The sequence below is a fragment of the Triticum urartu genome, chromosome 5A, assembly GCF_056163025.1.
Source record: "Triticum urartu cultivar PI428250 chromosome 5A, HENAU_Tu73, whole genome shotgun sequence".
NCBI lineage: Eukaryota > Viridiplantae > Streptophyta > Magnoliopsida > Poales > Poaceae > Triticum > Triticum urartu.
The window spans coordinates 201,489,096-201,561,184 of NC_141877.1; the positions used below are offsets into that span (position 1 = coordinate 201,489,096).

The window sequence follows — 72,089 nt, forward strand, 5'->3', positions numbered from 1 at the left end:
CTGTGATGCTTATGTGAAAAAGCTTCAACCTAATAAGCTCGAACCCAAATCGGAGAAATGTGTCTTCATAGGATACCCAAAGGAGACTGTTAGGTACACCTTCTATCACAGATCCAAAGGCAAGATATTTGTTGCAAAGAATGGATCCTTTCTAGAGAAGGAGTTTCTCTCGAAAGAAGTGAGTGGGAGGAAAGTAGAACTTGATGAGGTAACTGTACCTTCTCCCTTATTGGAAAGTAGTTCATCACAGAAATCAGTTCCAGTGATTCCTACACCAATTAGTGAGGAAGCTAATGATGATGATCATGAAACTTCTGATCAAGTTACTACCGAACCTCGTAGGTCAACCAGAGTAAGACCACACCAGAGTGGTATGGTAATCCTATTCTGGAGGTCATGTTACTTGACCATGACGAACCTATGAACTATGAGGAAGAGAAGATGAGCCCAGATTCCGCAAAATGGCTTGAGGCCATGAAATATGAGATGGAATCCATGTATGAGAACAAAGTGTGGACTTTGGTTGACTTGCCCGATGATCGGCAAGCCATAGAGAATAAATGGATCTTCAAGAAGAAGACTGACGCTGACGGTAATGTTATTGTCTACAAATCTCGACTTGTTGTGAAAGGTTTTCGACAAGTTCAAGGAGTTGACTACGATGAGACCTTCACACCCATAGCGATGCTTAAGTCCATTCGAATCATGTTAGCAATTGCCGCATTTTATGGTTATGAAATTTGGCAAATGGATGTAAAAACCGCATTCCTTAATGGATATCTTAAAGAAGAGTTGTATATGATGCAACCAGAAGGTTTTGTCGATCCAAAAGGTCCTAACAAAGTGTGCAAGCTCTAGCGATCCATTTATGGACTGGTGCAAGCATCTCGGAGTTGGAATATACGCTTTGATAGTGTGATCAAAGCATATGGTTTTATACAGACTTTTGGAGAAGCCTGTATTTACAAGAAAGTGAGTGGGAGCTCTGTAGCATTTCTGATATTATATGTGGATGACATATTGTTGATCGGAAATGATACTGAATTTCTGAATAGCATAAAAGGATACTTGAATAAGAATTTTTCAATGAAAGACCTCGGTGAAGCTGCTTATATATTGGGCATCAAGATCTATAGATATATATCAAGACGCTTAATTGGAGTTCCACAAAGCACATACCTTGATAAAGTTTTGAAGAAGTTCAAAATGGATCAAGCAAAGAAAGGGTTCTTGCCTGTGTTACAAGGTATGAAGTTGAGTCAGACCCAATGCCCGACCACTTCAAAAGATAGAGAGAAAATGAAAGCCATTCCCTATGCCTCAGCCATAGGTTCTATCATGTATGCAATGCTGTGTATCAGACCTGATGTGTGCCTTGCTATTAGTTTAGCAGGGAGGTACCAAAGTAATCCAGGAGTAGATCACCGGACAGTGGTCAAGAACATCCTGAAATACCTGAAAAGGACTAAGGATATGTTTCTCGTATATGGAGGTGACAAAGAGCTTGTCATAAATGGTTATGTCGATGCAAGCTTTGACACTAATCCGGATGACTCTAAGTCACAAACCGGATATGTATTTTTATTGAATGGTGGAACTGTCAGTTGGTGCAGTTCTAAGCAGAGCGTCGTGGTAGGATCTACGTGTGAAGCAGAATACATAGCTGCTTCGGAAGAAACAAATGAAGGAGTATGGATGAAGGATTTCATATCTGATCTAGGTGTAATACCTAGTGCATCGGGTCCAATGAAAATCTTTTGTGACAATACTGGTGCAATTGTGTTGGCACAGGAATCCAGATTTCACAAGAGAACCAAGCACATCAAAAGACACTTCAATTCCATCCGCGATCAAGTCAAGGAGGAAGACATAGAGATTTGCAAGATACATAGGGACCTGAATGTTGCAGACCCGTTTGAGGGAGTCCTGGATTAGGGGGTCCTCGGACAGCCGGACTATATCCTTCGGCTGGACTATTGGATTATGAAGATACAAGATTGAAGACTTCGTCCCGTGTCCGGGTGGGACTCTCCTTTGCGTGGAAGACAAGCTTGGCAATTCGGATATGTAGATCTCCTCCCTTGTAACCAACTCTGTGTAACCCTAGCCCCCTCCGGTGTCTATATAAACCGGAGGGTTTAGTCCGTAGGACAAGAACAATCATAATCATAGGCTAGCTTCTAGGGTTTAGCCTCTACGATCTCGTGGTAGATCAACTCTTGTAATGCTCATATCATCAAGATCAATCAAGCAGGAAGTAGGGTATTACCTCCATCGAGAGGGCCCGAACCTGGGTAAACATTGTGTCCCCTGCCTCTAGTGGCGAAGCCACCGCCCAGCAACCCTGGGCACTTGCCCGGGCTCGCTGGTCCTCGAGAGCAAAGATCGAACAAATTAATAAAGGGCTAAACGCTACGTGAGCTTGATTTTACCCCAGGCAAAAAACAATTGGGCCTTTCGTTTCTCACAGGTGTACGTAGCGCATGTCCCAACAACAGTCTGTAGCCCAGCTGCCCTGCTCGAAACAAACTTCTGTATCAATCGCTCAAACTCGCTGACTCTTTTTCTCTTCGTTTCTCGTCGGTGGCAAGCGTAGCGGCTGGCACGGCCGGCGGCGAGTGGACATCAGGTGCCCAGGCAGTTTACTCTCATCCCTGAACACCTCCTTCTCGTTCGGCTTCTGCTTGCTTCGGTCAAAAACGAAGAATCCTCCATAAATTAGGGTTAGCCAGCTATTCATCTCTCATCTGTGAATAATTCGTCTGGGCTAGGGAATGAATTGTTTTTGCAGAATTAATTGGAAGGCAGCTCACATCATTGACTATTTGTTCATCTTGAAGAAGAAGGGAGGAGAAAACAGATTAATCTGTGTTGATCACTCGCCAGGGCATGGCCTCAAGAAGTTTGGATCGTCATATGATTTTTCTCCTGGATAAGTATTTATTTTTAGGTCAATTAATTTGTAGTAGAACTAGCATAATCATTTCGCAGGTCATGGTATTCATGTAACATTTTTTTTTATGTTTTGGTTCTTTCGTACTGATAGAATGCATATTCCTTTATGTGTAGTTTGTGGTCTTTCTGCTGGTAAACAGAAAGAAACATTTCACTATTTTCAGTTTGGTTAACCACAAACTAAATATTTGATAATACATACTTGGTGCAAGTAGTTCCTTACTATGAACTTGTTACTTGTTGTACCTCATTTTCCTTTTTACTTGTGAAACAACTAACTTCAAATTATATATTGGTTGTGTCAATGTCATCTCTTGAGAGAGCTTTTTCAGCAATGAAGATTATCAAGAATAAACTGCGTATTCAGATCAATAATGAATGGTTCATTGACTTGATGATATTTTACACTGAGTGGGCAATGAAGTCTCGGAAAGGGCTTTTGCCTTGCAATTTTCTTTAGCACACTGTTGGTATGTTCCATCTAACCATCCCTATTCTTGCAAGCTTTCTATTTTGAGTATATTCACATCTCACAACTAATTTTTTTAACTACAAATCCATTTTTAATCTTGTAGTGCCTTCTAGGACTTTGGCAACATGGCGAGTTTGGCTCTATACAAGGCTGGATATATGTCTTTCTTTTGGCAAAAATCAACAAGCGGGAGATGCTTCATCTCCCATGGTAGCAGAAATTGTACAATGATATCTGGTATGGATAGCTTTACATTTGTTGGCAACATGCCAAGTTTGTCTCTAAGCAAGGCTGGTTATAAATCTTTTCTTGTCAAGTCTCAACTTTATTTGGTCTATGAAATGGATATTGATTTATTAGTTTATTTTAAAATTACATTTTTTGTTACTATTGCATTCATGTTTTCACTTCATTATTAATGTGGTTTTGTGGTTCAGAAGTTTGGTGCTATCTTATATGATGTGTATCCGAATACTCCAATTTTGATATTTCTAGATTATACACTTAGGCTCAACTTGCCCAGGCTCCAGAAAAGTTCTGGCTCCGCCACTGCCTGCCTCCTGTTACCATCCGCCTTAGACGCACATTTCGGGACCCCCTACCCGAGATCCGCCGGTTTTGACACCGACATTGGTGCTTTCATTGAAAGTTCCAATGTGCCGCCACGATAAGGCTTGATGGCTCATCTTGTTGTTAAGGACAACATTACCTCGGGGGGAGCCCTGGCTGTAGGCCAAACTCTCTGACTAGGCGGCTTCGTCATGACCGCCCGTTCGGCCGTCGCGCCGACGATGACTTCTCGGGTCATCAAAAACAGCCTCCACGTCGGCTCGGGATTCGCCGAGCAGATGGATCCAATAGAGCTCTCTTCCCTGAACGAGCTCTTGGATCGCATCACCACCCTGGGAGTCGCAACGGACTATGATCGGATCGGGCTTAAACCCAACCAAAGGGAGATTAACTCTCCGCCGGTCACCCATCAGATAGCGGTGGTGGAGGAGCAATGTAGCAATTCTTCCTCTATTTTAAGGACAAACTATGTCCGGATTCCTGAGCTCTCCGAGCCGGATACCCGTCCACGGGAGGACATGGCCCAAGCTTCAAACCTAGAATCAGACAGTGGGCCAGAACTATTGGGCAACATCTAGGAGTCCGAACTGCCAAGCTCGGAAACTCCTCCGCCCCTGGGTCTCGGATCGGGTCAGGGTTTGGACCTAAATCTACCCACCCACCCAGACTCAAGTGATCTTTCCCACATTAGACAAGAGCCCCAAGAGACAGTACATCACTATTGGGCCAGATTCCTCCTTGTAATGAGCAAGGTCAAGGACTGTCACGAGGAAGACACAATTTCATTCTTTTGCAAAAATTGCATGGACAAGGGAATCCTCAACGCCATAAGTCGTCGTGACATAGCACACTTCGCTGACTTAGCGGCCATAGTACAGAAGTACTGTTCCATGGAAAGCGCCTGGAAAACCCAAATAAAATTCTGGGACCCTCCGGCTCTCACTAAACCCTCCGTCTGAACTAAAAGGGTGTACTCTCGTAAGTCACCCGATCCAATTACAAAGAAACAAAAGCCCACTACAGGGCGTAAAACTATATTGGAGGGATGGCTCAATGGGCCATGCAAAATTCATAGTACAGCGGATACCATGCCAACACACAGCCTTAGAGCATGTTGGATACTCCGGTAGGTGGCCAAGAGCAGCGAGGATATCCTCATCAACAATATAACAGAGCACCATCCCGTGGAAAATAACAATACAGTATTGACAGTCTTCGAGACCTTCACCTCAAATAATAGGCGCAAGAGAACACTCCGCGGCCTTGCCGAAGTCTGCCACGTTGCAGCAATAAATCCATGGAACGACACGGCCATAACCTTCAATGCCAGTGACGAACCTCAATTCCGAACAGCCCGAGCACCAGCCTCTTTGGTCGTTAGTCCAATTGTGGACGGCTTCCAGCTTACTAAAGTGCTCATGGACGGTGGCAGCGGATTAAACCTCATCTACGAGGAAACTCTCAGCAAAATGGAAATAGATAAGAGCCGTATTGAGCAAAGCAGCATGACCTTCAGAGGAATCATCCCTAGTCGGGAGGCGCGATGTGCAGGAAAAATCACACTAGATGTGGTATTCGGCACGCCGGAGAATTATAGGTCCGAAGAAATCACATTCCAAGTGGCCCCGTTCAGTAGCGGATACCATGCCCTTTTAGGGCGGGAGGCATTCACGATCTTCCAAGCTATACCCCATTACGGGTACATGAAGCTCAAAATGCTCGGGCCCAATGGAATCATCACTCTGGCTAGTGATCCAGACATAGCACTCCGCGCCGAAAATAAAACCGCCGCACTAGCCCTCGAGGCGTTATCCGAAGCCCTTGCGGCCGAAGAACTAACTGCGCTGCGCTCCACAGTGGACAGGGACAATGTGATACTCGACAAAAGACCCAAGTCCACCTCTTTTAAACCAGCGGACGAAATAGTAAATTCCAGGTCCACCCAACGGACCCTACAAAAACAGCATCCATCGGGGCACAGCTGAACCCCACAATAGACGCCGCACTGCAGGAGTTCTTGCGTGAGAATTGGGACATATTCGCCTGTCATCCTTCAGACATGCCAGGAATCCCACGCAGGCTGGCCGAGCATAGCCTTAACATTCTAAAGGGGTTCAAGCCGGTCAAGCGGACTCTTCAGTGTTTCTCTGAGCCTAAGCGACAATCCATGGGAGAAGAGCTAGCCAAGTTACTCGAGGTCGGATTCATTAGAGAAATAAAACATCCGTACTGACTACCAAACCTGGTGATGGTACCAAAGAAGGAAAAATCATGGCGCCTATGTGTCGATTTCAAGGACCATAACAAGGCTTGCCTCAAGGATCCCTTCCCCCTCCCACGCATCGATCAAATTATCGACGCTACCGCAGGACACGACTCATTGTGCTTCCTCGACGCATACTCCAGATACCATCAAATTAAGATGGCGGAGCCCGATCAAGCCGCAACGGCATTCATCACTCCATACGGCCCCTTCTGTTTTAACACCATGCCTTTCGGGCTCAAAAACGCCGGTGCAACCTATCAACGCATGATTCAGACATGCCTGGAAACACAAATCGGCAAAACAGTGGAGGCATACGTAGACGATGTGGTCATCAAAACAAGACACGTCAAATCCTTAATAGACGACTTGAGGCTCACGTTCGACAACCTCCGAACATATGACATCAAGATCAATCCAGAAAAATGTGTTTTCGGCGTGCCCGCCGGAAAGCTCTTGGGCTTCATCGTCTCCAATAGAGGAATTGAAGCAAATCCAGCTAAAATCCGAGCTTTGTCACAGTTGGCTGTCCCAACAGACCTCAAGCAAATCCAGAAGTTAACTAGATGCGTGGCTGCCTTAAGCCGCTTTATCTCCCGATTAGGAGAAAAGGCACTACCTCTTTATCACCTTCTTCGATGCACCGAACACTTCGAGTGGACAGATGCGGCCACGGCCGGATTGGAAGAAATAAAAGCCGCATTGGCCACCAACCCAATCTTGGCCGCGCCAAATGTCGGTGAACCAATGCTGTTATATATAGCGGCAACACACCAAGTTGTAAGCGCAATGCTCGTCGTCCAACGAGAGACGGACGGACATAAGTTCCTGCTTCAAAAGCCGGTATACTACGTATCCACCGCCCTCACTCCATGCAAATCACGGTACCCACATTATCAAAAGATAGCATACGCGGTCTTCATGGCATCCCGGAAACTATGACACTACTTTCAAGGGTGTTCAATTACGGTGGCCTCCGAAGTACCACTCAACGACATAATAAATAACCGTGATGCCATGGGCCGGATTGCTAAATGGGATATCGAGCTCCTCCAATTCGACATAACATATAAACCACGGCGAGCCATTAAGTTGCAAGTACTGGCTGATTTTGTCGCCGAATGGACGGAAGTTGAACTCCCTAAAGAGTACGGCGCGTACTCCAATTGGATCATGCACTTTGACGGCTCTAAGATGTTGGCTGGTCTGGGGGCGGGCATCGTCCTAACATCCCCCACCGGAGATTCAGTTCAATACGTACTCCAAATATTATACACAGACTCCAACAATGCAGCAGAATATGAGGCCCTGTTGCATGGTCTCCGGATGGCAGTCTCCATGGGCATTCAACGCCTAGAGGTGCGAGGGGGTTCAAACCTCGCAATATCTCAAATAATGGGGACTTTAACGCCAAGGACCCAAAAATGGTGGCTTACCGCAACGCCGTCCTCAAAATGTCAGCTCGGTTCGAGGGCCTCGAATTCCACCATGTGGTCCGAGAAAACAATCAAGCGGCGGATATCCTCGTCCGCATCGGCGCTAAGCGCGACCCTGTCCCACCTAATATCTTCTTGGAAAGGCTGTTTAAGCCATCCGTGGTGTGGGAAGGGAAGACCGGCAAAAACAGTCCGGATCCGGCCACAACACCGGATCCCGAACACTCTGACGTAATCGGAGGCTCTGCCACCGAAATAACATCTTCGGCCCACGTGATTATGGCTGTCATCGCCCCATGGATAGAACCCTTCTTGGCTTACCTAACTAGGCAAGAACTCCCTGATGACCCAAACGAGGCACGTTGCATTGTGCGATGGTCTAAAGCCTACAAGTTCCACGAGGGAGAGCTCTATAAGAAAAGCGCTACCGGAGTACTTCAAAGGTGCATCTCCGAAGAGGAAGGACGACAACTTTTGGCAGAAATTCATGCTGGACTTGGCGGCCACCACGCCGCAGCTTGGGCCCTTGTAAGCAAGGGCTTCCATACAGGTTTTTACTGGCCGACGGCCCGAGCAGACGCACAGGACCTCGTTCAACATTGCGTCGGTTGCCAGCTTTTTGCAAACCAAAGCCATATGTCACCTACCGCTCTCCAAACAATCCCCATTACTTGGCCCTTTTCGGTCTGGGAGCTTGACATGGTGGGACCCCTTAAAGGGGGAAGCCATAAGAAAAAATACCTATTGGTCATGGTGGATAAATTCACCAAATGGATAGAAGCCAAACCAGTTAAAACGGCCGAGTCCGGACCAGTTATAGACTACATATCCGGGGTTGTACACCATTATGGTGTCCCCCACAGCATCATCACCGATAACGGCTCGAACTTTACAGCCGATGATGTAAAAACTTGGTGCAGCAACATGGGCATTAAGCTCGATTATGCCTCTATCTATCACCCGCAAACTAACGGTCAAGTCGAGCAAGCAAATGGTCTTATCATGAGCGGCATTAAACCCAGATTAGTGCGATCCTTGAAGGAATCAGATACGCACTGGGTGGAGGAGCTTGACTCCGTACTATGGGGGCTGCGGACCACGCCGAATCGCACTACCGGATACACATCATTCTTTATGGTGTACGACGCAGAGGCGGTACTGCCCTGCGACATCATTCATGACTCACCTCGAGTGCGCATGTACAAAGAGAAAGAAGCCGAGCTTGATCGGCAGGACAGTTTGGACGCCCTGGAGGAGGAGCGTGACGTGGCAAAAGCCCGCTCCGCATTCTATCAGCAACAAGCTCGGCGGTACCAAAGCAAAGAAGTACGGGCCAAAACTTATAACGTTGGCGAACTTGTTCTACGCCTACTGGAGAAGAAAAAGGACAAGCTCAAGCCCAAATGGGAAGGTCCCTTCGTTATTGACAAAGTTCTGACCGGTGGAGCGTACCATCTGCGGGACGCATCGGACAATCGACTCGAGCCAAACCCGTGGAACGCAGCCAGACTCAGAAGGTTCTACGCCAGTGACGGACTCTGTGTTCGTCTCCTTACCTCCGTCAATTTTTTATACTAGTTGACCCATTGCGCCAAATGGCGCAAAGACCCGCTGAAGACATGCTATCGATGAAAATAGTTTCATGCTGCAAGGACCTTCTACTAAATCATGCTTTTTTTTAAACATGTTTATTACGTTGTGAAATAATAGTCTGGGAAAAGGAAAATTGCATAATATGAATATGTTCAGTTTGAAAATATGCCCACTATGATGAGAGAGTAAAGTTGGCATGGATGTATTTTTTGGCAATGGGTTTGGAAAAAGAAAATATTTGTGTGACATGAATAGGTTACCATAGGCTTGAGCAATCACATAGGACACGAATTGTAACTATTTTTATAAAAAAGAATAGATTTGGCCTTCAAAATATATACTTGAGCATGCATAATTTATTATGTTATTCAAGAACATGGAGGCATAAGTTTTAAAAAAAATACAAACAAAGAATGAAATGTAAATAGTTGCTTAATGTAATTATGCAACAAATTAGAACATCGATGGGTCAAATAACTGAGCTTGCAATTAGAAAGTCCAAATAGCTTACGCTAAAAAGAAGGTAAACATAGGCAACACCGTAAAAAAGAAGGTAAACATAGGTGACACAATAAAGCCTGGTTTGATGAACTCTATCGCACACTTTGTGATGTTTGATGAATAAAGCTACCCCTCAAAAAAAAGTGACACAATAAAATGTACTCAACACATGATGAACATTTCTTAGAAATAGTGGTCTATTACATCATATAATTTGGTTTTGTACAAAAAAAGTTTCCTCTTTTGTGTATATATCCTAAACACCACCCCTTGCGATGAACTCTGTCTTTGTCCACAAATTTGGTTATTCCCCATCCAGCATGTCAGTTGCAGTCTCCTGAAGCATAGGAACAACACAAGTTAAAAAAATCTGGTCAAACATACACTAAGAATATACTCATGGGCATTATCAACAGATTAAACCAAAGTTATAGTGCAGCAGGCTCTCTGTAAAGTCAAGTTACCATTCGGTTTTTACGAACCAATGGAGAAAAGCCGAAACACTGACCCAAGAATTAACCTGAGAAGGTTGTTCTTCAAGCTGACTCCTAGCAGAAGATGATGCATCTAAGTGAAGCTGCCTGGAGATTTCTTATATGTCCCTCGCTCTCTACCGCAACAGATAGTTGGAATGGCATATAAGATAAGTGTGAGGTACTGACAGAAGCTCACTCTCAAAAGGCACATTCAGTATGTGTATGTAATGATATAGATGCGTTATTAATTAAGTAACCTGAATAAGTAGTTGCATATTTCTTCTAGGGACAACTGTTTACATATTTCTTCTATATCCATTGCTCTCTGATGTTATATCATATATCTGTGCTGTAAGTAACAAAAGAGTAGTCTTTCCTTTTTTCAACATAACAGTCTACTTATCTGATGCACTGGGGCTAATAGGAACATAAGAAAACACCAATGACTAATCATTTGGAAGGCAGCATGGCTGAGTCCTACACATGGCTAGTCAAGCCCTCTTGCCAAGCTGGAAAGTTTCTTACAAATGCGGAAATATCCATAAGATTGCATCTCTCCTGTTCTACTCAAATAATATTTTGTATATATCAGAGGTTTCAAAAGCTAGGTACCCGTTAACTCCTATTGAGTCTGTTTGTGTATATATCATTGGTCTGTTTTATTCTAGAGCCTTACTAATCAAATAAAGATAAAAATTTTAAAGTAAATTCTATGCCTAGAAACCAAATAAGAACTACACTGAAAATATTTATGAATTACTACAACTATTCAGACCATTTTAGACTACTTTAGTATGAGACTGTAATCAAGAATAATGAATGTAGGTGATCTGATATCTTGTTCGAACAATAAAATAAATAAGGACATACAGGTAATGGATTTGACCAACAAAACCAAATAGTTCTAGATCTGTACGAACTTCTAGAGAATTGATCAAATCTTAAAAGTTAGAAAGGCTAAGGAGATAGAGTAATGATATGTTACGGGAATAAGCATGCATGTCCGCTGACCATACATAGTAGTTGATTAGCGATGATGCACTCAATGCGAACCGGTGTTTCCATGCCTATCAGGATAAAGGTATTCTTTTCTGCAAGGATAAACATGGAAGTGGAGTGATCAAGCAGACCGAAAAGAGTTTTCATGACTTAAAAATAATAAACAGAATATGGAAATAAGTGCTTTGAAACATAGAATTTTGGAGCTGCACACAAGATGCAGCTGAAGAGGACACCCCTAAATGAAAACATCAAGCTAAAAAATTAAGCTAGCAAACCAGTCTGACCTATTAGATATCCCACATGGACAGTAGCACCTACATATTGAAGCAACAAAATTGACAAAAAAAATCCCCATATATGAATATCACAATCTGTGGGCATTAACTAAACACAAATTAAACCTAAAAGAAGAAGTCAAATGATAAATCTTCTACAACATTAACACATGGGTGATAACATCAAGAAAACAATTGATTGTGTTCACACGAGAGAAATATCACCTTGTTCTTCTTCACCAAATTCTTCTGCTGGATTATTCCTCCTCTTATTTCTCAGATCGCCAGACATCGAATCAGAGAATGGAGCGCCTAACAGAGCAGAGCAGGGAAAATCTTTAGGTCTAGTAAAACATTAGCCAAGCGAGTACACAAATTCTTGTCCATTACCTTGAGGAATATGAGATCCAAAAATAATACACTGCGATAAGGTGACCATTATGACAATGTCCATGGACCTGCAAGCACATTGAGTACAATCACAGAAAAAAATCAAAAATACATTACAGAACAACAGGACATCATCACAATAATACCTTTAATCTAAGAGAATAAATGAATAATAATGAAGAAATAATGGAAGGAGAACAGAACTATAAAGCTTTTATTAATCGATGAGTAGCCTGGTTCACTTCCCAAATATAAATATGCAGAAATTGAGGGAGATGGACACCGATCAATTTGACATGCTGCGCTTTCTGCCAAACCAAGAGACACAACCAGCCAATGTATTTTTAGCTCCACTACACCAATCTGATTGTAAGCTGATCAAGCAGAAAGAATAGACAATATAAACCATGCCCCTATTATCCTAACCCAGGGCAGCCGACAAGCGGGACCAGGAGCAGCACCGGCCCACCTGTCATTGCGAGACCACAAACTCGGGCCAAAATAATGTGCCTTGCTAACCAAACATGCTGAAGATCAAGATAGCTAATGAGTTAAGGATCATTTTTCAACGGCATGCCCATCTGAAGCAGATCACAAAATTCTATCACTGCCCTTGAACTCCTTACACCTAAGCTCAAGAACACACAAATGCTTCTATGAAAGCTTCAGACGACCAGTAAGTCAGTCGGTATTACTCAAAAGAAATAGTAGAATAATCAAACAAAAAAACAGTTAGGCTGGAATAACTTCAGATCCAGAAGCATATCTGATGTAAGGACCAGATATGCAATCTCAATGGTGAGAACCCGTGCAAGATTAAGAAATTATCAAAGTCCCTGTCAATAAATCCTAGATAAAATGCCAATATCCTTTCAGTTAATTCAGACAGCACGTATAGGATCATGTAGCAGTACATGTGTGTGATTAGAAACCAAGTTCATTATGGAAAGGGACATTTTGTACAAATTTTATGAACGAAAGCTCTTATTTTCATATTTCTGTATCCTTTTTTAAACTATGAATCTAATATTTTGGAAAAAATAAGTCTCTTATCATTATGTGTGTAAATAAAAATTACATTGCAACCACTTGGGATGAGTCAAGTGGATCTGAAACAATGGTTGTCCTGCTCTGGCCCCTAGTGTAACTCCCTCCTACAGTCCTGCTCCAGCTCCTTCTTTAGCTCGTCAGCTCCTCACGTTAGCCTTCACGCAGCTGGAGGAAGGAGGCAGGCGCATAGGATCTGCAACAACGTCCAGAAAACAAAATTTACATATTTTTCAGAAGATGGACGTACCAGAACTATCTCAACAATGAGCTAACATCTAAAACACCAGAAACTGAAGAACGCGGCAGCAGCACAAATCTTCTTCACAATAAGAAAAGTAATCTTAAATTAGACAAGGATACTGGTATGCAAATTTGAGGTAGAAAAATGTTCATTTTCCCAGGTACTAACTCTCAACTGGTTTGCAAATAAACTGACCAAAAAGATCTGTAGATTAAACATGTTATCTGACTGACAAGCACGAAATGACATTCTGTTCTAGGCTCAAATCAGCAAGTAAGTAGTAACCACCTTAATTAGAAGGGTCCCCTCAGCCCGAGGCCATACAAGTAAGGTGGCCCCTGACAAAGAGGGTCTCATGCTCTATGGGTCAGTCTGGTATCCTTCATTTGCGCAAAACTACTCTGAGCCATGGGTCTCTTTTGAAATCTACCACAGCATATAATTGCATGTGCTTGTCCCTGTTCAGTTTCTGCACAACATTACAACAATTTGTGAGGTGATTTATAATTTCTCCACAACATGCATTTTGTCCAGTCATGGAAAGTCTACAAAGAAAAATCACGATAGCCGAGAGAAGTCATGGTATTCTTGCTGCAAAAACTACGGCTAGATCAGTTTTAAAGTTCAAATTTTAGCTTGTAGAAACAACTTAAGTGGCAAGTTATTAGATATTCTGCACCAGAACAGAGTCTTGACTAAATAATAACTTACATAAGCACTGGACCTATGCAGACCAACTAAACTGAATATTCTACATCAGAACAAAATATTGACTAATTAATAACTGACATAAGCACCGGACCAGTAAACAATCGCCCTCTGGGACAAATGTAGACCAAACTAAAGTGAATATTCTCTACCAGAACAGAATCTGGGACAAATGCAGACCAAAGTCACCAAACTAAACTAAACTGAATATTCTATGCCAGAACAGAATCTTGACGACATACGTATGAAATGGCCAAAAACTGATTACAAGTAACGTTTGTATCCTAGCATTACTACAAAGGTAAATGGAGGTGCTGATCATGTGCATGCAAACACACAGGGAGTGTTTCATTTACATTCACCTTTGATTCTCCATATATTTTATGTGCTCTCCAATAAAAGAAAATATTTGGATGGTGAATTCACAAGCCAAGGACAACTGAAGTTGGTTATGTGACATACCGGGTATGAGTGTGATGTATACATGGATTTGAAATTCCTATATTTTCGAGCTCATCCATGATAAGATCCATAGCCTTCCATATATGTTTTGTAAGGATCACCAGACTCAACGTATGACAGAGGAACTCCATGAGCGCTAAAACATAGCATGATCTGCAAGTTTCGTGTTCTCTCAGATATAATATTTCATTCAGAGCGCGTCAACTGAAAATGATAAATTCTATATAAAGTCTAGAAAGAATAAAACAAAAAAGTAGGAGTAATCGAAGTTATATCTGTATCAGTAGTAAGCCATTTTTGCTTGACTGCTAATAGTCGAAGTTATATCTGTATCAGTAGTAAGCCATTTTTGCTTGACTGCTATCATACTAATTGAGGATGCATTCTCCAGGGAGCAAAAAAAGCAAACTAATTTTCTGAATACATTACAAACACACCGAGATAAGAAAATCTAAATGAGGCATCATGCCGTTAGGAGCCAAGCAATGGAAACCTAATGGTGAAAATACTACATAAACAGGTAGAATCGAATGGAAATCGAGGGAGCTTCAGGTGAGCGGGTCGCCCAGCCACAGAGTATGCATCAAAATTCAGTATAAAAAAGGACTACTCATGAGTAGAAAGATCATTGTCGCAATTTGGAATGACATGTTCTAGTAGGAATCCTAGATATACAAAGAGAGTATTAGTTCAGCAGAATCAATATCATTATGCAACAAACTATCAACCATTGCACTATATCTCAAGAATTTATAGTGTAGCCACCAAACAAAGTGGTAATCAAGGCAACATCAATCTAACAACAATGGCTGACTGATGATGTTTTAGTCCTTTCGGTTTACTAATTCAGAGGAACTGTAACAAAAATCGCTCTTTGGTCAATAGCATCAACTGATTCTTTGAACTCTAAATTCCACTCTTAGCTAAAATTATTCTTCCTCTCTTCTATGTCAGATCTGCACACGTCAAGTTTAAAAATCCATATAATAGCAAAGTAAAATGTGTGTGAGGAAGAAACTAAGAGAGGGGGAGAAAGAGTGGAGCACCTAGTTCGCCGCCGGCTTGCATCGCTCGAGCCGCCTGCAACAGGCACCTCCAGATCCACGAGGCAGCCATGGGAGGAGGGATGAGCTCCTGGTTCCTCTCGCCCTCCCACTTCCCACACCGCCTGTTCACCTCGAGCTCCTTGCCCAGTGGGGGGGGTGGAGGCAGAGGTGGCGCCTCTCATGGTGCAGAGGAGGCGACGACGCGGTGGCGCAACAAGTCGACCTGCCGGCCGCCGGCAGGTGCGCGAGGCCTCACCCTGCCCCTTCCCCATGCTAGGATCGCTCACCTTCTCCTTCCCCGCTGTTGCTTGCCTTCCTCGTCGGCCTCCTCCTTCCCTTGTCGTCCGCATCCTACACCTCCCCTACATCCCCACCCGCACCGCGAAGACGACCTACGTCCGATCTGGATCGACGGTGACATGGAAGAGGACAGGAGGTGGCGAGCAGAGGAGAAGGCTGGCGATGGGATCGACGGCGACATGATAGAGGAGAGGAGGAGGCGAGTGGAGAGACGAGGTCGGCCGGCGGTTGCTGGCGAGGAGAGGATGGTGGGGATCGAGGGAGGGGTGCGGCGGCTCGTGGGGATCGAGGGGAAAGAGAAAGAGGGCTAGGGTTCGTTTGGCGGCTGGGGTGGGAGTGGGGCGAGACGCGGGTGATTGGGTGCGGGCGCGCCGAGCTGATTGGCCAAAACCACCTGCACCTGCAAACGGGCAACCCAGCCAACCAACGTGCGGCGCGAGCCCGTTAGTCATTGGACAACGAAAACGATAAAAATTGATTTTACCTGCTATGAAGATTCAACGACTCAGGCACGCCAGAAAGGCAGATCGGACAGCCGACGAAGCTCCAATCGAGAGAGCCTTGTGGAGGTGAGTTAGCTAGCTTCATTATAGTTTTAAATATCTGCTATCTGTCTTTTCTTTCTTTCTTTCTTCCTTTTTTCTTCTCGGCCTTAAAAGGTTAAAATGTGTCTTGACTACACAATCTTGACACGCTAGGCGAGCTCATTATACGTGGGGGCTTCTTATACAGAAGCTTAATATAACTATGTTCCGGGCTTTATTACCCCCGCACATGTGTTACTTTTTCACATGTACCTTTTCTTCGCCATTATATGCATCGATATGACGTAAGTTTTGGCCAAGCTGGGTTGTCTGGCTCTTTGTGTTTATGCTCTACGTTCCCGTTGATTCGGCTAGGGCATAAGGGAGCACCTCTGTGATTGTTACTGCCGGTCAGCCGGATGTGTACCTCGAACTTGGTGAAGCCGAAAGCTAGCGTTCTTAAGGGAATATTCGGTCGGTGAACAAAAGATGACTTTTATTTATTGTAATACATGCCCCCAGATGTTTATATCCTGCGTGTCTTCTCGTAGTTCGGACATGCATATTAATGCATGCATACCCAGGGAAAGGAACCCTTAACGGAACTATTCTCCCTGAAAAATGTTTCTTACTATCCATATAATATAACATAGCTAGTTGGGTACTTGTCTGTGACGCCCGGATATTTAAACTACAGTAATCATGTGCTAACGATGACACGTCACCATTGTTACTGTTGCTAATCTCGCTTAGATTCTAATCGGTCCAAATCCAAATTTAAATTAAAGTCAAACAATAAAAGTTTTCGAATGTCAAAACTAAAATGTGCAAGCTATGGAAAATAATCATAAGTATTATTGATGGTGAAACCAAACTTTTATAAAAGGTTTAAGTGCATTAAAATGTTTAAAACAGTGTCTTAAACAATTATGTAAATGCCTTTTTATAATTTCTATAAGAACAATTAATTTATTTAAGTACCAAGCTTTTTGTGATAGAGGTATAAATAGTAAATACTAATTTAGAATCCAGGTTCTCATTTTACTTAAACTAAATTAAGGTGTAGATAGGTAAAAAAAGCCTCTTTCCCCTAGGCCAAATGGCCCAGCTGGCCTCACTGGCCAAACCAGGCTAGCCCACCAGTGCCACCTCCCTCCCTCTTCTATTCACGGGGGGAGACGTGGGCACCGACGATGGCCACCACGGCAGAGGGCGTCGTCGTGGCGCCCATCCGCCACCCCCCGGCGCCTACTTAACCGACGCCCTCCTCTCCACGCGAACCCTAGCTCACCCCATTCCCCTTCCTCCTTCTCCTCGTGCCCTCGTTTGCACGATCCCGCACCTCACCGCGCGGTCGTCGTTGTCCTCGTGGTCGGTTGCATCCCTACGTTGCGCCACCACGTCCTGGAGCTTCGCCGCCATCGCCTTCGTCTCCCTCACCACTAGATCGAGCCCGGGGCCCTGCATCGCGTCGTCACCGTCGTCTTTTTCGTCTTCGGTCGCCGGCGAGCTCCGTCGAATCCGGCCACCTCAAGCCCTCCCCGAGCTTGCGTTAGCACCACTACGGGGCCCTGTGAGCCCCCTCCCCCTTCCCCTCTTCCTCCCCGTCAGACGTCGTAGTCGTCATAAACTACCGCCGCCGTCTGCCGTTGCACGTCGTCGTCGGTCCTGCTCGCTACCGCGCGCTCTCCTGCGCGAGGCTGCGCTCGTCGCTGCTCGGCCCTACCCCGCTTCCCCTACGCCTCCTCTGCCTCGCGCCCTCGCCCGCTCCTACCCCGTGCCTCGCTGCTGTGCGTCGCGCCGCCCCACTGCTCCTTGCCGCCGCTCCAGCTGCCGCCGTGAGGTTCACCTCCACCTCGCGCGCGCCTCGCTTCCCCTCTGACCGCAGCCACCCGGCCCTCGCGCCGCTCGCCGTGCCCATCCGCCCCACCGTCCGCCTCGCTGCTTCCTCCCCTCACGCCCATGGTCGCGATGCTCGCCGCCGCTACCGCTGTGCCGTCGCCCCGCCCTTGCACCTCCCGCCGCCCCCACTGCTGCTGCACGCTGCTCTGCCCCGCCCCTGACCGTCGCACGCGCTGCCTGCCACCGCGGCCGCGTCCCTCCTCTGCCTTCCCGGCCTCCGCCGCGCCGTGCCCTGCCGGTCCACCATCGCAGTCCGCCGCCCGCCTTTCCCCCTCACCCGCGGCCCTTCTCCTCGCCGGCGGCCACCCGCTCGGGGCCGCCACCGGCCGTGGCCATGGCCTCGCCGGCCCGGCTGGGCGAGCGCCTGCCCGGGGCCTACTCCCGACCACAGGGGCTTCGCCCGTTAACCCGCCCCGCTGGGCTGGCCTTGTGCCACTGCCAGCGGGCCCCATGCCCCTGTTTTATTTAAAAAAAGGGAAATTAAAAAAACAATAAAAAAACATATTAATAGTAATTAAAATAATTAATTAAACTAATGGTACTCATTAACCTAATCATTTAGTTAAACTAATTAAGCATGATTAATTAACCTGCAAATTAGTCTAACTATCGTGGATTAGCTAGTAGTCATTGACGAATGGGCCCCATCTGTCAGTTTGACCGGTCAACGGTCACAGTTGACCGCTGATGTCATGCTGACACTTTGCTGACGTCATAATTCCATTTCAGTTAATATGAATAAATCCAGAGAATGGTTTAATCTTTAAAAATCCATAGAAAATAAACCGCAGCCCGGATGAAAATGTTTTCTACAAGAAAGTTGCCCAGAACGACGAGACGAATTCAGATACGCAACCTGTTCGTCCGCCACACATCCCTAGCATAGCAAACACGCAACTTTCCCCCTTCAGTTGATCTGTCCAAAAACTCAAAACACCGGGAATACTTTCCCGGATGTTTCTCCCCTTCGCTAGTATCGCCTAGTACTGCGTTAGGTCACCCCTAACACCGTGTATTGCCATGGTCGCCTTGTGATGCTTTGATTGCTCTGTTATTTATTGTGTTCCCCCTCCGTTACTTCTTTCCGGTAGACTCCGAGACCGCTGCTGGTATCCATGTGACCGACTACATCGACGACGAACCCTTCTCTTGCCAGAGCAACCAGACAAGCCCCCCCCCCTTGATCACCAGATATCGCCTACTCTTCTCTATACTACTTGCATTAGAGTAGTGTAGCATGTTACTGCTTTCCGTTAATCCTATTCTAATGCATAGCATGTCCTTGCTACTACTGTTGTTACCTTTACCTGCAATCCTAATGCTTAGTATAGGATGCTAGTTTATCATCAGTGGCCCTACATTCTTGTCCGTCTGCCATGCTATACTATCGGGCCGTGATCACTCGGGAGGTGATCACGGGTATATACTTATACATATATGCATGCTACAGGTGGTGACTAAAGCCGGGTCAGCTCGTTGAGTACCCGCAAGTGATTCTGATGTGGGGGCTGAAGGGCAGGTGGCTCCATCCAGGTAGTGGTGCGCCTGAGTTCCCGATGGCCCCCGACTGTTACTTTGAGGCGGAGCGACAGGGCAGGTTGAGACCACCCAGGAGAGAGGTGGGCCTGGCCCTGGTCGGCGTTCGCGGTTACTTTAAGATGACACGCTTAATGAGATCTTGGTATTTGATCTGAGTCTGGCTACTCGCCTATACGCACTAACCATCTACGCGGGGACAGTTATGGGCACTCGACATCGTGGTATCAGCCGAAGCCTTCGTGATGTCAGCGACTGAGCGGCGCGCGCCGGGTTGGACCGCGTAACGCAACTTCCTTCGTAATGGAGGTTGCTAGGTCTGCTCACCGGCCGCGTACGCAACGTGCAGGTGTGCAATGGGCGATGGGCCCAGACCCCTGCGCCATAGGATTTAGACCGGCGTGATGACCTCTCTGTTGTGTCTAGGTAGGGCTGCGACATGTTGATCTTCCGAGGCCGGGCATGACCCAGAAAAGTGTGTCCGGACAAAGGGGATCGAGCGTGTTGGGAAATGCGGTGCACCCCTGCAGGGAAGTTGATCTATTCGAATAGCCGTGTCCCTCGGTAAAAGGACGACCCGGAGTTGTACCTTGCCCTTATGACAACTAGAACCAGATACTTAATAAAACACACCCTTCCAAGTGCCAGATACAACCGGTGATCGCTCTCTCACAGGGCGACGAGGGGAGGATCGTCGGTTAGGATTATGCTATGCGATGTTACTTGGTGAACTTACCATCTACTCTCTTCTCCTGCTGCAAGATGGAGGTTACCACAAGTGTAGTCTTCGAAAAGACTAGCTATCCCCCTCTTATTCCGGCATTCTGCAGTTCAGTCCACATATGATACCCTTATTCCATTTGATACCAATGCATACATATGTAGTGTAGCTCCTTGCTTGCGAGTACTTTGGATGAGTACTCACGGTTGCTTTGCTCCCTCTTTTCCCCCTTTCTATACTCGATTGCTGCGACCAGACGATGGAGCCCAGGAGCCAGACGCCACTATTGATGACTACTACTACTACTACTCGGGAGGTGCCTACTACTACGTGCAGCCTGCTGACGATGACCAGGAGTAGTTTAGGAGGATCCCAGGCAGGAGGCATGCGCCTCTTTCGATCTGTATCACAGTTTATGCTAGCCTTCTTAAGGCAAACTTGTTTAACTTATGTCTGTACTCAGATATTGTTGCTTCTGCTGACTCGTCTATGATCGAGCTCTTGTATTCGAGCCCTCGAGGCCCCTGGCTTGTAATATGATGCTTGTATGACTTATTTTTATTTGTAGAGTTGTGTTGTGATATCTTCCCGTGAGTCCCTGATCTTGATCGTACACGTTTGCGTGTATGATTAGTGTACGATTGAATCGGGGGCGTCACAAGTTGGTATCAGAGCCGACTGCCTGTAGGAATCCCCCTTGCACACTCCTTGGCCGAAGTCGAGTCTAGACATTACAAAAACTTTTACTAACATGGTTGTGTGCCTTACGAGCCCACGTCCCCATCTGGGTGGTATTAGGATCTTTTACTCCTCGTCTATACTCTGGGACTCTGATCTCTCTTCTATTCGGGTTAAATGATTTTTACTAACTCTGACTCTAGGTTCTCGTAACTACTTCCTCCCGGAGAGCCCCTCACTCCAGATGATTGCTTAGTGCCCCAGAAGATTCCGAAGATACTCTTCGATGTTCTCTTGAGGCCTTGTGCCCATCACTTTTGCAATTCACTTCCATTGATTAACTTCTATGGATAACCACGTACACGTGCCATTCATACAATCATTCCCCAGTGATCTTGTTATTACCCGTTACCCCAAAACTCTCTCTATTGTACCGAGAATACTATGTGGCTACTACCTTAAAGTTCTTTGCCACATGATACCCCTACAGATAATTCCTCGCACTTATCGAGTATCCGCTCATTCCCAGTTGTTCATATGTTTCACAAAAGTCTTCGAAAATACCATTCGATCTTCTCGAAATCCTAAGCAGCCTATTGCTCTTGAAATTCTTGTTTGCTTGCATTATGGTTAATCCCATGAGCCTCTAATCTTATTGGCATCCCTTGCCACTATCATTTTCAGCCCATTGATTCAATGAGTGCGAATGCTCGCAATCCTCAACCAGATCCTAGAATTCATCCTTCTGGCTCAGACGCCATTTTAAACATGAGTTGGTTCTCGACCAATCAAATTGCCGACGATTGTACCTCTAAGATTATTCAACTTATCCATCCCTATTCAGAGCATTGCTTCTGATCCCTCGTCTTGGAATCATAATTCCTGTGCAATTGAGCTTTGAGTTAGTCAGTTGTTTCTATCATCTGATCCCCTTGCATTCTTTCTTCTTCTGGTAGAGTACCGATACTCACATCAGCTCCGTTGTAGATCGTCAGATCCATTGTTGGATTTCATCCGACATCGTTCTTAATATTCAATAACCTTGTGAGCCTTTCCACAGGTATATAATGCCTTTGGTAAACTGTATCCTCTGCCTTGTCAACCATGCTCTACTTTCGAGCTTGTGTTATTTACTCCTGAAGTTTGTGATATATGTTCCTAAGATACCCAATGGTTTGAACTAATGCCTTCCCTAATCTGTGCAAACCCGGAAGATTTCACGGGTCATACTTATCTGGTATTGCACCAGGTAAAACTTTCAACAACTAATGTCATTTTCAAAGTACGAGAGGTGAATGAAAGGTTATGCATTGAACAAGTGGGAGTCAACCTTGAACCCTGTGTTCATGCCCATGGAAACGATGTATACCTTATCATGGAAGCTTCTCTTAAAATAATTATCCCCTTGTTATAAGTTCATCTTGTATCTGTGGACATGGTTCCGACCATGTTTCTCCTTGATTCCATTTCTCGTGCAAGTTTGAGCACTTGTCTTCTGCAGAGCATTACCCTGTTCCAACCTTTACTATGATCTGTCGTCGAGTATTACCCCCTGGTATCTCGAGATTATCATGGAACTGCATACTTCTTATGAGTTCTTCATCAAGTGCTACATTCTCACTAATTCCAATTTTTCACGGGCTCTGAGTTATTAAACACTCAAAGACACCGATAACTGACTGAAGTCTGCACCGCGATTAAACAAATCGTGGTAACCTTCATGACTTACGAGTTTGAACTCGATCACGTCATTCCTAGCCTGCTTGGCTATATCCTTGTCATGCCGATTTTAACTATGCTACCTGGTCCTTCTTCCTAGAGCAAAATTTCGAGGTGAGCTAATCTTACGTCGATCTTCCTCGTCATAACAATTGTCCTTGAATGACAAGCTTGATTTCAAGTTTGTGTCGTACCTATGGTTTCAATAACTTCTCGCTTCATCATTCCGTTAACTTGATGTCATCGCCGATCGGTTACATCTTCTTGAAACCTCTCGACAAATGTGGCGTGATCATCATCAACATTTTGACCCCTTCCAAGATATCAATTGAATTCATGATGAGAAGTACCCTCCTTGCCCTCGATGATTTGTGTTATCATCGACCACTTTATTGCCTTCCGTTCAACACAAACTTGTTCGTGTTTCTAGCAACCCTATTGCTTTCAAGTTAATGGTCGATATTTCATTCTTAGACTATTGCTTGTTGAATCACCTTTCTAACATTGATCATGCTACCTAAGACCATATTTTGGATCCACTTTTCAACCAATGCTTAATTGTGCATGTTTTCCTCGAGCATACATCCTTATATCATTTTATCCGACAAATGTTATCTCCTTGTTCACATAAGTGTGGAAATCCATCTTTTGAAAATCTCAATGAATTGTCGCTGAGTTCATCAGCCACCTCTTCATCCTCTCCTTGGTTTTAATGATGAACTCTTGTTTCAGAACTCGCTTCCATAGTACATTTCCCGAGAATCTTACAATGTCGTCTCATCAATTGTGTTGTACCTTTTCTTCTCAGGCATCCCGAGTCTGAGGCATCCTGGCACCAATCAGATCTGAATCTCGGTCAGATATGATGGTCGGAACATATTTCCAAGAATTATTACATTGGTCCTTATATATCGGTAAGGTGATGTCATGCCTATCACACCTGGCCGGAGGACTTGTTGTTATAGATTCCTTTTCAGCAAAGTTATCCCTTCTTCCATGAGGGAATTGTAAGACCTATTCTTCAAGTTATTCCTGATGGATCCTTTGTGTCTCCAGAGTCTGATCTTCACCTGTTGACCATGTCAATGCTATCTCGAAGCATGTCTATGGTATTCCGATTTTCAACAAGAACATTGAAGCTAATGCTAAATGTTTCCTGCTCAAATATCCAAACACCGTTGTATGGGTAATATCATGAGCTCCCCCCTTACTTAAGTGGTTTTCTACCTTCTATCCGGTCTTGGATATCATACTCTGCTTGTTCCTGGGACGGATATACCCCTGAAATATGTGTTTAAACACATTTTCCTTTCTATTGTTCTGTTTAATCTGATAATCACATTTTCCTTTCCATTGTTTTGTTTAACCTTCTTGAGGTTTATACGATCTAAGCAGTAATATGTCATTGCTTTTATAAGCACCTCAGTGTACAACTCTGTCAGTAAGACACTGTTACTATTGTTGTTGACATTCCGGTAACCACCGATGGACAAGAACTTTGCCTAGTGGCCCTCCTCGTTCAACGAGCAGGAAAATGGTTCTCTTTGTCCCTCGCCCTTGGTACCGATGTTGTTGCCGACATAACTAACAGGCTACCCTCTGACATGCCTTGCTATCATGACCGTGCCAGATGTCACCGCTCCTCCTACTTTTAACCCACATGGTGGGCCCATAACCCAAAGTTCCACAGGATCGAAACCTGACTCTCCTGTACACCCTGTTATCAAAGTTATTCCTCGCGCTTGACTTCATATGTAATTCACGGGCCACCTTCCTAGTGATCTATTCTAGTATCAGACGCAATACTAATTCTAGATGCTCTGAACCCCTTTTACCTTCTGATTAGGCCATCGAACGACTGCCTGCCCGCTCGAAACTTCTCATGATACCTCCTCATTTTTCTCTCGATAATGTCTTAAGTTTCAATACGAGAGTTACTTTCCGCCACCTTCCCTGATGTTGTCTACTAGATAAGCAAGCATTGTAGCGGTCCGTTCTTCTGTAATACCCCCTTATCCCTTTGTAAGTACGATAGAGTTCCCGAAGGAAGACAACTTCATCATGATGCATTGGAATAAAGAATTGAAGACATCAACGAAAGGGATTAACTTCTTCGAGAAGATCCATTAGAATTTCGTAACTAGAACTTCCCCCTTACTCCATCTCTTAAATCTTGGGACGAGATTTCTAGTAGTAGAGGAGATTTGTGACGCCCGGATATTTAAGCTACAGTAATCATGTGCTAACGATGACACGTCACCATTGTTACTGTTGCTAATCTCGCTTAGATTCTAATCGGTCCAAATCCAAATTTAAATTAAATTCAAATAATAAAAGTTTTCGAATGTCAAAACTAAAATGTGCAAGCTATGGAAAATAATTCATAAGTATTATTGGTGGTGAAACCAAACTTTTATAAAAGGTTTAAGTGCATTAAAATGTTTAAAACAGTGTCTTAAACAATTATGTAAATGCCTTTTTATAATTTCTATAATAACAATTAATTTATTTAAGTACCAAGCTTTTTGTGGTAGAGGTATAAATAGTAAATACTAATTTAGAAACCAGGTTCTCATTTTACTTAAACTAAGTTAAGGTGTAGATAAATAAATAAAAAGAAAAACAAATCACTAACAAAAAAAGGTAAAAAAACAAAGCCCCTTTCCCCCTGGGCCCAATGGCCCAGCTGGCCTCACTGGCCAAACCAGGCCAGCCCACCAGTGCCACCTCCCTCCCTCTTTTGTTCACGGGGGGAGACATGGGCACCGGCGATGGCCACCATGGCAGAGGGCGTCGCCGTGGCGCCCATCCGCCACCCCCGGGCGCCTACTTAATCGACGCCCTCCTCTCCACGCGAACCCTAGCTCGCCCCATTCCCCTTCCTCCTTCTTCTCGCGCCCTCGTTTGCACGATCCCGCACCTCACCGCGCGGTTGTCGCCTTGTCGTCGTCGTCCTCGTGGTCGGTTGCATCCCTACGCTGCGCCACCACGTCCTGGAGCTTCGTCACCGTCGCCTTTGTCTCCCTCACCACTGGATCGAGCCCGGGGCCCTGCACCGCGTCGTCACCGTCGTCTTTTTCGTCTTCGGTCGCCGGCGAGCTCCGTCGAATCCGGCCACCTCAAGCCCTCCCCGAGCTTGCGTTAGCACCACTACAGGGCCCTGTGAGCCCCCTCCCCCTTCCCCTCTTCCTCCCCGTCAGACGTCGTAGTCGTCATAAACTACCGCCGTCGTCTGCCGTTGCACGCCGTCGTCGGTCCTGCTCGCTACCACGCGCTCGCCTGCGCGAGGTTGCGCTCGTCGCTGCTCGGCCCTACCCCGCTTCCCCTGCGCCTCCTCTGCCTCGCGCCCTCGCCCGCTCCTACCCCGTGCCTCGCTGTTGTGCGCCGCGCCGCCCCACTGCTCCTTGCCGCCGCTCCAGCCGCCGCAGCGAGGTTCGCCTCCACCCCCCGCGTGCCTCGCTTCCCCTCTGACCGCCGCCGTTGCTGCTTGCCAGCCCCGTCCCTGCGCGCTTGCCCCACTCCGCTGCTTGCTTCCCTGCCGCAGCCACCCGGCCCTCGCGCTGCTCGCCACGCCCATCCGCCCCACCGTCCGCCTCGTTGCTTCCTCCCCTCACGCCCATGCCCGCGATGCTCGCCGCCGCTACCGCTGTGCCGTCACCCCGCCCTTGCACCTCCCGCCGCCCTCCACTGCTGCTACACGCCGCTCTGCCCCACCCCTGACCGTCGCACGCGCTGCCCGCCACCGCGGCCGCGGCCCTCCTCTGCCTTCCCGGCCTCCGCCGCGCCGTGCCCTGCCGGTCCACCATCGTAGTCCGCTGCCTGATAACCCACAAGTATAGGGGATCGCAATAGCTTTCGAGGGTAGAGTATTCAACCCAAATTTATTGATTCGACACAAGGGGAGCCAAAGAATATTCTCAAGTATTAGCAGTTGAGTTGTCAATTCAACCACACCTGGAAACTTAGTATCTACAGCAAAGTGTTTAGTAGCACAGTAATATGATAGTAGTGGTAACGGCAACAAAAGTAAAGACAACAAAAGTAATGTTTTTGGTATTTTGTAGTGATTGTAACAGTAGCAGCGGGAAAATAAATAAGCGAGAACCAGTATATGGAAAACTCATAGGCACCGGATCAGTGATGGATAATTATGCCGGATGCGGTTCATCATGTAACAGTCATAACATAGGGTGACACAGAACTAGCTCCAATTCGTCAATGTAATGTAGGCATGTATTCCATATATAGTCATACGTGCTTATGGAAAAGAACTTGCATGACATCTTTTGTCCTACCCTACCGTGGCAGCGGGGTCCTATTGGAAACTTAGGGATATTAAGGCCTCCTTTTAATAAAGAACCGGAACAAAGCATTAGCACATAGTGAATACATGAACTCCTCAAACCACGGTCATCACCGGGAGTGGTCCCGATTATTGTCACTTCAGGGTTGCCGGATCATAACACATAGTAGGTGACTATAGACTTGCAGGATAGGATCTAGAACTCTCATATATTGATAAAAACATAATAGGTTCAGATCTGAAATCATGGCACTCGGGCCCTAGTGACAAGCATTAAGCATAGCAAGATCATAGCAACATCAATCTCAGAACATAGTGGATACTAGGGATCAAACCCTAACAAAACTAACTCGATTACATGATAAATCTCATCCAACCCATCACCGTCCAGCAAGCCTACGATGGAATTACTCACGCACGGCGGTGAGCATCATGAAATTGGTGATGGAGGATGGTGGATGATGACGACGGCGACGAATCCCCCTCTCCGGAGACCCGAACGGACTCCAGATCAGCCCTCCCGAGAGGTTTTAGGGCTTGGCGGCGGCTCCGTATCGTAAAACGCGATGATTTCTTCTCTCTGATTTTTTTCTCATCAAAACTCAATATATGGAGGTGGAGTTGGAGTCGGAGACGCAACAGGGGCCCACGAGGTAGGGGGCGCGCCCTAGGGGGGGCGCCCCCACCCTTGTGAGAAGGGTGTGGGCCCCCTGGTCTTCTTATTTGGCGAGGATTTTTTATTGTTTTTTCTAAGACCTCCCGTGGAGTTTCAGGTCATTTCGAGAATATTTGTTTTCTGCACATAAAACAACATCATGGCAATTCTGCTGAAAACAGCGTCAGTCCGGGTTAGTTCCATTCAAATCATACAAGTTAGAGTCCAAAACAAGGGCAAAAGTATTTGGAAAAGTAGATACGACGGAGACGTATCAACTCCCCCAAGCTTAAACCCTTGCTTGTCCTCAAGCAATTCAGTTGACAAACTGAAAGAAAGAAAGAAAAACTTTTACAAACTCTGTTTGCTCTTGTTGTTGTAACTATGTCAAGCCAGCATTCAAGTTTTCAGCATAGATCATAACTAACCACATTTGCAATAATTCTCAGGTCTCATAATCACTCATATCAATAGCATAATCAACTAGCAAGTCATAATAATAAATCTCGGATGACAACACTTTCTCAAAACAATCATAATATGATATAACAAGATGGTATCTCGCTAGCCCTTTCTGAGACCACAAAACATAAATGCAGAGCACCTTTAAAGATCAAGGACTGACTAGACATTGTAATTCATGGTAAAAGAGATCCAATCATAGTCACACCCAACATAAATTAATAGTGATGAATGCAAATGACAGTTATGCTCTCGAACTAGTGCTTTTTAATAAGAGGGTGATGAATCAACATAAAAGTAAATGGATAGGCCCTTCGCAGAGGGAAGCATGGATTTGTAGAGGTGCCAGAGCTCGGTTTTGCAATAGAGATAAATTATATTTTGAGCGGTATACTTTCATTGTCAACGTAACAACTAAGAGGTGGCGATATCTTCCATGCTAAACACATTATAGGCGGTTCCCAAATAGAATGGTAAAGTTTATACCCCCCCTCCACCAACAAACATCAATCCATGGCTTGCTCGAAACAACGAGTGCCTCCAACATACATCAGGTCCCAGGGGGAGTTTTGTTTGCAATTAATTTTGATTTAGTTTGCATAAAGCATGGGACTGGGCATCCCGGTGACCAGCCATTTTCTCGTGAGTGAGGAGCGGAGTCCACTCCTCTTGAGAATAACCCGCCTAACACGGAAGATAAGGACAGCCTTTGTTGATACATGAGCTATTCGAGCATACAAAACAGAATGTTTATTTGAAGGTTTAGAGTTTGACACATACAAATTTACTTAGAACGGCAGGTAGATACCGCATATAGGAAGGTATGGTGGACTCATCTGGAATAACTTTGGGGTTTAAGGGATTGGATGCACAAGCAGTATTCCCGCTCAGTACAGGTGAAGGCTAGCAAAAGACTGGGAAGCGACCAACTAGAGAGCGACATCAGCCATGTACATGCATTAAAATTAATAAATATTGGATGCAAGCATGAGTAGGATATAATCCACCATGAACATAAATATCGTGAAGGCTATGTTGATTTGTTTCAACTACATGCGTGAACATGTGCCAAGTCAAGTCACTTAAATCATTCAAAGGAGGATACCACCCCATCATACCACATCATAACCATCTCAATAGCATGTTGGCACACAAGGTAAATCATTATAACTCATAGCTAATCAAGCATGGCACAAGCAACTATGATCTCTAATTTTCATTGCAAACATGTTTATTCATAATAAGCTGAATCAAGAACGAGGGACTCATCATATTTACAAAAACAAAAGAAGTCGAGTTCATACCAGCTTTTCTCATCTCAGTCAGTCCATCATATATCATCATAATCGCCTTTCACTTGCACGACCGAACGGTGTGGATAACAATAAGAGTGTGCGTGCATTGGACTAAGTTGGAATCTGCAGGCATTCAATAAACAGGAGATGACAAGGCAATATGGGCTCTTTGGTTAATTCAACAATAATGCATATAAGAGGCACTTCAACAATTTAATTATGGTCTTCTCCTACTGACCCCCAAAGAAAAGAAAAGAAATAAAACTATTTACACGGGAAAGCTCCCAACAAGCAAAAGAAGAACGGGAAATATTTTTGGGTTTTCTTTTTAATTATTACTACTACATCAGGAATATAAAATATTACTATTTTTTTCTTAAGGTTTAACAAGCACACAAGAATAAAGCAGGAAAAATAAAATAAACTAGCATGGATATTACAGTGAAAAAGTATGAGCACCGACATCTAGCAATGAGTGTGTGTGAGCATAAATGTAATGTCGGTGAGAAATACGTACTCCCCCAAGCTTAGACTTTTGTCCTAAGTTGGTCTATGGCCATGGCTGGCCTGGCGGATATCCATAATAATAATTGTTGGCGTCGTACTGTGATGAAGAAGGATAGTTGGGATCATACTAATGTGCAGCGGTTATCGCCTGCTGAGCTGCAGCGTGGAGTCGAGTTGCCTCCGCTCTCATCTCGTACTCTTCTGTCTCCTCTCTGGTAATAACATATCTTCTTTTTGTCTGTGAATCAAAGAAGGCAGGAGCAGGGAGAGTAATACGAAAAACACGTCGTTTATCAAAAATTAAACGATATAAGAGAGGCGATTCAGGCCTCTCGACAAACTGGTGCGGAGCCATAGAGTTATAATCTAAATATGCATGAGGAAACTCTGTATCACCCTCACGAATGTCTATCTCAAGAAAATGAGCTAAGCGGGTTGCATAAATTCCTCCAAAGAAATCTCCATTATGTCTATTATGATGCAACCTACGAGCTACAATGGCTCCCATATGATAAGATTGGTCTCCTAACACAGCACTCCTAAGAATGCTAAGATCAGGGACACACATGTGACATGCTTCATCCTTAGCATTTATGCATCTACCGATGAAGAGAGCAAAATAATGTATAGCAGGAAAGTGAATGCTCCCTATGGTAGCCTGCGTTATATCTCTAGATTCCCCCACAGTTATACTAGTAAGAAAGTTTCTAAATTCAGATTTTGGGGGATCTCTAACACTACCCCATGATGGAAGTTTGCAAGCAGAAGTGAAATCCTCTAAGTCCATGGTATAAGATTTGTCATAAAGATCAAACATGACCGAAGGAGAATTACGCGAAGATGAATACTCAAACCTCCTCACAAATGAACTTGTGAGATCATGATACTGGGGGCATTTGTTAGCCTCAAAATCTTCAAGACCGGCATTGCGCAAATATGCTTTGAATTCTTCTTTAATTCCCGCACGGTCCATAAAATTTTCCGACGGCCATTCGCAAGGCCGTACTGGAACGTCTCTTGGTGGATCCTCGTCAGCATCGCGCATAGCAATCCTGGGTCCTTGCTTCTTAGAGGAACCACCTTGGAACATCTTCCTAAGCATATTGTTTATCTCTGAAAAATTCTGAAATTTTTAGTAACTTCAAAATAAAAGTAACCAAACTCAATAAAACTGATAGCAACTACTCCTACGAGTGCCTAGAGCCTATATCAAGCATTAGAACTACTTGGAACCATATAAATTTGACATGCAAGCTCAAGAACATGATCACCTATGCAGCACAAATTTGCAATGAATAAAGCACTAGAACAAAAACTAATTGGACCAATGGAGGAGTCACATACCAAGGAACAATCTCCCCAGGCAGTTTTGCGAGAGGTGCTTTGAGCAAGGAGATCGAAAATCACAGCAAAAGTGGCTGGAACTCGTGCCTGAGTTGGTTTTTCGGGTTTGTGTGAGATAGAGGAAGAAGATGGGTCCTGGGATAAGTGGAGGAGGGCCACCGTGGGCCCACGAGGCAGGGGGCGCGCCCTATAGGGGGGGCGCCCACCACCCTCGTGGCCAGGTGGCAGCTCCTCCCGCGGTAATTTTGCACATTAAATCCTCAAATATTCCCGAAAAAATCATATTAAATTGGCATGTCATTCTGAGGTCTTTTATTTTCGGGTTATTTTTATATTGCATGGGTAATCAGATAACAGACAGAAAAATACTATTTTTACTTTATTTAATATAAATAATAGAAAATATAGAGAGGGTACAGAAGTTTGTGCTTCTAGTTTCATCCATCTCATGCTCATCAAAAAGAATCCACTAACAAGGTTGATCAAGTCTTGTTAACAAACTCATTCCGATTAACATGAAACTGGAGAAAATTCGAATAACACTAAGTTACCTCAACGGGGATATGCACATCCCCTATAATAAGTATATCATATTTCTTCTTGACAGTAGGAAGAGGAAATTCACAACCTCCAAATATAATCGATGGAGTTTTTCCAATGGAATTGATACTATGAACTTGAGGTTGTTTCCTCGGAAAGTGTACCGTATGCTCATTACCATTAACATGAAAAGTGGCATTGCCTTTGTTGCAATCAATAACAGCCCTTGCAGTATTAAGAAAAGGTTTTCCAAGAATAATATACATACTATCATCCTCGGGAATATCAAGTATAACAAAGTCCGTTAAAATAGTAACGTTTGCAATCACAACAGGCACATCCTCACAAATACCGACAGGTATAGCAGTTGATTTATCAGCCATTTGCAAAGATATTTCAGTAGGTGTTAGCTTATTCAAGTCAAGTCTACGATATAAAGAGAGAGGCATAACACTAACACCGGCTCCAAGATCACATAAAGCAGTTTTAATATAATTTCTTTTAATGGAGCAAGGTATAGTAGGTACTCCGGGATCTCCAAGTTTCTTTGGTATTCCACCCTTAAAAGTATAATTAGCAAGCATGGTGGAAATCTCAGCTTCCGGTATCTTTCTTTTATGAGTAATGATATCCTTCATATGTTTAGCATAAGGATTTGTTTTGAGCACATCAGTTAATCGCATACGCAAAAAGATAGGCCTAATCATTTCAGCAAAGCGCTCAAAATCCTCATTATCCTTTTTCTTGGATGGTTTTGGAGGAAAATGCATGGGTTTATAAACCCAAGGTTCTCTTTCTTTACCATGTTTCCTAGCAACAAAGTCTTTCTTATCATAACGTTGATTCTTTGATTGTGGGTTATCAAGATCAACAGCAGGTTCGATTTCTACATCATTATCATTACTAGGTTGAGCGTCATCACGAACATCATTATCAATATTTTTATTAGGTTCATGTTCATTACCAGATTGTGTTTCAGCATCAGACATAGAAATATCATTTGGATTATCAGGTGGTTCATCAATAGGTTCACTAGAAGTTTGCACAGTTCTATCATTTTTCTTTTTCTTCTTTTTAGAAGAACTAGGAACATCAATATTATTTCTCTGAGAATCTTGCTCAATTCTCTTAGGCTGGCCTTCAGGATACAAAGGTTCCTGAGTCATTCTACCAGTTCTAGTAGCCACTCTAACAGCATAATCATTTTTCTTACTATTAATTTCATCAAGCACTTCTTTTTGAGCTTTAAGTACTTGTTCCACTTGAGTGGTAACCATAGAAGCATGTTTGCTAATAAGTTTAAGTTCTCCTTTAATATCAGCCATATAATCACCCAAGCGTCTAATCATATAAGCATTTTCTGTTAATTGTCTACCAAAATAAGCATTAAAGTCGTCTTGCTTATACATAAAGTTATCAAACTCATCCAAACACTGACTAGCAATTTTAGTAGGAGGAACTTCAGCTTTATCATATCTATAGAGAGAATTTACCTTTACTACCTATGTCAGGATATCGGGGTCAGGAGGTTCTTCAACGAATAAATAATTGAGATCATAAGTTTCTTCAACATGCGGTATATTAAGACCATGTATTTCTTCAATAGGAGGTAAATTCTTAACGTCTTCAGCTTTAATACCTTTCTCTTTCATAGATTTCTTTGCCTCTTGCATATATTCGGGACTGAGAAATAGAACACCTCTCTTCTTCGGAGTTGGTTTAGGAATAGGCTCTGGCTCAGGAGGTGCCCAATTATTTTCATTTGTCAACATATTATTCAATAAGATTTCAGCTTCATCCGGTGTTCTTTCCCTGAAAAGAGAACCAGCACAACTATCCAGGTAATCTCTGGAAGCATCGGTTAGTCCATTATAAAAGATATCAAGTATTTCAGGTTTCTTAAGAGGATGATCAGGCAAAGCATTAAGTAACTTGAGAAGCCTCCCCCAAGCTTGTGGGAGACTCTCGTCTTTAATTTGCACAAAGTTGTATATTTCCCTCAAAGCAGTTTGTTTCTTATGAGCAAGGAAATATTTAGCAGAGAAGTAATAAATCATATCCTGGGGACTACACACACAACCAGGATCAAGAGAATTAAACCATATCTTAGCATCACCCTTTAATGAGAATGGAAATATTTTGAGTAAATAGAGGTAACGTGATCTCTCATTATTAGTGAACAGGACAGCTATATCATTTAACTTAGTGAGATGTGCCACAACAGCTTCAGATTCATAGCCATAAAATGGATCAGATTAAACCAAAGTAATTATATCAGGATCAACAGAGAATTCATAATATTTATCAGGAACACATATAGGTGAATTAGAAAAAGCAGGGTCGGGTCTCATTTTATCTCTAAGTGATTCTTTGTTCCATTTAATTAATAACCTCTTAAGCTCATATCTATCCTTGCAAGCGAAAATAGCGGCAGAAGATTCCTTATCAAAAAGATAACCTTTAGGAATAACATGCATGTTTTCATCATCACTATCATCATCGTATTCAGATTCAATAATTTTTTTCTCTAGCCATAGCAATTTGTTCATCAAGAAATTCACTAAGAGGCACAGTAGTATCAGACATAGAAGTAGTTTCATCATAAGTATCATGCATAGCAGAAGTGGCATCATCAATAACATGCGACATATCGGAACGAATAGCAGAAGCAGGTGTAGGTGTCGCTAGCTTACTCATAACAGAAGGTGAATCAAGTGCAGAGCTAGATGGCAGTTCCTTACCTCCCCTCGTAGTTAAGGGATAGATCTTGGTTTTTGGATCTCTCAAGTTCTTCATAGTGATAAGCAGATATAAATCCCAAGTGACTCAAAGAATAGAGCTATGCTCCCCGGCAACGGCGCCAGAAATTAGTCTTGATAACCCACAAGTATAGGGGATCGCAACATCTTTCGAGGGTAGAGTATTCAACCCAAATTTATTGATTCGACACAAGGGGAGCCAAAGAATATTCTCAAGTATTAGCAGCTGAGTTGTCAATTCAACCACACCTGGAAACTTAGTATCTGCAGCAAAGTGTTTAGTAGCACAGTAATATGATAGTAGTGGTAACGACAACAAAAGTAAAGACAACAAAAGTAATGTTTTTGGTATTTTGTAGTGATTGTAACAGTAGCAGCGGGAAAATAAATAAGCGAGAACCAGTATATGGAAAACTCGTAGGCACCGGATCAGTGATGGATAATTATGCCGGATGCGGTTCATCATGTAACAGTCATAACATAGGGTGACACAGAACTAGCTCCAATTCTTCAATGTAATGTAGGCATGTATTCCGTATATAGTCATACGTGCTTATGGAAAAGAACTTGCATGACATCTTTTGTCCTACCCTCCCGTGGCAGCGGGGTCCTATTGGAAACTTAGGGATATTAAGGCCTCCTTTTAATAAAGAACCAGAACAAAGCATTAGCACATAGTGAATACGTGAACTCCTCAAACCACGGTCATCACCGGGAGTGGTCCCGATTATTGTCACTTCGGGGTTGTCGGATCATAACACATAGTAGGTGACTATAGACTTGCAAGATAGGATCTAGAACTCTCATATATTGATAAAAACATAATAGGTTCAGATCTGAAATCATGGCACTCGGGCCCTAGTGACAAGCATTAAGCATAGCAAGGTCATAGCAACATCAATCTCAGAACATAGTGGATACTAGGGATCAAACCCTAACAAAACTAACTCGATTACATGATAAATCTCATCCAACCCATCACCGTCCAGCAAGCCTACAATGGAATTACTCACGCACGGCGGTGAGCATCATGAAATTGGTGATGGAGGATGGTTGATGATGACGACGGCGAGGAATCCCCCTCTCCGGAGACCCGAACGGACTCCAGATCAGCCCTCCCGAGAGGTTTTAGGGCTTGGCGGCGGCTCCGTATGGTAAAACACGATGATTTCTTCTCTCTGATTTTTTTCTCATCGAAACTCAATATATGGAGGTGGAGTTGGAGTCGGAGACGCAACAGGGTGCCCACGAGGTAGGGTGGCGCGCCCCCCACCCTTGTGGGCCCCCAGGTCTTCATATTTGGCGAGGATTTTTTATTGTTTTTTCTAAGACCTCCCGTGGAGTTTCAGGTCATTCCAAGAATATATTTGTTTTCTGCACATAAAACAACATCATGGCAATTCTGCTGAAAACAGCGTCAGTCCGGGTTAGTTCCATTCAAATCATACAAGTTAGAGTCCAAAACAAGGGCAAAAGTGTTTGGAAAAGTAGATACAATGGAGACGTATCACCGCCCGCCTTTCCCCCTCACCCGCGGCCCTTCTCCTCGCCGGCGGCCACCCGCCCGGGGCCGCCACCGGCCGTGGCCATGGCCTCGCCGGCCCGGCTGGGCGAGCGCCCGCCCGGGGCCTGCTCCCGACCACAGGGGCTTCGCCCGTTATCCCGCCCCGCTGGGCTGGCCTTGTGCCACTGCCAGCGGGCCCCACGCCCCTGTTTTATTTAAAAAGGGGGAAGATTAAAAAAACAATAAAAAACATATTAATAGTAATTAAAATAATTAAAGAATTAATTAATTAAACTAATGGTACTCAATTAACCTAATCATTTAGTTAAACTAATTAAGCATGATTAATTAACATGCTAATTAGTCTAACTACCGTGAATTAGCTAGTAGTCATTGACGAATGGGCCCCATCTGTCAGTTTGACCGGTCAATGGTCAAAGTTGACCGCTGATGTCATGCTGACACTTTGCTGACGTCATAATTCCATTTCAGTTAATATAAATAAATCCAGAGAATGGTTTAATCTTTAAAAATCCATAGAAAATAAACCGCAACCCGGATGAAAATGTTTTCTACATGAAAGTTGCTCAGAACGACGAGACGAATCCGGATACGCAGCCCGTTCGTCCGCCACACATCCCTAGCATAGCAAACACACAACTTTACCCCTCCGGTTGATCTGTCTGAAAACTCAAAACACCGGGAATACTTTCCCAGATGTTCCCCCCTTCGCCAGTATCGCCTAGTACTGCGTTGGGTCACCCCTAACACCGCGTATTGCCATGTTATGCCATGTGATGCTTTGATTGCTCTGTTATTTATTGTGCTCCCCCTCCGTTACTTCTTTCCGGTAGACTCCGAGACCGCTGCCGGTATCCATGTGATCGACTACATCGACGACGAACCCTTCTCTTGCCATAGCAACCAGGCAAGCCCCCCCCCCTTGATCACCAGATATCGCCTACTCTTCTCTATACTACTTGCATTAGAGTAGTGTAGCATGTTACTGCTTTCCCTTAATCCTATTCTGATGCATAGCCTGTCCTTGCTACTACTGTTGTTACCTTTACCTGCAATCCTAACGCTTAGTATAGGATGCTAGTTTATCATCAGTGGCCCTACATTCTTGTCCGTCTGCCATGCTATACTATCGGTCCGTGATCACTCGGGAGGTGATCATGGGTATATACTTATACATATATGCATGCTACAGGTGGTGACTAAAGCCGGGTCAGCTCGTTGAGTACCCGCAAGTGATTCTGATGTGGGGGCTGAAGGGGCAGGTGGCTCCATCCAGGTAGTGGTGCGCCTGAGTTCCCGATGGCCCCCGACTGTTACTTTGAGGCGGAGCGACAGGGCAGGTTGAGACCACCCAGGAGAGAGGTGGGCCTGGCCCTGGTCGGCGTTCGCGGTTACTTTAAGATGACACGCTTAACGAGATCTTGGTATTTGATCTGAGTCTGGCTACTTGCCTATATGCACTAACCATCTACGCGGGGACAGTTATGGGCACTCGACGTCGTGGTATCAGCAGAAGCCTTCGTGATGTCATCGACTGAGCGGCGAGCGCTGGGTTGGACCGCATAACGCAACTTCCTTTGTAATGGAGGTTGCTAGGTCTGCTCACCGGCCGCGTACGCAACGTGCAGGTGTGCAATGGGCGATGGGCCCAGACCCCTGCGCCATAGGATTTAGACCGGCATGTTGACCTCTCTGTTGTGTCTAGGTAGGGCTGCGATGTGTTGATCTTCCGAGGCCGGGCATGACCGAGAAAAGTGTGTCCGGACAAAGGGGATCGAGCGTGTTCGGAAATGTGGTGCACCCCTGCGGGGAATTTGATCTATTCGAATAGCCGTGTCCCTCGGTAAAAGGATGACCCGGAGTTGTACCTTGACCTTATGACAACTAGAACCAGATACTTAATAAAACACACCCTTCCAAGTGCCAGATACAACCGGTGATCGCTCTCTCACAGGGCGACGAGGGGAGGATCATCGGTTAGGATTATGCTATGCGATGTTACTTGGTGAACTTACCATCTACTCTCTTCTCCTGCTGCAAGATGGAGGTTACCAGAAGCGTAGTCTTCGAAAGGACTAGCTATCCCCCTCTTATTCCGGCATTCTGCAGTCCAGTCCACATATGATACCCTTATTCCATTTGATACCAATGCATACATATGTAGTGTAGCTCCTTGCTTGTGGGTACTTTGGATGAGTACTCATGGTTGCTTTGCTCCCTCTTTTCCCCCTTTCTATACTCGATTGCTGCGACCAGACGATGGAGCCCAGGAGCCAGACGCCACTGTCGATGACGACTACTACTACTCGGGAGGTGCCTACTACTACGTCCAGCCTGCTGACGACGACCAGGAGTAGTTTAGGAGGATCCCAGGCAGGAGGCCTGCACCTCTTTCGATCTGTATCACAGTTTGTGCTAGCCTTCTTAAGGCAAACTTGTTTAACTTATGTTTGTATTCAGATATTGTTGCTTCTGATGACTCGTCTATGATCGAGCTCTTGTATTCGAGCCCTCGAGGCCCCTGGCTTGTAATATGATGCTTGTATGACTTATTTTTATTTGTAGAGTTGTGTTGTGATATCTTTCCGTGAGTCCCTGATCTTGATCGTACACGTTTGCATGTATGATTAGTGTACGATTGAATCGGGGGCGTCACATTGTCTATTCAAGCACTTATGACCCCTACGCCTGGTTTCCACACGTACCCCGGTTTTTACATAACTGAGCAGGTATTCGGATACACTCCAGACTGTCGGGTCCGGAGGTTGAAACGAAATGGTCCGCCATGACAAATGATCTACAATCCGGCTAGGGACAATATATGTCACTTGAAGTACAAAGTCACTTAGACTGACTAAATTCTTCTTCTATACCATCCAACAGGCTGTCTAGCCTACAATCCTGTTGGGAATACTTTGCGGCTAATTTCACCTGGTCGTACACCAAACTAACGGGAATCTCCTTCCCATCAGACCCCACAGGTCCGACCTCGGCCATGTGGTTCGGGTCAGCCTTGGTATATCGCGTCTTCACCATGGCCCAGGCTTCCCTTGCACCTTGTCGGTAGGCTGATATATTCCATAATCGGAAGCGCCGCCGCGCTCCCTTGAGCATCTCTACAAGCTCCCCCATGCCTCCTGGCAGGGAGGCGGATGGCCACAAGGCTTGGGTAATGCCCTACATCACCTGCCGAACATGTTCGTGCAGTTGTGAGAGCTCTGGGAGAAGATCACCCGCAGACCCGGGCATCTCCTCTGCGGGACGACCCGTCAGCATACCTACAAATATAACTCTGTTAGCCGGTTTCTTCGCCGAACTCTATAAAAGTTTGTTCAAGCACTTACTAAAAATGCCGCATCGAAGCCTCTTATTCTCCTTTATGGAGTCAGCAAGCTGGGCCCGAACATCTTTCAGTTCAACGCCCAGCCGGGTATTGGCATCTTGGAGATCGTTTTTCTCCCGCCTAACCTGCGTAAGCACGCGCTCGCCGGCCTTTAACTGTCATTGAGCATATTGCTCATCCCCTCGCACGACCTCCGGATTCACTCCGGGATCATCTGCAGAATCTATTGTTAGATTTGCATGCATGTCGAATACTAACTGGTACATGTCATTCTTTTAGATAGAAACAAGTGTTACCAGATGGGGCCTTCTCGGACTCCTTCATTGCGGCAACTGTGGCCCGTAGCTGGGCTTTGCACTCCTCCAGCTCTTGAGACAACTGGGTATTCTTCTCCAAAAGAACCTACGCAAACAATGATCCTTAAATCAGTTGTGCCAACTGTTTTAAGTCTCAGGGGCTACTGATATACATAATTATAAGATTTTCTTACCTGTATATCCTTCACATATTGGTCTGTGGCTCAGGCAAGACCATTTTGAGCAGCTCGGATGTACGCGTCTCCTAAGTTGAAAGCATCGAACGCCTCTTGAGAGAAACAAGTGTCGCGGAGTATGGCCCGGCGCCTGTGATTCATGGCACTATCCACTTTGGAATTCGTAGCGGACAGCCTATCCGCATCCTCTGTAGGAGGAACATCCAGTGTTGGCCCCACGTTAGCATCTGCCACTAAGTCCGGCTCTGGAGCCTAGCTGGTGGAGGCTTGGCCAGCAGGCTCTCCGGATATGGCCCGGCGAGCGTTTTTCCTGCCAGGAACCATGGATGTTATTATATTTTAAAAGACGACAACCACGGAGCGGGGTTCTTTTTCATACCTGTGCGACGGCGTCTCAGTCCTAACCGCCTTCCTTTTAAGCCTACCCGGCTTCGGTGCCCCTTGTTGGCGAGTCACTGCGGGTTCGACATGGCGTCCCGAGGGCCTTCCCTGTAAGACACCATATGTGTGCGGTAGGTGAAGTGCGAAAAATAGGGATCCTTCTCGGAAGTTGGGACTCCGGTTTTACTTACATGCGATACAGGGAGCAGTCCAGGATAATCGGCTATGATGGCCACCAAGGCACCGTCACAGCTTAACTGATAGAACGTCCTGTCGATGAGCTCCACAAATGTGTCCGGATCTTCTTCGAGTTCGGGGTCGAGGGCCTGGTCAGGGTCCTCTGGTTGTGGAGACGGGCTTTGGACCTCCCTCACAGCTTTTCGAAGTTCCTGCTATGAAATAGCAAGGTAAATACTTATGACGAAGAATGCGGGAAGGTCTGGAGTAGAAAGTAGCAGCTCACCCAATTTGGGGGGTTGTACATGGAGAATCCATCCCGTGGCTTAATGCAGATGAACTCCTCTTCCTCTCCTTTATATAAATCGGACAGTATTTTCGCTAGAGCAGCGATGGAGTCCGGTCCCTTACGACCGCAGCGGGTGGCATCGTCTTCTCCATTAAAGTGCCACATGGGTTTTCCCCGATATTGAAGTGGCTGCACCCCCCGCATTATACATATTGACATAACCTCGATTATTGTCAATCCTAATTTGGCCAGCGTTTTTATCCGGCCCATCAGGTAAAGGACCTCTCTGTTATCTTCCTCCTGGGGGCTTCGAGGGCGCCAGCTGCGGTGTTTCTTCAAAGGGGCGTTATCGAACTCAGGAAGGCCCATCCGAATAGGGTCCGGAAGGGGGACGTCCTCCATATAAAACCACTCCGAAGGCCAGTCTTCGGATGTCTTCTTCGGAGTACCGGACAGGTATCCGGTCCCGGCGATGCGCCATATCTCGGCTCCGCCCACTTGATATATTGACCCCTCCTGTGTACGGGGTACGAGGCAGAATAGCCTCTTCTATAGCTCGAAATGAGCTTCGCAGCCCAAAAACAGCTCACAAAGGGCAACATAGCCAGCGATGTGTAATATGGAGGCGGGAGTAAAGTTATGCAGCTGGAGGCCATAGAACTCCAGGAGCCCGCGAAGGAACGGATGGATTGGAAATCCGAGCCCCCTCAATAAGTAAGGGACAAGGCATACCCGCTCCCCCATGGATGGGTTGGGAAAGCTCTCCGCTTGCTCCCCGCCGTTGTAAGTGGCAAGTCCGGCTTGAACGGGGACCATATACGCTGGAGGGAGAAACCCCTGGGTCTGTAACTCTACTAATTGACTGTGGGGGACGGAACACTTCTTCCAATCGCTTGGCTTAGGGCTATGGGAGCGAGAGGAGGAGCTGCGATGGCCGGCCATGATGGATGGACTTTTTCCGGGCGCGCTCCAATGGATACTCGCTGTGGGAGGATGGTCTGATCTGGATCTGAGGATCGCCGTCTCTTTAAATAGAAGATTTACTCACATGGTTAGGGTGGCAGGTGTAAAAATGCTCCGACTTCTCGCATTCGCTCAACACGTGGAGGATAGCCATTATTAGGCGCAGAAGCCAAGGAGTGCAACATTCATGGGAAGCCGAACACTACTCGACGGGTATTCGGAATTTGGAGAAGAACCCGCCTTGCAATGTCGAAGACAATCTGCGCGCCGGACTCATCGTCATTGAAGCCTGGTTCAGGGGCTACTGAGGTAGTCCTGGATTAGGGGGTCCTCGGACAGCCGGACTATATCCTTTGGTCGGACTGTTGGATTATGAAGATACAAGATTGAAGACTTCGTCCCGTGTCTGTGTGGGACTCTCCTTTGCGTGGAAGGCAAGCTTGGCAATTCGGATATGTAGATCTCCTCCCTTGTAACCGACTCTGTGTAACCCTATCCCCCTCCGGTGTCTATATAAACCGGAGAGTTTAGTCCGTAGGACAAGAACAATCATAATCATAGTCTAGCTTCTAGGGTTTAGCCTCTACGATCTCATGGTAGATCAACTCTTGTAATACTCATATCATCAAGATCAATCAAGAAGGAAGTAGGGTATTACCTCCATCGAGAGGGCCCGAACCTGGGTAAACATTGTGTCCCCTTCCTCCTGTTACCATCCGCCTTAGAGGCACAGTTTGGGACCTCCTACCCGAGATCCGCCGGTTTTGACACTCACACCATTGACTAAGCCTCTCTCACGAGCAAAACATGATCAACACCAAGACTCCATGGGTGTTAGAATCATTACTGTGTAATCTAGATTATTGACTCTAGTGCAAGTGGGAGACTAAAGGAAATATGCCCTAGAGGCAATAATAAAGTTGTTATTTTATTTCCTTATATCATTATAAATGTTTATTATTCATGCTAGAATAGTATTAACCGGAAACTTAGTACATGTGTGAATACATAGACAAACAGAGTGTCCCTAGTATGCCTCTACTTGACTAGCTCGTTAATCAAAGATTGTTAAGTTTCCTAGACATGGACATGTGTTGTCATTTGATGAACAGGGTCACATCATTAGAGAATGATGTGATGGACTAGACCCATCCATTAGCTTAGCACTATGATCGTTTAGTTTATTGCTATTGCTTTCTTCATGACTTATACATGTTCCTATGACTATGAGATTATGCAACTCATGAATACCGGAGGAACACTTAGTGTGCTATCAAATGTCACAACGTAACTAGGTGATTATAAATATGCTCTACAGGTGTCTCCGATGGTGTTTGTTGAGTTGGCATAGATCGAGATTAGGATTTGTCACTCCGATCGTCGGAGAGGTATCTCTGGGCCCTCTCGGTAATGCACATCACTATAAGCCTTGCAAGCAATGTGTCTAATGAGTTAGTTGCGGGATGATGCATTATGGAACGAGTAAAGAGACTTGCCGATGACGAGATTGAACTAGGTATGATGATACCTGCAATCGAATCTTGGGCAAGTAACATACCGATGACAAAGGGAACAACGTATGTTGTTGTGCGGTTTGATCGATAAAGATCTTTTAGAATATGTAGGAACCAATATGAGCATCCAGGTTCCGCTATTGGTTATTGACCGGAGATGTGTCTCGGTCATGTCTACATAGTTCTTGAACCCGTAGGGTCCGCACGCTTAACGTTCGATGACGATATGTATTATGAGTTATGTGATTTGATGTACCGAAGGTTGTTCGGAGTCCCGAATAAGATCACGGACATGACGAGGAGTCTCGAAATGGTCGAGACATAAAGATTCATATATTGGAAGGCTACATTCGGACACCGGAATGGCTCGGGTCGTTTCAGGTAAGTTTCGAAGTATCGGGGGTTACTGGACCCCCCCCCCCGGGAAGTTATTGGGCCTCATGGTCCTAATGGTGGAAGAGAGGAGGCAGGCCAAGGTGTGGCGCCCCCCTCCCCAGTTTTACACCTCGGTCATATTGTCGTAGTGCTTAGGCGAAGCCCTGCGTCGGTAACTTCATCATTACCGTTGACATGCCGTCATGCTGACGGAACTCACCCTCGGCCTCAGCTGGATCAAGACTACGAGGTACGTCACCGAGCTGAACGTCTGCAGCTCGCGGAGGTGCCGTGCGTTCGGTACTTGATCGGTTGGATCGCGAAGAAGTTCGACTACATCAACCGCGTTACTAAACGCTTCCGCTTTCAGTCTACGAGGGTACGTAGACACACTCTCCCCTCTCGTTGCTATGCATCTCCTAGATAGATCTTGCATGATCATAGGAATTTTTTTTTGAAATACTGCGTTGCCCAACACTTCTATGATTGCTAACACTCACCGCGTACACATGAGCAAAACATTTCAACCAGACACATAGAAAGATATGGGCTTATAATTTTGCCTCCCAGCATATTCACCTCAAGGGTAATGTCAACAATAATAACTCATGCTACACATATTCAACTGGACATATGTGCCTAGATCTTTCCTCACCACATGATGCTTGCCAAAAGAGAAAAAAAAGGAATAGAGAGAAAAACTTTGACTCTTTGCATAAAAGTAAATACATAAAATTAAAAGTTAGGTCCTTCGCAGAGGGAAGCAGAGGTTGCCATGCGCTTATTTGTTTGTATGCTCAATCCCTTAGTGCAAAAGAATGTCATGTTATATTGACCCTTATGATAGCAACCTTTATTATGCAGTCTGTCGCTTTTATTCTTTGCCATCACAAGTTCATACAACGCTTAATTTTCTCTTACACTAAATGATCTAACACTTTTAGAAGCAAATTTACTTGAAGGATCTTGCTCAATCCTTAGGTAGGTATGGTGGACTCTTGAAGATAAGATTTGGGTTTAAGGGTTTTTTGGATGCACAAGTAGTATCTCTACTTGGTGCGGAATTTTTGGCTAGCAAAGATGGGGGGCAAGCACCACATGTTGAAGGATCTATGACAATATAACTTCTATGTGAATATGAACAAACATAAACCATTACGTTGTCTTCCTTGTCCAACATCAACAATTTTGGCATATAATATTTTGATGGGGGCTCACAATCACAAAAGATTTCCATGATAGTGTATTTGCATGTGAAAGTTCTCTTCCTTACACTAATTATTCATGAATTGCTTATATGACCAATATTGTGAATGTCAAGCCTCAAAAGATTTCACTTTCTAAACCCAATGTGAAGCTACCACTAGGCATGATATGATTTCAACTTCATGACATTCAATTTATTCAACAATTTACTCATAGGATATAAGTGAAGCACAAGAGTAAATCACAAGCTACTCCAAAAAGATATAAATGAAGATTATGAGCATAATATTTATTTCTCTCAAATTAATTTAAGTGAAGCAAGAGAGAATTTCTTCAAAAATACTAAAGCACGCCGTTCTCAAAAAGATATAAGTGAAGCACTAGAGCAATTCCATAGAAAAGAGCTTCGTTGACGGGATGTGAATGCCGCTTACCTAACCTCCCTGGTAACTATTTGAGGACTCTAATTTGTTTAAAGACTTTCAGATCTAAGTATTTTATTAAAACAACAAGCAAAATGAAAATAAAATGTCATTCCATGAATAGCACACATCATGTGAAGAAGCAAAGACTTAGGCTCAACCGATACTAACCGATAATTGTTGAAGAGGAAAGATGGGATGCCTATCAGGGCATACCCAAGATTAGATGCTTGAGACTTCTTGAAATATTATCTTGGGGTGCCTTGGACATCCCCAAGCTTTAGCTTTTGTGTCTCCTTAATTCTTCTCATATCACGGTTTTCCTAAATCTCAAAAGCTTCATCCACACAAAACTCAACAAGAACTCGTGAGATAAGTTAGTATAAACCAATGCGAAAACCTTATCATTATCTATTGTAGCAAATCACTAAAATTATTATTCAAATTTCATACTAAATGCCTCTTCATATTTAATACTCCTATCCTCAAATAGAATCATTAAACAAGCAAACATATGCAAACATAACAACAATCTACCAAAATAGTACAGTCTGTAAAGAATGCAAGAGTATAAATACTTTCCTAACTCCAAAAGTTATGAAAATTTACCACACTATAGAAAATTTATCAGAGCTCATTTTGCAAAAAGTTTCAACATTTTATCACATTCTGACTTTTCTAGGGAATTTTCGCAACAACGGTAAACTTTCTGTTTTCAAACAGCAACATGTATACTTGCAAAATAAGCATGGAAAAGGCTATCATTGCCACTTTTATTGAAATAAGATATGCAAAACATTATTCTAAATAACATCAAGCAAATCCTAACAAAATAAAATGATGCTCCAAGTAAAGCTCATGTCATGTGACGAATGAAAACATAGCTTCAAGTGAGGTTACCGATAATGTTGGAGACGAAAGAGGGGATGCCTTCGGGGCATCCCCAAGCTTAGTTGCTTGGATCTTCCTTAAGTATTACATTGGGGTGACTTGGGCATCTCCAAGCTTAGGGTCTTGTCACTCCTTATTCTCCTTATATCGACATCTCACCCAAAACTTAAAAACTTCAATCACACAAAACTTAACGGAACTTCATGAGTTAGGTTAGTATGATAAAGAGCAAATCATTTCACTTTTGATATTGTCAAAGACAAGATCCATAATTGTTCTTGCACAATGCCTACTGTAGCATATCATTTCCACAATTTATATTGAGCAATATAAGCCATAGAAACTAGAAAACAAGCAAACTATGCATTGAAAACAGAATATGTCAAAAAACAGAATAGTCTGTAGTAATCTGTACTCCAACCATACTTATGCTACTCCAAAAATTCTGAAAAATTCGAAAAACCTGGATAATTTGTCTATTAATCTTCTGCAAAATGAATCAGCATTTTATCACGCTTTTGTTAAAAATGAGAATTAGTTTCGTGAGCGCAAAAGTTTCTATTTTTCAGCAAGATCAAATCAACTATCACCCAACATGATCCCAAAGGCTTTACTTGGCACTTTATTGAAACAAAAGCAATAAAACATGATTACTATAGTAGCTTAATCATGTGAACACAACAAAAACAGTAGGTAAAAGTGTTGGGTTGTCTCCCAACAAGCGCTTTTCTTTAATGCCTTTTAAGCTAGGCATGATGATTTTGATGATGCTCGCATAAAAGATAAGAATTGAAACACAAGTAGAGCATCATGAAGCATATGACTAGCACATTGTTCGCACACGAACACGTCACCGTGTACCCTCATCACCGGGGGTGATGCACCGCAGCTCACGTTGAAGGAGACCCGTCCGGAAGCGCGGGTCACAAGCAATCCGGCTGGCAGTTTTTAGTACCCGAAACCACACGCGCCCGGGAGGGACCCCGTCTGGACGCGCAACGACTATGGGTGTCCTAGGTCGGTTCGCCCGCCCGTATAGCCTTGAGGATTGCTGCCCTTCAATACGAAGAACGAACGAAGAACGAGAGAGAAAGAACCAGGGAGAGATGTAAAACTAGGGTAAAAAGTAGATGGGTTTTGCGATTGTGTGTTGTTGTTTAATCAGACGTCACCCCTTAGGTACATAAGAGGCGGCTGGACTTCCTGTGCAAGGAAAAGGCTTGGATTGACGTCCAAAACCCTAGTCAAATTCGGATTGGTTTTATCCGAACTTTCCAAAACTGTTCGGTTTAAACTAACTGGACCTTGCGGGTAATTTTTGAGGTGGTAAATGACCTCAAATGGAAACGAGCCCAAAAACAATCTTGACTGTTTTGACGAGATGAACAACTTTTATGTTGAGCGTTTTTTGATTAGAGATCATCTTGAGGGTCAAATCGCTCGCGCAAAACAGGCTATTATTCGCGCTACCCATCAGACATGGTGTCTGGTGGGACGCGCCACTTTTGGCTCGTGATAGGGCTGTATTCAGATGGCTACAACTTTTACATACGAACTCAGATTGGAACGATTTTTATATCAAAATCGACCGTTTCGACGAGACGAAGAACTTTGAAGTTGTAACCTTTTCCATCCGATGTCATCTTGATAGGGTTTTGTGCCATGCAAAAATCTGGTGTCAACACATGCTCCCCTGTTTTTCGGCAAAGCTTGCGCGCTGAAAAATAACTTGCAATACGTTGTTCTAAGGACGATGTCAACACTCCATCGGCCATTTATATGCGCTTAGGACGATAATTTCTATATCGGCCATGTTTATGCTTAGGGCAATAATTTTATACCGGCCATTGATTTTAACTTCTTGTTCACATCATACCTTGTAACTGATTACCACCAATCGGCTTTAAAAGAGATGGGAATGAACTTGTTCGTTGTAGTACTAAGGAAATCAAACTCCGAGAGGTCACGCCCTGTTAAGCAAGTAACATCGAGATGATTCCAATCCACCGATGCATCGGCCAAAGCAACACAAGCCGAATTATCCGCGTGAATGACTTCTACTTCATCATCGACCCATTGTATTAAGAATTGATGCATGGTAGATGGCACACATTGGTTAGCATGAACCCAATCGCGGCCTAATATAACATTAAAGTTACCTTGCACCTCGGCGATGAAGAATGTGGTGGCCAAAGTTTTACTTCCCATGGTGAGTTCCATGCACATCAGACCTTTGGCCTCTGTCTTTTCTTTACCCTCAAATTCATTAAGTACCATATTGGTCTTCATCAATGCATCATCATATAACCACAACTTCTTGAAGACCGAGTAGGGCATAAGATTTACCACGGTTCCACCATCAACAAGCATCCTAGCAACCGGCGATCCGTTAATATGACCTTTGAGGTACAACGACTTCAAGTGTTTCACCGGTTCTTTTGGCTTCTCGAAGATAGCATTCTTAGGACCAAAATCTAGCTAGGTTACCTGTAAGTGCATCTAGTGCCACCCCTAGTTGGTTTTGGAGTATTGACGACAAACCTAGTTGAGGGACTAATGTGTTTGTGAGAATTGCAGGATAACACAGGTAGAAGTCCCTCATTGATTCGGTTTTCCTACCAGAGATGACCCCTAAAAATGTATGAAGACATTGAAGTCAAAGGTGGTATATGAAGATATTCACATTGAAGACTATGACAAGAGAAGACATCGCATGAAGCCTATGGAGCTCGAAGACTTAGATCTTTCGTAGTTCTTTTTATTCCTCTTTGTTGAGTCATAGGAACCACCGTACTGTTAAGTGGGGTCCAAGAGAACCAGTCAGAATGACTGAAGTGATGCTTAAACAAAACCTATGTCTTCGAGTGAAGACTTTGAGAGCGAATCTTGTCTAGAGTCGGACAAGTCAGCTTTGCTTGTAGCCCAAGTAAAGTTGCCATGTGAGTTTGAAATCTGACCGTTGGAACACGTGTCAGTTCCTTAGTGACCCAGGGTCATTTCGGACAAATCAGGTCGGGTTGCCAAGTGGCTATAAATAGCCCACCCTCTACAACCATAAACGGTTGGCTGCTCAGATTCAGAGTACGGCTTTTGTCGTTTGAGAGCAACCCACCTCGAAGCCTTTGAGAGAGAATTCCTTGCGAGGATAAAGCCCTAACCACCCAGAGCCAATGAGAATTGGGCATCACTTAAGTCTTCTTGTCTGTGTGATCTGAAGACTTATTACACTTGAGGACTGTGAATCCTCCAGCCGGTTAGGCGTCGCGTTCTGAGCATCCAAGAGACATTGTGGATTGCCGGTGAACGAAGTCTGTGAAGGTTTGGGAGTCTACCTTGAAGACTTACCAGAGTGATTGGGCGAGGTCTGTGTGACCTTAGCTCAAGGGGAATACGGTGAGGACTAGGTGTCCTGAGCTGCGTGTTCAGGACTGGGTGTCCGGGACTGTGTGTCCTCAGGTTTAAATACCTAGCCGCCCTAACCAGACGTACAGTTGTCACAGCAACTGGAACTGGTCCAACAAATCATTGTCTTCAACGTGTCACTGGTTTCATCCTTTCCTTCCCTTTACTTACCGTTGGTCCTTGTGAAGTCATTGTATGATTGCACTATCCTTTATCTTCACTGAGTGACTGTGTTTTATGTTTGGCTTCATAATATCTTCCTACCTGATCCTTACTACATTGCTGCTATTAGTCATTGTGCTTTCACTCCATTGAATACTTGACTATGGCTTGCCTAGTGTAGTCTACCTTCCGCTGCAGGGTAATAGGTTTATTTCTATCGTTTGTCTTCATAACTACCACGTTTTGAAGACTTTCATAAAAATCGCCTATTCACCCCCCCTCTAGTCGATATAACGCACTTTCAATTGGTATCAGAGCAAGGTGCTCCCTTGTTCTGTGTGATTCGGTTTAACCACCTGGAGTTTTAGCTATGTCGACTGCATGGATAATTAAAGTCTCCGCTGCGTGCCCCGTCTTCGATGGAACTGAATATCCCTACTGGAAGAATAAGATGCGCATGCATCTTGAAGCCATTGACGTCGACCTATGGTATGTCGTCAAGAACGGCATTCCCAAGGCTGGAGAAGGTGTCACTGCTGCTGATGTCAAGAAGTTCGTTCAACTGGACTCTACTGCCAAGAATATCATCTGTGGTCATCTGACCAAAGGACAGTATGGCCATGTGAGTGCTTTGGAAACATCTAAGCTGGTCTGGGACTGGCTCTCCAAGGTCAATGAAGGCATCTCAACCCAGAGAGATCAGAGAATCAGTGTCCTTCGCAACCTCTTCAACCGCTTCAAGCGAAATGACAATGAGAATGTCCAGCTCACATTTGACCGACTCACTGACATCACAAATGAGCTTCAAGCCCTCGGCGCTACTGAGATCACCAAGCATGAAGTTGTCAAGACACTACTGAGATCACTTGATAGTTCGTTTGACACCCTAGCCCTGATGATTCAAGAACGTCCTGATTTCAAGACAATCGATCCGTCTGACATACTTGAGAGGCTCAACACACATGAGTTTCAGCTTTCTGAGAAAAGAGATATCTACGGTCCAAACTATGGGCGAACTCGTGCTTTGAAGGCAAAAGCTATCTCCTCATCTAAAGAAGAATCTGACAGCCGTTCGGATGATCCTGAAGACATTGGAAGGGAACTTGCTATGCTTGTGAAGAAGTTCCAAAAATTCACCAAGAAGAAAGGTTTCAGAAAGTCTTCCCGATCAAGCTCAAGGAATGATGAAGCTTCTGCTCACGACTACAAGAAGAAAACATGTCACAAGTGCAAGAAACCTGGCCACTTCATCTCTGAGTGTCCGCAGTGGGACAATGAGAACAAAAAGAAGAAAAAGAGCAAGGAATATGACTCTGACGACAAGAAGAAGAAGAAATACTCAAAGTCTTCTTCCAAGTCTTCCTCAAAGTCTTCATCACACAAGAAGAGCTCATCTGGCAAGGCACGTGCGTTTGTTGGCAAGGAAATGGATTCAGAGGAGGAATCCGCTTCTGAGGAGGTGGAGGTGGAGTCTGAGGAGGAGTCCGATTCAGGCGTCGCAAGTCTGGCTACAGCATACGTTGCCAAGTCCATCTTCAACACTGAAGACAATGACGTCATCACCGACACCGATGCAAATGACAAGGACTACTCTGCTTCTACCTACTGCTTCATGGCACGCGGTGCCAAGGTAAACACACGCACTACTCACTATCAAACATGTAGTGACGATGACTCTGATTGTGGTTCAAAACCCAGCTACAAAACACTTGCTAAAATTGCAACTGAACAACAGAAAGCTATGGAATATATTCAAAAACTGTTAGACAGAAGCGATGATCTGTTAGGTGCTGAAATGACTCGATGTGAGTCCTTAATTGAAGACATAAAAAATCTTCACGTTAAGTATGAGGAACTTGAAAGTCGTCATGAAACGCTCTCAACAACTCATGAAAAGCTTTCCTATGATTATCTTCAAAGGAAGCAAGATCTTGAGAAATTGAGAGCGGCTCATGAAGATCTTCAAAAGGAAAACGAGTCACTTCGCGCCGAACAGATCAGCTCCGCTCAGGAAGGATTTGAACCACCATGTCTTAAATGCATTGAGCGTGGTAATGCTACTACTGTTGTTGAATGTTCTACTGCTGCTACTGTTGCAATATCTTCAACTGTTGATGTGGGAACTAACCCCTCTGCTAAGGATTCCACTGATATTGCTGATGAGAATGCTAGGTTGAAGACATTGCTTGAAACAGGGATGTACAAAAGTCTTAAAGGGCATCAGACACTATGTGATGTCCTCAGAAAGCAGATCTTGAACCGAAACCCGAGGAAAGAGGGTGTTGGGTTCGTAAGGAAAATGAATGCTGATGGCTCCTACTGGAAACCTGAGCAGTACCCCAAAACCACATGGGTTGCTGCAAAGGAATTTTCAGCAGATCCATCCACTCTATCTGGGTTCACTTGTGCAAACCCCATTGTCATTGATGAATCCTTTGATGCAAACCATAAATTGTTTAAGAATCAGAATGGTGGAGTATTTTCCAGGTACATTGGTACTAACTGCAGTAATGGACCGCCTATGAAGAAGATTTGGGTTCCGAAAAAGTGTCTGGAGAATCTTCCTGTGAATGTCATCATGACACCTCACGTAAAGAAGACAAACCTCAGACCAAAGGCTTCATACAGTCCAAAGGCTTCATACAGACAAAGGACTCACCTGAGTCACACTAACGCAAATGTTTTGCAGGGAAACCATACTCAGGCCTATGAATATGAGAGCGGTTCATCAAACCGCCATGTTCATAAGACCAAGAACTATTCTGCTTATTCTTATGAGTACTATTGTCCGCCTGCAAGACTGTTTGCTAGGGCTCCAAAGCCAAAGTTCTCAGATGTTGCACTTAGACTTATTGCTTCTAAGCCACCCTTGAAGATGTGGGTGGCTAAGAAAGCTTAACTCTCTTTTGCAGGGAAAGGTCTCCAGCAGAAAACCAAAATCGTCTGACGCTATTGCTGGGGACCTTAAACATCTTGTAGGGCGCAAGATCAAATGCCCGAATGGTCTTACTATGTACTTCATTCCTGAATCGCTTGCTACTCTCCCTATCAGTCCTAATCTGGATCTAAGCTTTCATAACCCACTGGTTCGTCAAATGTTTTTGCTTCACAATTCTCTTCGTGAAGCCTATCCCCCTAACTGCACTGTAGGGTACGACACCAGCGTCTATAGAATGGATTATTGATAGTGGGTGTACAAATCACATGACTGGCAAAAGAAGCCTTCTTATGGACTCAACCTTACGTCCATCCGACAAGAGCCACATCACATTTGCTGACACTGGTAAAAGTAAGGTATTGGGTCTAGGTAGAGTTGCAATCTCAAGGGATCAACACATGGATAAAGTCATGCTTGTTGAATCCCTTGGCTTCAACTTAATGTCTGTCTCAATGCTTTGCGATTTAAACATGATTGTAATATTTGGAAAATATCGTTGCCTTGTTCTAATGGAATCTGACAAGTCTCTAGTATTTGAAGGGTACCGTATGTCTTCTAGCAAAAGCTTCAAAATGCTGGCTCTGGCATCGGAGGCTTGGGCATGCTGGCATGAGGAACCTCCACGCCCTTGCAAAGAAGAAGCATGTCATAGGCATCGAGGGCGTCAAGTTCAAGAAAGATCACTTATGCGGTGCCTGTGAAGCAGGAAACATGACGAGGGCCAAACATCCCTCGAAGACAATCATGACTACTACTCGACCCTCCGAACTGCTTCACATGGATCTTTTCGGTCCCATTCATTACTCAACTCTTACTACTACTGCTTGTCTCTATGGCTTTGTCATTGTTGATGATTATTCTAGATATACTTGGGTGCACATAATCCTTTACAAGACTGAAGTGCAGGATGTCTTCAGACGCTTCGCCAATCGAGCAATGAACAACTATGGTGCCAAGATAAAGCACATCAGAAGTGACAATGGCACTGAATTCAAGAACACTGGCCTTGATACATATCTTGATACCTTGGGCATCACACATGAATTCTCAGCCCCGTACACGCCACAGCAGAATGGCGTCGTCGAACGCAAGAACAGAACACTCATTGAGATGGCCAGAACGATGCTAGATGAATACAAGACTCCAAGAAAATTCTGGCCTGAAGCCATTGATACTGCATGGCATACAATCAATCGTGTTTATCTTCACAAGCTTCTGAACAAGACATCTTATGAGCTCCTTACTGGCAAGAAGCCAAATGTCAGTTACTTCAGAGTATTTGGCGCCAGGTGCTGGATCAAGGACCCACATCACACCTTAAAGTTTGCACCAAAAGCACATGAGGGTTTTATGCTTGGATATGGAAAGGATTCGCACTCCTACAGAGTATTCAATCTCTTTCATTATAAAGTGGTTGAAACAGTGGATGTGCGGTTCGATGAGACCAACGGTTCACAAAGAGAGCACCTGCCAAATGTGCTAGATGAAGTTCCATCCAGTGAATCAATCAAGCTAATGGGAACTGGAGAAATTATTCCTTCTGAAGCTCATCCTGAAGAAGAACTTATCATCTCAGCACCTGATCAACCTGAAGACAATGCTCAGCCTGAAGACATTCCCTCTAACAACGACAATGATCAGCAAGAGCAAAATCTTCGCCCTGTACATCCTCGTGTTGCCAATGAAGTGCAGATTGAAAGAATAATTGATAGCATCAATGCACCCGGTCCACTCACTCGTTCAAGGGCAACGCAGCTAGCAAATTTCTGTGGGCACTTCGGTCTCAATAACAGAACCCAAGAAAGTTGAAGAAGCCTTCATGGAACCTGAATGGATTCAAGCTATGCAAGAAGAACTTCAACAGTTTGAGTTGAATAATGTATGGGAACTAGTTAAGCGTCCCGATCCTCGGAAGCACAACATAATAGGCACAAAATGGATATACTGCAACAAACAAGATGAGCACGGTCAAGTTGTCAGAAACAAAGCTCGTCTCGTTGCTCAAGGATATACTCAAGTGGAAGGCATTGACTTCGATGAAACATTTGCTCCTATGGCTAGACTTGAAGCCATACGCATACTGCTGGCCTATGCAAATCATCACAACATACTTCTTTATCAAATGGATGTGAAGAGCGCCTTTCTCAATGGCAAGATTGAAGAAGAAGTGTATGTTGCACAACCACCTGGCTTTGAAGATCCAAAACATCCTGACATGGTATACAAGCTCAACAAGGCACTGTATGGCCTCAAACAAGCCCCTCGGGCCTGGTATGACACACTCAAATACTTCCTGAAGAGCAAAGGCTTCATACCTGGTTCCCTCGACCCCACTCTCTTCATGAAGACATATGATGGTGAACTGTTTGTGTGCCAAATATATGTGGATGACATTATCTTCGGGTGCACCAATCAGAAGTACAGTGAAGAGTTTGGATTTATGATGCAAGAGCAATATCAAATGTCTATGATGGGAGAGCTGAAGTTCTTTCTCGGTCTTCAAATACGACAGCAACGCAACGGCATCTTCATATCTCACAGATCATGTTGTGAAGGAAGATATTGATATCATACACGTCAACACTGAAGAGCAATTGGCAGATATCTTCACCAAGCCCTTGGATGAGAAGAGATTTTGCAAGTTACGGTGTGAGCTAAATATCCTGGAATCCTCAAATGTCCTGTGATCAGGCACACATCCTAACCCTTATGCATATTGATGACTTAGATGTGCAACACACGAAGTAAAGTATATCTTCAATCAATGAAGACATACATTCTAGGTGTGAATACATTAATGTGGAATTTGACTTCGGAGCGCCACGATAATTGTGCGCCGTGTCTGGGTCTAATACTTCCTATACGGTGGGTAACGCCACCACCAAATGTTCTATTTGAAGTGTTTCACTCATGGCGTTACCTTGCTATGTCTTCACATTTGGTTTGGCTTCAATCTCAACATGTTCATGATTATCTTCACTATGTTGATTATATTCATATATACTAGTGTTCTGTCCTCTACAGCATTCACTTATAGCTATGTCTTCTTGTTGAATCTTTTGAACTAAGTGAATGTGATCGGACCCTAACCTCTCTGTGCTTTCTATCTCAAACTCTATCTCTCCAAATCATATGCATTCTATTGAAACTGTCGAATGTCTTCTCTGCGTCCTTGTCAGCAGAAGATACAAAGACAAACCTTAAGTCCGCTTTCAATGCTCATTCCTCCACATGAAACCCGAAGAAGTAGGAACATCCACCCGACAATCCAGGCGTGCGTGGGACGTGGAACAAACCCCAAAATTCTGCATGATGGCCACGTGTTCCTCAGATGCGAATCACCAGGGGCACCTGTGTAATAACGCAGTGCCGCCCCTGTACCTATAAATACACACTTCACAGCGGTCATTATCTCTTCTTCCACTCTCGCACGAACCCTAGCGCCATCGCTAGCCCTCGACGACGCCGACGACGAAGCGCTTCGCTGCTGCAACCTCTCTGACACCATCTTCACGCCGACCGCGGACATCGTCCTCTCCGCCGTCGTCGTAGGTGTCCTCCATCGCCAAGTTAGGGCACGGAAGATCGAACTGCTCGGCCTCCTCTTCCACTCCGTCTAGCAGTTCTTAGTGTGGTAAATAAAACTTCCTTTTTACGGCACCGTTGATCCTATGGCTTTGTCACTTTCTACCACAAGCAGTTTCTATTCACACAAGTTAGATCTCTCTCATACTGTATCTCATAACATGCCTAGTATATTCACTTATGCTTCACAAAGTAGTTAGATTCCTCACTTGTACTAATCTCTGGATTCGTACAAATCTGGAACCAACTCCTTATCTATGAGTGAATGTCTTCGCACGATGAGGTCAATGTCTTCTAAACTGGTATATATTCAAAATCTTCTGAGAATGCATATGACCTCTTCCCCTTCCCTCGCACCTTAATGCTGTCACAGGTACATGTCCGTGGGAGAATCCCTTGGTTCTCATAGTCTGCATTCATTTGCAGAATTCTTACAGCATCATATCAATTCTCCCGAAGCCAGTTCCTACCTGTCCAGCAAGCGAAAGCCCTTGAAGCCTTTGAACATATTGAAGCCTTTCAGTTTAAAGTTCATGGCTTCAGAGAAATCAGCAAGGAAGGGTGGCAGAAAGCGTCATGGAGAAACATCAAGAGATCTACCAGATGACCTCTCAGAACTGTACAAGACAGATCCTGAAGAGGATTACAATCAGCGCAAAACACGAATCCAATGGATTCGACGCTATTGGGCAGAACAGTGGTTCAAGTACAGATTTGTGACAAAGGAATATGCTGAAAAGAATGCCATCAAGCGACCATGGGGAGACATCCTCTACAAAAATCTTCAACCCAGGACCAGAGATGAAGCCATTGAACAAGGCTTCTATCCCTACATGGTCCATGGACCACAGCCTGCGGATGCTGACCCATCGTCACTGCTATGGTGTCGTGACGACATTCTGTTCAAGCGCAACTTTCAGTTTGCCCAGAACTCAGCGAAGCAGAACAAGAAGACATTGGGACTAGACTTCAACCCTGGTCCTTCTGCTCCAAGGGCTGACGGCACCCGTGATGCAGAACCCAATGTCGTCGGTCCTTTCTACAACCTTGAAGGTCTCATCACCCATATCTTGGTTCAAGGGACAGCCGTGAATGAGATGAAGCGCCTGCAGCGCCGAAGCCAAAGAAGTTGAAGAAACCTAAAGCTTCAAAGCCTGCCCCTTCACCAAAAATCTCACGAGCGAAGCCACTGGCAACTGCACCTCCTGAAGATAGTGTGCAGTCTGAAGATTTGTCACGCATCTCCAAGCCCCAGAAGGTCAAGATGCCTCTGCCACACACCGGCCAAGAGCTAACTGCTGCTGCCATTCTGCGCAATGATGCCATTGATCTGTCAAGTGATGAAGATCTTGCAGATGACGCTCTTGAGCAACTCATCAAGAGCAAAGAAGAAGCAGAAATCTTCAATGATATGCCTCTCTTTGATGTAACAATCATCCACAACTTCATTGATGAATGGTTTGACACGCCAAACATCAGCTTCGACGATCTGCAACTACCCATTGGCCTCAGTGTCGCCTTCCATGGCGCCATTGCTTCAGAGTTAGCCATCGCCCAGCGCATTGTTGAACTGAAGCAGAAGATTGACTTTGAGAAATCTCAGTTCAAGAAGCATATGGCCAAGCTCAGCGTGCAAGACGTGAAGAACTTCAAGATTATGCTGCACGAGCTCAAGGAAGCCTTTCTAAAGAAACATGCAGAAGCTCAGGGTTCTCGTGAGCGCATGAAGGTCTTGGCTGATAGGTGTGTGCAAGCCTACAATGAGGCTGAGAAGCGCAAGGCCCTTGGGCGTCCTGGCATCGACCCCAGGATGGCTGCCAAGAAGACGAAGAAGCCCGCTATGGCTGAACCCGAAGCACCAAGGCAGGAAGGAGATCCCCTTGTCTTCCCAACTAGCATGACTGGCCCGAAGCCAAAGGCCAGGTCAACCGCTTCAGAACTGAAGAAGACCAGGACTGCTGAGGCTGAAGCAAGGAAGAGAAAACATCCTGAAGCCTCTGCTACTACCCCCGCCAAGAAGAAAAGAAAGACCAAGAAGGAACGGGCTGCTCCCACAGAGCCCTTGATTGTTGAACCCATTTCCATGGTTCACCCCGATGCCGATCCACAAGAACGTCAACTGACTGTCCATGAGCCTGCTTTCACAGAGGCTCATGAAGCTGAAGACTTTCCAGCAGCTGATCCCATCGCTGCTGAAGACATTGGTCACCATGACCATGTTGAAGATGATGCAGCCCTTCCTCAGCTAGAGCACCAACAGGTATCATTGCCTGTGCTCACGCACAGCGAACTCATCAGCATTGGTCGTCCACTAACGCCAATTGCACAGGATGCTTCATGGGCGGATCACCCACAAGAGGAAGAAGACTTTGAGGCCCAGCCAACAGCAACTCCACAGGCGTCACCCGCGTTGCACAGGCTTCGCAAAGGTCCAAGGCCTCAAGTCTCCACTGAAGACAATCCGGCTGCATCAGCCGCTGAAGAAGAAGTCCCACATGTTGCCACTCCCCTGTCCCACCAAGAAGCGGTTCTCGAGGAGAACGTGATCGTGACCGACCCTCCTGCTCGTCAAATGGAGGTTGAACATCTTGAGGCTGCCACCACCAACACCACTGAAGCCACTGACGTTGTCATGGTTGAAGCTAATGTGGAGCCCTCACCAACAAAAGCACCAGAAGTCAGTGAAGCCACTGATCCCGCCGCTTCTGTTCCTGCGTCTGCTGCCGGTCCCCAGTTTGACTATCATGTTGAGCACAGGCCTCAGGTGCAGAAGCCAATCCCAAGATTGCCAAGGTTCCCAGGTCCTGCATCAGCACCTGGCTCCTTCAATATCAATGGCTTCAGAGCAGACAACACATTCTTCAATAGCTCCAGGAACCCCTACTCAAGGGAAAGAATATCATCTGATCGATTCTGGAGTTATCCGCAGCGAAACTATTACTCATACGTTCTTTACAACCAAGGTCGCATCTTCCCACACAAGCGCCTTGACATTGAAGCAATAGCTGGTTTGCCCTGTCTGGAAGAAGCTCTAGATTGCTTCAAAGAGGTTGGACTGCTGCCGTTCGTCACTGACCAAGAGCATTGGAATGAAGAGTTGCTACTCCAATTCTATGCCACACTTCACATCCGCGGGTATAGCAGAGATCCGAAGACTTGGGTCCTGGAGTGGATGACAGGAAACGTTCATCACGAAGCCAAAGCCTTTGACATCATTGAGCTCACTGGTTTGCCCACTCCTGGCGATCTCTACGAGCATGGCTGTCAGCTTCATAGTGAAGCTATTGAGAGCATCTTTCAGAAGACTGAACCTAATATGAGTCAGATGCTCAGTATGATGAAGCCATTGCCCCAAGATGCTGCTTATCCCACGGAGTTCTTCGTTGAAGACCTTGAATATCTGCCAAGAACCATTTATCACATCATAAGGCGAACTCTCTAGCCAATCAAAGGACATTCTCCCCATGCCAAGCTGGAAGGTGCAATGAAGACTTTGGTCTTCTACATTCTTCATGGAAAATGCTTCAATACATAGGATTTCTTCATTCGCCAACTTGCTGCATCTGGCTCTGATCTGTTTGGTTTGAAGTTCTACGCCCCTTGGGTGATGCGGCTGATCAAACTTCACTCCGCTATCTCATATCAGCCCTCTGCCCGCAATCATCAGATCTTTTTGCCTGATGTGGATATGTCTATTGAAGCCATCTACCCCGAGCCTGCCAAGGAACCTTTTAGTCTTCAGAATGCAGAGCATCAAAGTTTTTCTCAGAACGTTGAAGGCGTTGAAGCCGTAACTCGTGTGGATCCTTTGGCTGGCACTACACGTGCACCGCATCCTGCTCTCACTGAAGCCACTGACAGTACAACTGCTCCACGACCCAAGAAGCGCACTCATGTTCTCAACGACCGAGAGCTTCTTGTGGCTCTTCATCAGAAACAGGATAGGCATCATGACTGGCTAAAGCGTCAAATGCAAAGCCTCTTGGTGGATGTTAATCGCATTCGCAATCTTGCCACCAAGAATGCTTTTGTTGCCCATGAAACCTCTCGCCACACATGGAAAGGGCTGACGCTGATGTGTTCTGAAGATGATCTTCAAGAGGATGGCTTCTCTGAGCGATTCAAGTTTGACTCCACACCTCCTCGAAGGGCAGTGCTGCGACAAACTCCATCCCTTGAAGACTCTGAGTTTTCTTCCTCTGCTGCAACTGTGAATGCCAGAGTGATCGAGGATGAAGACGATGCTACTTCACCGCCACCTCCTTCAGCACGCTTCGACTCTGCTCCAAGCTCTTCTGCACCGCCAAACACCACCAACGACCTTGCTGCTTCACCTACTCTTCATGGGAACGAGTAGATGCTCTATGTCTTCAAACCTTTTTGGTCCTTACTAACAAAAGGGGGAGAAGCATATGAGTTTTATAGTCTTCAAGCGGGTCCATATGGGCGGGCGCTTTATATTTTGCTTCATGCTTACAACTCTCGTTTTGCTACATTTGGTTCTTTGAGTTGTAACACTTAAACTCGATGGTTGTCTGCTACTTATTTGCCACCTTGTGTTGCGATGATAAATTCCGCATGTGCGGCGATAAATTCCGCACTTAGATCATTCTGCAGACGCCCATTTTCCATTATGCATGTCATTATCTTCACATACTTTCTCATGCATAGTGGATTGTCATCATAAGTTGAAGTGGATCTCCACAAGTACAACCTGCCATGTGCATTTGCATTCCAAAAGCAAATTACTTATATGCACATCTTCAGGGGGAGCCCTTGCAACTTATGAAGACAATTCCTTATCCTTTACAATTTCACAAACTATATTCCCCGTTGAAAACTTCAACTAGTTTGTCATCAATCACCAAAAAGGGGGAGATTGTAAGTGCATCTAGTGCCACCCCTAGTTGGTTTTGGAGTATTGACGACAAACCTAGTTGAGGGACTAATGTGTTTGTGAGAATTGCAGGATAACACAGGTAGAAGTCCCTCATTGATTCGGTTTTCCTACCAGAGATGACCCCTAAAAATGTATGAAGACATTGAAGTCAAAGGTGGTATATGAAGATATTCACATTGAAGACTATGACAAGAGAAGACATCGCATGAAGCCTATGGAGCTCGAAGACTTAGATCTTTCATAGTTCTTTTTCTTCCTCTTTGTTGAGTCATAGGAACCACCATACTGTTAAGTGGGGTCCAAGAGAACCAGTCAGAATGACTGAAGTGATGCTTAAACAAAACCTATGTCTTCGAGTGAAGACTTTGAGAGCGAATCTTGTCCAGAGTCGGACAAGTCAGCTTTGCTTGTAGCCCAAGCTTTGCTTGTAGCCCAAGTAAAGTTGCCGTGTGAGTTTGAAATCTGACCGTTGGAACACGTGTCAGTTCCTTAGTGACCCAGGGTCATTTCGGACAAATCAGGTCGGGTTGCCAAGTGGCTATAAATAGCCCACCCTCTACAACCATAAACGGTTGGCTGCTCAGATTCAGAGTACGGCTTTTGTCGTTTGAGAGCAACCCACCTCGAAGCCTTTGAGAGAGAATTCCTTGCGAGGATAAAGCCCTAACCACCCAGAGCCAAAGAGAATTAGGCATCACTTAAGTCTTCTTGTCTGTGTGATCTGAAGACTTATTACACTTGAGGACTGTGAATCCTCCAGCCGGTTAGGCGTCGCGTTATGAGCATCCAAGAGACATTGTGGATTGTCGGTGAACGAAGTCTATGAAGGTTTGGGAGTCTACCTTGAAGACTTACCAGAGTGATTGAGCGAGGTCTGTGTGACCTTAGCTCAAGGGGAATACGGTGAGGACTGGGTGTCCTGAGCTGCGTGTTCAGGACTGGGTGTCCGGGACTGTGTGTCCTCAGGTTTAAATACCTAGCCGCCCTAACCAGACGTACAGTTGTCACAGCAACTGGAACTGGTCCAACAAATCATTGTCTTCAACGTATCACTGGTTTCATCCTTTCCTTCCCTTTACTTACTGTTGGTCCTTGTGAAGTCATTGTATGATTGCACTATCCTTTATCTTCACTGAGTGACTGTGTTTTATGTTTGGCTTCATAATATCTTCCTACCTGATCCTTACTACATTGCTGCTATTAGTCATTGTGCTTTCACTCCATTGAATACTTGACTATGGCTTGCCTAGTGTAGTCTACCTTCCGCTGCAAGGTAATAGGTTTATTTCTATCGTTTGTCTTCATAACTACCACGTTTTGAAGACTTTCATAAAAATCTCCTATTCACCCCCCTCTAGTCGATATAACGCACTTTCACTACCTCCCCTTCTTCACCTATAGCACGAAACTCGGTAGGTAAGTAATATACCATATTAATATCCATACCTTCGGAACCGGCGTAGATTCATAATCCACCATCTCATCTTCATCTCCCAATGTGTATATTGGGCTTAAATATTCCTCAACTGAAGGGGATGTTTCAGGTGGTGTGGACGATGTAATAGGGGTTGCATCATCCTCGTTTGATGGTGAAGGTGTTGCTGGAGCTAATGTAGAAGCATCTGTGTTTTGTTTTTGTTTAGGCCTCCACACTTGTTTTGTGAGTGCCATGGGCCAAATTTCACTTAACAATTCGTCCCTTTGCCTCTCCTCTTTGTGCTCTACCTTCTCGTGGTTCCTCATGCGTTGTAATCTCCTTTTTATGGTCTTGGTTAAACCGGGAGGACATCACTTAGGTTGAGTATATTTGAGATCCCTTGGTTTGGCCTTGCTTGTGCTTGCCTCATGATCACTAACCATGGAACCCTGCTGAACAATAACAATATCACCATTAGAAGTAGCCAGATTACCAACAACCGGCTTTTCGATCTCCTTTTGCTTGTTGCATTCTAAAATTTCCGCATTAAATGACTTAACACGCCACACTTTTTTATTGGCCTTACTTGGAGAAATTTTTGTTGGTCGATTAGCACCATAGCTCAAACAACTTTGTGTGGGATAATAAAGCCTCTCGCGAGCAGGCCTTCTAGGTGCTGCCCACCCCATATGGAAAGCATAAGGAGCCATTGGGGGCTGCCCCCATCCTCCATTGAGGTCTCTCATGTAATATGGCGCATAGGAGGGTTGTGATATCCATGGTGTCGGTGCCCATGACCCATATGGCCTTGCATAGCGTCGAAACTCTTACTCCGGAGGCGATCTTGAACGCTTTGAATGTGATGGTCGATTGGATCTAGAACCGGCCGCTTGACTTGCATATTTGGATAGCAACATATCAAAAGTTGGCTTGATTCGCTTGCGCTTAGCTTCACTCTTTTCCCACTTGCCAACTTCTGAATTCTTGGGCTTGATAAATTTAACATGAGTATCTTCTTGTACTTGTAGTTGCCCCCCGAGTGCAGGATTTTTTATGGTGATCTTGAATACTTCCTTGCCATCGGGTTGCTTATCAAGCACAACCTCTCTTCCCAAGACTTTGTCACCCTCCTTGCCTTTCCTGGGTTCACCAATAACAACATTATCTTTATTAGCAGATTTGACTATGCTAGGCCGAATTAACATTTTCTTTCCCTCCAAGTCCATGGTGTTTATCAGGAAGGGCTATTTATCAACTTGCATCTCAGCAAAATTCAATCGTCCGTCATTGATGGCCGATTGTATCTGTCGTCGAAAAACATTGCAATCTTTAGTAGCATGAGAAAATGAATTATGGTACTTGCAATAAGCACGCCGTTTCAGCTCCTCAAACGGTGCTATGGTGTGTGATATTTTAATCATCTTATCTTGCAAGAGGGCATCAAATTTTTTATCACACTTAGATATATCAAAAGTAAACTTCATCTCCTCATCACGATTCTTGCGAACCGGCTTAAGAGCATTGCATGTATAGGGTCTGGCCTTTGAGGACCAAACAAATTCAGTAGTATAAACATCAACCACATCGTCCGAATTATCATCATTGTGTTCAACCATATGCATTCTAGGACGATCGATTGTAGACCTATGAATCTCTTTACTTCGATTCTCTTGAGCCAAAGCTTTTTTTAAGACTTGATTAATGCTAAAAAACTCATAACTTTCTAGCCTCTCTTTAATGTGAGTTTTCAAACCATTAAGAACAAGATCTGCCAAGTCTCTCTTAGTTATCACCAAGCTATAACATCGGTTTTTTATATCTCTAAATCTTTTGACATAATCGGTGACCGATTCATCATGTTTTTGCCTAACCGATGTAAGATGTGACAACTTTAGCTCATTATCGCTGCTATAAAAGTGATCATGAAACTTTTGCTCTAATTGCGACCATAAGATAATTGAGCCATGTGGTAAAGCAGCAAACCATGAAAATACGGTGCCAGTTAAAGACAAGGGAAATAAACGCACTTTCAACTCTTCTATGGAACCTGCTTCACCCAACTGTGCTAGATACTGACTCACATGCTCCCAAGTTGTTTTTGTACCCTCATCACTAAATTTAACAAAATCAGGAACCTTATAACCTTGAGGGTAAGAAATTGCATCGAAGTGTTCAGGATAAGGCTTTTGGTACACACGACTCTTTATTTTCGGCTCGTTTCCAAAAGTTTCTAGAAACATCTTATGCAAATCCTCCATTAATTTAGCTAAAATTGGATCCGATGTAGATGAAGATGTTTGTGGCAATGACATAGGAGCAACCTGAGTACTAGTTATTGGTGCAACTTGTGGGATGGGCGCCGAACCATAATTTGGCGGAAGACCAAACATGCTTGCACCTATGGATGGTGTGACAAAGTGATCCGACATTGACGCCGAATTGGGCACACTCATAATAGGATTAGGATATGTAGGTGCAGCCACAAGCTGGTTGGTTTGACTAGGGTAAAAATTCAATGGCATACTATATTGTTGTTGTATAGGAGGTGCCGATGAAATAGGTAAAGTTGGACTAGGGTTTTCAGATACACCAACAGTACCACTAGATGATGGATGCATATTTTTCTTAGCATTAGTATTTGCCATAAAAGAATTGTACGTCATCACATTACCCTTACTAACAAGACTTTCAATCACAGCCACTTGCTCTGGAGAAAAAACTTTACTCACAGTGATTACATCTTGTTCGTCAATGAGGGGAGGAAAATTAACGTTTCTAACCGGAGTGATGTTCCCTTGCCGGTCCTTCTTGAAACTTGCAAGAAACGACTCCAAATCCTCCTCCTCGTGCTTATTCTTGAGCGCTTCAAAAGTCTCTTCATGCTGCTTCTTGCGTGTTTCATAGGCTTGGCGATGTTCCTCCGATAGTTCATTAAGACTGGGCTTAATGATCTTATTGGCGTTAACTTCTGAGGGCTTGGGGAGATTAGACATGGTTGATGATGATTCTTGATCCTCCGTCCCCAGTGGAGTCGCCAAAAAGTGTGTTCGCACACGAACACGTCACTGTGTACCCTCTACGCCGGGGGTGATGCACTGCAGCTCATGTCGAAGGAGACCCGTTCGGAAGCGTGGTACGCAAGCAATCCGGCGGGCGCTTTTCAGGACCCGAAACCCCACGCGCCCGGGAGGGGCCACATCTGGACGCACGGCGGCTATGGGTGCCCTAAGTCGATTTGCCCGCCCCTAGAGCCTCGAGGATCGCTGCCCTTCAATACAAAGAACGAGTGAAGAACGAGAGAGAAAGAACCAGGGAGGGATGTAAAACTAGGGTAAAAAGTAGATGAGTTTTGCGATTGTGTGTTGTTGTTCAATCGATTGTCACCCCTTAGGTATATAAGAGGCGGTTGGACTTCCCGTGCAAGGAAAAGGCTTGGATTGATGTCCAAAACCCTAGTCAAATTCGGATTGGTTTTACCCAAACTTCCTAAAACTGTTCGGTTTAAACTAACTGGACTTTGTGGGTAATTTTTTAGGTGATAAACGACCTCGGATGGAAACGAGCCCAAAAACAATCTTGACCATTTCGATGAGATGAACAACTTTCATGTTGAATGTTTTTTGACCAGAGATCATCTTTAGGGTCAAATCGCTTGTGCAAAATAGGCTATTATTCGCGCTACCCATCAGACAGGGTGTTTGGTGGGGCGCGCCACTTTTGGCTCGTGATAGGGTTGTATTCGGATGGCTGTAACTTTTGCATACGAACTTAGATTGGGACGATTTTTATATCAAAATCAACCGTTTCGACGAGACGAAGAACTTTGCAGTTGTGACTTTTCCCATCCGATGTCATCTTGACAGGGTTTTGTGCCATGCAAAAATCTGGTGTCAACACACATTTAGGTGTAACCCACTTCCTATGCATAGAGATTTTGTGAGCAAACAACTTATGGGAACAAGAATCAACTAGCATAGGAAGGCAAAACAAGTGCAACTCCAAAACAATCAACACATAGAGAAAAAACTTGATATTATTGAGATATGTAAGAGCATAAGTTCCTTCCTCATAATAATTTTCAGAAACATCATGAATGGATTCAACAATATAACTATCACATACAACACTCTTTTCATGATGCACAGGCATAGAAAATTTATTATTGTCATCATAATAATCATCATATATAACAACTTTATTGTCATAGTCAATTGAAACCTCTTCCAAAATAGTGGATGTATCACTAAATAAAGTCATGACCTCTCCAAATCCACTTTCATCAATATTGTAATAAGATTAAACACCCTCCAAAATAGTGGGATCACTACTACCTAGAGTTGACACTCTTGCAAACCCACTTTCATCAATGTAATCATCATAAATAGGAGGCATGCTATCATCATAATAAATTTTCTTATCGAAAGTAGAAGGAATCAAAGGATCATATTCATTAAGCAAAGCATCCCCAAGCTTAGGACAAGCATTATTTCCAGCAAATAAATCTTCAAACATATCATACTCATTGAACATAGCATCCCCAAACTCGTGGTTTTGCATATCATCACAATCATTCTTATCAATAGCATGAATGGCACCAATAGTATAGCAAACATTATTATCATATTCTTCCAAGCAAGTGCTAAAAATATTTTCAAGATCATAAGGGATATCGTTGCCTTACCAATTATAATCATTACAACAAGTGGTAGGTATCACAAAATCATACTCAATATCATCATCCTCCATCAACATATTTGATTCACTTTCATGAGACACAATGGTGATAGGAGCAACATTATTTGGGAGAGATACCTTTTTACCTTTATTCTTTCTTCTTTTTTTCTTCTTCACCACATCATGTGTGGGTTTAATTAATTATTTCAAGCTTCTTGTTGAAGAGATTGATTGGATAGGAAGCTCCTCCTCGTTACCTGATTCATCATAATAAACACTAGGACGGTATTGGGAAATATTTTACCTTTCATTAATACTCTCTTCATATTCTATTTGTTTTTTTGTCTTTAGATAGTTGGCAATATAAGGATTCTCAATGCAATTTACCGCACAAAACATATAAATTTTCTCTAGATCAAAATCAAGAAATCTCTCGGGATTTGGAAAACCCTTAGTTATATGTTTCATTTCTTCATACCCCAAAAGAAGACTAAGCTCTTTATGATGCTCAAGGGAAATCAAGTTATCACAAAATTTGGACATGATTTGATCATGAAACAATTTGTATTGAAGATTTAAATGACCATGTTCATTGCAAAGTTCACAAGGATGGCGAAAAAATTACATCTTTCAGCACAATCATCTAGCCTCTCTTGCAACTTTTTCATTTCTAAATATTTATGCTTCTTACAAAATTTATCTTCCCTTTTTGGTGTGCAAATGAATTCCCAATTCACTCCGCAAAAATTGACATGCTTATAAGAAACATTTTTGTCACGACTTGTGCAATCATCATTAGCATTTTGGATATTCAAATAATTTATACTAACATTGCAATCATGCTCATCATTTAAATATTTTGTGCCAAATTTTTTATTGACTTCTTCTTCTAACAATTGAGCATAATTTTCCGAACCATCATTTTCAAGAAATATATTATAAAGATGATCAATAATATGATGCAACCTCAATTCCATTTTTTATATTTTTCTTTTTATAAACCAAACTAGCGATAAAACAAGAAACTAAAAGATTCGGTTGCAAGATCTAAAGATATACCTTCAAGCACTCACCTCCCCGGCAACGGCGCCAGAAAAGAGCTTGATGTCTACTATGCAACTTTATTCTTGTAAACTCATGTTGGGCCTCCAAGCATAGAGTTTTGTAGGACAGTAGCAATTTTCCCTCAAGTGGATGACCTAAGGTTTATCAATCCGTGGGAGGTGTAGGATGAAGATGGTCTCTCTCATACAATCCTGCAACCAAATACAAGAAATCTCTTGTGTCCCCAACACACCCAATACAATGGCAAATTGTATAGGTGCACTAGTTCAGTGAAGAGATGGTGATAAAGGTGTAATATTGATGGTAGAAATATATTTTTATAATCTGAATAAATAAAAACAGCAAGGTAGCAAATAGTAAACGGGCACAAAAACGGTATTGCAATGCTTGAAAATGAGGCCTAGGGTCCGTACTTTCGCTAGTGCAATCTCTCAACAATGCTAATATAATTGGATCATATAACAGTCCCTCAAATTGTGATGAAGAATCACTCCAAAGTTCCTATCTAGCGGAGAACATAAGAATAAATTGTTTGTAGGGTACGAAACCACCTCAAAGCTATTCTTTCCCTTTGATCTATTCAAGAGTTCATACTAAAATAACATAAAGCTATTCTTTCCGTTCAATCTATCCTAGAGTTCATACTAAAATAACACCAAAGCAAATTCATATTCATAATACTCAATCCAACACAAAGAACTTCAAAGAGTGCCCCAAGATTTCTACCGGAGAAACAAAGACAAGAACGTACATCAACCCCTATGCATAGATTACCCCAATGTCACCTCGGGAATCCACGAGTTGAGTGCCAAAACATATATCAAGTTAATCAATACGACACCCCATTGTCACCACGAGTATTCAATTGCAAGACATATATCAAGTGTTCTCAAATCCATAAAAGTATTCAATCTGATAACAACGAAATCTCAAAAGGAAAAACTCAATTCATCACAACAAGATAGAGAGGGGAAAACACCATATGATCCGACTATATTAACAAAGCCCGCGACACATCAAGATCATGACATCTCAACAACACGAGAGAGAGAGAGAGAGAGAGATTAAACACATAGCTACTGGTACAAACCCTCAGCCCCGAGGGTGGACTACTCCCTCCTCATTGTGGTGGCCGCCGGGATGATGAAGATGGCCACCAGAGATGATTCCCCCCTCCGGCAGGGTGCCGGAACAGAGCCTTGCGGCGGCGGAACTTCTGATCTAGGTTAACCCCGAAGGGTTTTGGAATATTTGTGAATTTATAGGGTAAAGAGGGGGTGCGGGAGGCCACCGAGGTGGGCACAACCCACCTGGGCGTGCATGGGGGCCTAGGCGCGCCCTGGTGGGTTGTGCCCCCCTTGGGGCACCCCCCAGGTGCTGCTATGGCCCATCCTGGGTGTTCTGGTCCATAAAAATTCTCCAGAAGTTCCGCAGTGTTTGGACTCCGTTTGATATTGATTTTCTGCGATGTAAAAAATAAGCAAAAACAACAACTAGCACTGGGCACTGGGTCATAGGTTAGTCCCAAAAAATGATATAAATTTGCTATAAAAATGATTGTAAAACATCCAAGAATGATAATATAATGGCGTGAATACTTCATAAATTATAGATACATTGGAGACATATCAGCTGCCCAGTTCCCGGTGTAACCGGATGTTACATGTGACGTTGTATATAAGATATCGTCGACGTCCTCCTCCATGTCCATGTTTTCCTGAGAGGCATAGTCTAGCACATCGGTTAAATCCTTGATCGTGGCGACTAAGTGGATGGTGGGTGGGGCAAAAAATTACACACCTTCGAATCTGAATCCGATCTGATCGTGGGCTGAGTTTTGCCCGTCCGAGATCCTAAGATCCCGGATCTGGCCCGGCATCTCGTCAAAGGTGAGAGTGTCGGTTCTGCCCGCCTTCCAACAATGGATGGTGCCGAGCTGGGCTTCAGTTGATGTACCACAAAAGGTTGTCTTGGAGTTTTTCTAGGATAGGCTCACCGCCTGGGCCGATGAGGGAGTGTTCGAATCTGAGATCGAGATTGGATCCGCGAGAGCAACTATACCAAGGGCCCGTTCCAAGATCGAATCTGGGGCGTGGGCGGCGGTGTCGACGGGCCGGTCTAACATCTGTCCTAGGGCGGTGATCTTGCCATGGCGATCCATGGCATTTTCTGAGCTGCCGAGCCGAACAGCTTGCCATAGAGGGAGATCCTCTATCTAGCCTAAATGGTCTGTTGTATCGGCGAGTAGCGTGAAGCTGCCGAAGACAAAGAGCAGGCTTGGGACAAAGATGTCCCCGTAGCCGGTGTTGTCGACGATCCATAGATCCGCCATCGAGCTCGTGCGATCACCTGGTGGGACCTATATGGGCCACCAATGTTGGTGCTAAATCCGACAGATCTCGGGTAGGGGTCCTGTCGGTGTCAAAACCGGCGGATCTCGGGTAGGGGGTCCCGAACTGTGCGTCTAGGCCGGATGGTAACAGGAGACAAGGGGCACGAAGTTTTACCCGGGTTCGGGCCCTCTAGATGGAGGTAAAACCCTACGTCCTGCTTGATTAATATTGATGATATGGGTAGTACAAGAGTAGATCTACCACGAGATCGAAGAGGCTAAACCCTAGAAGCTAGCCTATGGTATGATTGTTGATGTGTATGTCGTCCTACGGACTAAAACCCTCCGGTTTATATAGACACCGGGTAGGGTTAGGGTTACATAGAGTCGGTTATAATGGTAGGAGATCTACATATCCGTATCGCCAAGCTTGCCTTCCACGCCAAGGAAAGTCCCTTCCGGACACGGGACGAAGTCTTCAATCTTGTATCTTCATAGTCCAGGAGTTCGGCTGAAGGTATAGTCCGGCCATCCGGACACCCCCTAATCCAGGACTCCCTCAGTAGCCCCCAAACCAGGCTTCAATGATGATGAGCCCGACGCGCAGATTGTCTTCTGCATTGCAAGGTGGGTTCTCCTCCAAATTCTATGTACCTGTTGAATAAAGTCCGGTTTCTTGTAGATGTTGCGCTCCTTGGCTTCTGTGCCCAATAATGGCCGCTTCCCACGTGTCAAACGAATATGAAAGGTCTAAGTGTTTTTACATTCACACCCCTAGCCGCGTAAATGAGCTGACCTATTTAAGGAGACGAGGATTTAGATCCAAACCACACCTTCCCCCCTTCGCGAGTGTTCATCAGAGCACATTCGACAAAGGTTCATTCCACCATGGCCAGCCGTCGCGACTCCTCCTCTCGCCCTTCCAGCCCTAAGCCTGGATATTGGGAAAGATGCTCCATCCTGCATAGCGAGCTAGTGACGCTCCAGACCAAGGGGTTTCTCCCCCCGGCCTATATGGTCCCGGTTCGAGCCGGTCTCGCCGTCTATAACGGCGGAGAGCAAGCAGAGAATGCCCCTAATCCCTCCCAAGGAGAGCAGGTGTGCCTCGTCCCTTACTTAATAAGGGGGCTCGGATTTCCAATCCATCCATTTCTCCGGGGGCTTCTGGAGTTCTACGGCCTCCAGCTACATCATCTCACGCCTGCCTCAGTATTGCATATCGTGGGCTTTGTAGCCCTCTGCGAGCTGTTCTTGGGTGTTGAAGCTCATTTCGGACTGTGGAAGGAGCTATTTTGCCTCGTGCCCCGTTCCAAGAAGGGGTCAATGTATCAAGTGGGCGGAGCCGAAGTG

At 44.6% G+C, this 72,089-nt stretch overlaps 1 protein-coding gene across 1 annotated transcript; it reads right to left on the reverse strand.

Annotated features, from left to right (window-relative positions):
- Nucleotides 1-10,357: 10,357 nt before the first annotated feature.
- LOC125555783 (uncharacterized) lies at nt 10,358-15,622 on the reverse strand. The gene is made up of 6 exons (XM_087522700.1): nt 15,441-15,622; nt 11,934-12,001; nt 11,769-11,855; nt 11,278-11,357; nt 10,524-10,591; nt 10,358-10,400 (listed from the first exon to the last, which is right to left on the reverse strand). The coding sequence occupies exons 1-6, from the start codon at nt 15,620-15,622 to the stop codon at nt 10,358-10,360; spliced, it is 528 nt and encodes a 175-aa protein (XP_087378826.1).
- Nucleotides 15,623-72,089: the final 56,467 nt, after the last annotated feature.

What these genes read in the sequence shown, in the direction of transcription:
- LOC125555783 (XM_087522700.1), bottom strand. Translation starts at nt 15,622, where the DNA reads ATGAGAGGCGCCACCTCTGCCTCCACCCCCCCCACTGGGCAAGGAGCT. An exon ending in GCAAGCCGGCGGCGAACTAG is followed by an intron (nt 12,002 to 15,440) that starts GTGCTCCACTCT and finishes ATGTGCTTGCAG; the next exon opens with GTCCATGGACATTGTCATAA. An exon ending in ATATGCAACTACTTATTCAG is followed by an intron (nt 10,401 to 10,523) that starts GTTACTTAATTA and finishes CTGTTGCGGTAG; the next exon opens with AGAGCGAGGGACATATAAGA.